This window comes from Peromyscus eremicus, chromosome 18 (genome assembly GCF_949786415.1).
Source record: "Peromyscus eremicus chromosome 18, PerEre_H2_v1, whole genome shotgun sequence".
Lineage (NCBI taxonomy): Eukaryota > Metazoa > Chordata > Mammalia > Rodentia > Cricetidae > Peromyscus > Peromyscus eremicus.
In genome coordinates, this window is record NC_081434.1 from 14,970 (window position 1) to 87,058 (window position 72,089).

At 39.5% G+C, this 72,089-nt stretch overlaps 2 protein-coding genes across 2 annotated transcripts in view; both read right to left on the reverse strand.

Annotated features, from left to right (window-relative positions):
- Positions 1-16,789: 16,789 nt before the first annotated feature.
- Positions 16,790-19,644, reverse strand: LOC131895321 (zinc finger protein 431-like). The gene is made up of 4 exons (XM_059245764.1): positions 19,576-19,644; positions 17,727-17,848; positions 17,435-17,499; positions 16,790-16,881 (listed from the first exon to the last, which is right to left on the reverse strand). The coding sequence occupies exons 1-4, from the start codon at positions 19,642-19,644 to the stop codon at positions 16,790-16,792; spliced, it is 348 nt and encodes a 115-aa protein (XP_059101747.1).
- Positions 19,645-52,226: 32,582 nt separating this feature from the next.
- The window catches only part of LOC131895217 (zinc finger protein 431-like), a 22,905-nt gene continuing 3,042 nt past the window's right edge, over positions 52,227-72,089 (reverse strand). The window contains exons 2-4 of the mRNA XM_059245632.1: positions 56,340-56,466; positions 56,112-56,172; positions 52,227-55,212 (exon numbers count right to left, since the gene is read on the reverse strand). Coding sequence (XP_059101615.1) covers positions 53,664-55,212; positions 56,112-56,172; positions 56,340-56,466 — 1,737 coding nt within the window. The 3' untranslated portion in view covers positions 52,227-53,663. The remainder of the gene's footprint in view (positions 55,213-56,111; positions 56,173-56,339; positions 56,467-72,089) is intronic.

A 72,089-nucleotide genomic window follows, 5' to 3' on the forward strand; every position in this document is an offset into this window, starting at 1 on the left:
CCCAGTTTACACAGATCTCTTATACTATACCCAGCAAAACTTTCAACCACCATAGATGGAGAAAACAAGATATTTCATGACAAAGCCAGATTTAAGTAATACCTATCCATAAATCTAGCCCTATAGAAAGTACTAGAAGGAAAACTCCAACCCAAGGAACTTAGCTGCACCCACAAAAAGACAGGCAATAGATAATTTCACACAAGCAAAACCCAAAGAGAAGAAATAAACACACACACACACACACACACACACACACACACACACACACCTATCACTACCAAAAAATAACAATTAACAAGTACTGGTCATTAATATCTCTTCATATCAATGGATTCAATTCACCAATAAAAAGACACAGGAGAACAGAATGCATATGAAAACAGGATCCATCTTTCTGCTGCATACAAGAAACATATGTAAACATGAAAGACGAGTAAAGTATTAGAAACAGATTTTTCCAATAAAATGAAAGCAAGCTGGTGTAACTATCCTAATATCTAATAAAATAGATTTCAAACTAAAATTAATCAAAAGAGATGGGTTAAAAGTCCATCAAGATGAAGTCTCAAATATGAACATTTATGTTCCCAATAAAAGGGTACCCACATTTGTAAAAGAAAAATTACTAAAGTTTAAATCTCACACCAAACCCCACACACTAACAGTAGGAGACTTCAACACCCCACTCTCACCAATGGACAGGTCTGCCAGACAGAAACTCAACAGAGAAATAAGGAAACTAGCAGATGTTATGGCTCAAATGAGCTTAACAGACATCTATAGAACATTCCACCAAAACACAAAAGAATATACCTTCTTCTCAGCACCTCATGAAACCTTCTCTAAAACTGACCACATACTTGGTCATAAAGCAAATCTCAACAGGTACAAAAAGTTGGAATAACCCCGTGTGTCTTACCAGATCACCACAGGCAAAAGTTAAAGTTCAACAACAACATAAACTACAGAAAGCCTACAAACTCATGGAAACTGAACAACTCTCAACTGAATCACCACTGGGTCAAGGGAGAAATAAAGAAAGAATTAAAAGAATTCATAGAATTCAATGAAAATGAACATATCCCACCTTAAGGAACACCATGAAAGCAGTGCTAAGAGGAAAGTTCATAACACTAAGTACCTACATAAAGAATTTGGAGAAATCTCCCACTAGCGAATTAACAGCACACCTGAAATCTCTAGAACAAAAAGAAGCAACTTCACCCAGGAGTAGATGGTAGGTGCTGAAATCAATAAGATAGAAACAAAAGAACAATACCAAGGATCAGTAAAACAAAGAGATGGTTCCTCAAGTAAATCAAAAGAAAGAAAAACCCTTATCCAAACTAACCAAAAGGCAGAGAGAAAATATCCCATTTAACAAAATCAGAAATGAAAAGGGGGACATAACAACAGACATTGAGGAAATCCAGAAAATCATTAGCTCATACCTCAAAAACCTGTACTCAACAAAGTTGGAAAATCTAAAAGAAATGGACAATTTTCTGGATAGGTACCACATACCAAAGTTAAACAAAGAGCAGATAATGTTCCACAAAACAGAAATGTTCCACACAACAGAAGGAACACTGTCAAATTCTTTTTATGAGGCTACAGTTACCCTGATACCCAAACCACACAAAGATGCAACAAAGAAAGAGAGTTACAGACCAATCTCCTTCATGAACATTGATGTAAAAATACTCAATAAAATACTGGGAAATGGAATGCAAGAACATATGAAGAAAATCATCCACCCTGATCAAGTAGACTTCATCCCAAAGATGCAGGGATGGTTCAACATACAAAAATCTGTCAATGTAATCCACCATACAAACAAACTGAAAGAACAAAAAAACACAATCATCTCATTAGATGCTGAAAAAAAAGCCTTTTAGACATGTAAAAAACAGCTTAGTCATGAACCCCACTACACCCATGGCTGTACCTGCTGACTAGAACCCAGTGATATCACTCACTCCAGATAACCACACACAGTCCTAGAACCACATGGACACTGGACAGTATATAAACAGAGATCAGGAGCAATGTTCTACTCTGGACATGTGGAGGGATATCACCTTGATCAGCCCTAAGGCTAGAGAATCTATCCCAGGATCTTGACCCTTGAATCAGAGATTTCTGTTAGAGACTGGACCTGAACTTTAGCTCAGATACATTGCACAGGTAAGCAGCCTTGGCAAGATAGGCATAGGATCATAGCTGGGAATTTAGAGTGAACCTTGTCTGATCAGCATACTAAAATAAAACTTTTGTTATACTAACTATACTTTCTAGCTCACAAAAGTTAGGATCACTTTCCTTTAATTGATGATTAGATGTAAGTCTGCATCACAGTGAAGAAAGGAAAACTTTTCCAAAAATAAATGCAAGATAACAGATTTTTAAAAAACAATGTATGATTTTTATTACACACTGGAAGCAATTTGTTTTGCTCTAATTGCTTTATAAGTCACAAAAACTTTTGAAAACAAATTTATCCACATTTTTTATGTGTATGTTTGTATGCTTGAGAGAATCTTCCATTTGTGTACAGGTGACACACCAGAAAAGAGGCTATCAGATCCCCTGAAACTGGAGTAGCAGGTGGTTATAAGCCTCCCAATTTAGGTGTTGGGATCTGTACTCAGGTCATCCCCAAGAAAAATTTACCAAGTACCAAGCAATGTACCAAGTCCCATAATATTTTTTATCCAATAATCTAAAAGTCTTTCATAGGTTAACAGCAACAAAACCTAAATAAATAAAGTATATAAATGATCCTTGGGAACATGATGCACTAGGATTAAAATGTTGTGTATGGTCAATTTGCACAATGAATTGAATAAAATCCAAAGACAATGCCCAACAAGTTATAACAGGAAAGCTGATTCTAAAGTTACATGCAAATTGGAAACACTCAGAATGCTCAATGGAATTATGAAAAAACAGTATACACATTGATACAATGTGACTTCTATATTTACTGAAAAAGCTACAATAGTCAACAATGTGTACAGAATTTTTGAAAGAATAAAGAGGATGGAGAGAAAAAGCCAAGAACAAAAGCAGGAAAATCGAGTCAACTTTTAATCAAAAGACCAAAGGAAACTCAGCCAGGAAAAGTATGATCTTGACTGGTGTTACCCAGCTAACTATGATTCTATGTGTATAGAAATTAAATAAACACAGATTTCACAACTCCAACAAAATTAACTCAAAGTGATCCTTAAACTGTTAACTTTCTGACCTTCCAGCTACTGGTATTTTTTCCAGAGAGGCACCATGCTATATAGCCCTTCCCTGCAAATGGAAGTGATCTCCTCCAGCCTACTATGGCTCTACAGAACCACATGTCGCCCTGTGGTTTCAGGCAAACCCAGCACCAATGGTGGACAATCACAAAACAATGTTGAAGAATAATTTAATGTCTGCTTCCTGCAACACGGATTTGTGTCACAAGATGTGGCATCTGCCCTATTTACCTGCCCAAAACCATGCAAACCTGAGATACCTCTACAGCTCAGAAACTCCTTTTGGCCCCTGGAACCGAACTTCACTGAATCACACCATGGAGGCTGACAGTAGCAGGAAGTTGACAACATTCTAATCCTGTATTGCTGAAGGAGGATGCCCATCACCTCCTTTCTACCAGTTTCCACACTATCTGTAACATTTATAAGACAAACCTAAAAGTGGAATGAAACATTCAGAACTTCTAGAAACCAGGCCTTCAGTTTTCCAATCTGTCTTCCCACTGTATAACAAAATGCCTGTGTGTGCACAATGGACAGTGATATTACAAGCTCACAATCTCTCGTTCCAGGATGGCAGAGCCTTCCCCTCCCCAGGGAATACACACTCAACAAAGCTCAGAAGCCAAAGGCCACTGCCCAGGTTACAACAGGGACCAACAGAACCTCAGTTTGGCTCATGGTCCATACCAGTCCAAGCAGTTCAGCTTCTGATAGCTCAGCCAACCTGCTCTTCCTGGTCTAGGAACAGTGGCCTATACACTCACCACAAGCAGGCTTGCGGTCTTCCTTACAGCCCTCTATAGCAGAACAAAAGAATCCTGGAAGGAATTTGTAAGCTACCTCCTACTGGTGCTCCTGATGGCTAAGCCTTCCCAAAGTTCCTCATTAGTTAAGACCACACACCTGGGCTTAAAGACATGAGCAGTTACCCTACTGGGTTAGCAGAGATCATATGGCTGAGACTGCATAGGCACTCACAGCTTTGTCCTTCCACACTGCAGTGGAAGGACAGGGCCCTAATCTGCGAAATTTGTAGTTTAGTAAAATTTTCTAATCTCCCAGAGCACTTCCTATTCCTCTTCCAAGGCACAGGATCCTATGCATGCAGATTCCATTACACACTCAATGTCCAGTACAGCCAATCCTTTGTTTCATAGCTGAGAGGTCCTACAACCAAACACAGGTCACATTCAAACAGTAACTGTTGTTACACAAAAAGAGACCAAGGTCTAAGGGAGGGCTTGGAGGCAGGAAAGAGATAGTGGAAATAATGTAATTATAATCCCCCCAAAAAATCTTAAAAGGTTGAAACAGGCTTTATGGCCATGTGCTCCAGAGACTAGGGATTTGTATTAAAGCACAAAGTATTACTCATGCTATTTCTCTCGGGGTTATCATCTTAAACCTGGAAAACACAGTCACGATAGTCAGGGACACAACATTTTATCTACTTCTATTTAGGTTGAACTGGTGTAACTACAGTAATTTGGTTTCATGATAAGTTCAGTTCTTTATCCAGATTCTTGATTGCCTGGTCTGTGGACCCAAGAAATGGCCAGTCAGAACATTTATTGATCATCTAAAATTGATTACCTCAATACTCATTGCTAATGTCAACTACTGTAAAAGCAGGGAAACTTTCACCCTCCTTCTGGCCTATCCCTTTCTGTGCTGTGACTACACCTGCTTTACAGGTGGTCAGTGAATGCAACATTCACACAGGTCTCACTTCATTTTTAAGTTCACAATAAACTCTAGAGAACTTGGTGAATACTCATTCACTGGCCCATTTTTCCTTCTCACAGACAAGTCAAGTCCAAGCCTGGAAGGAATGGCAGGACTGTCTTTCCAGCACCTGGCAGCAGAGGCAGGATTAGGTATTCAAAGCAATTCTCAATTACATCGTGTGAGGCATGCCTGAGCTACAGGAGACATTGATCAAAACCAGTGGTTGTCAATCTTCCTAATGTTGTGAATCTTTAATAGATTACACCAGGATGTGGTGACCCCTAACCATAAAATTGTTTTCACTTCTACTTCAATCTCCAGTCAGTTCTAAATTACTGGTCAGTGAAAGACCCTAGCCCTTCAGGCTTACACCCCCAAGCCTCAGAAAGAGAAAAACTTCAAGCACCAGGAAATGAGAAACTAAAAATCTAGTTCCCAGGGCAACCTGACTCAGCCACTACTCAATCACCCCTGTAACAATATAACAATGTAAAAGGATTTCTGTTAAGAGATGTGCTCAACTGTGACTGGGATAGTTGCAGGTGTTCCAGAAAGGACCACCGTGACCTGTGTATAAGCTCCACTCCCGCCCTGATACCCCCCCCCTTGAGGTTTACGTAACTGTACCCACTCTGTGATCACTCTGTGATCAGACCATGTTCTTGTGAAATGAAATTGTATGGGAATTGTAATCTTATGGCTTGTGTGGGTTTTTCCTTTAAAAGCACCCATGTGTCTACAGTAAGATGCAGCTCTTGCTCTTAGGAGCAGAGTTTGCCCTTCTATATAGAAGCTTAATAAATCCTCATGCTGTTGCATCAACTGGACTGGAGTCTGGGTTCTTGGGGCGCCCACTTGAGACCCTAAACTTTGGGGTCCAACAGTCAGCTTCTGAGTTTATCTACACATCAGCAGATACATTCAGATGGGGGCCGACTCTCAAGAGGACTACTGATTTTTCCCCTTCAATGTTAACAAGGCTATTTCTAAGCACAGTGCTGCTCCCAATGCTCTCTCTGCACAGACACAGCCCAGAGAGTAAAGTTATTCAGAGACTGCGAGCCCAGCCCAAGGAGTTACAAGGACCACATATGACCACACTGGGCCAGGCAGGAACACGCCAAACAGTGTCTGGCCACTGGCTCCCACCCAGCCAGGGGAGGACCCACCAAAATGGCTCCCAAACCTCAGCCAGCAGCTCCACCAAGCCCGGGTCAGTGGACACTCACTCACCAATACCAGCCACTCCTCCACACCTGGGGACAGCGGCCCCTCACTCACCTTGGCCCACCACTCCTCCTGGTCTGTGGAGAGCAACCCCTTGCTCACCATGACATGGCTGCTGAGCTGACCCACATTCTGCCCACAATGGAGTACAAGGCGCAGATCATGCAACAACTCCCTCAGAAAAAGAACTGAGCCGGAAGACTGGCTCCCGGAAGAACCCTCCCATCTGACTGGCAGGTCCGCTGGAAGCTCTGATTGGCTAGTGAGGCCTGAGTGACAGGACCAGGTGAGCAGAGGGGACACAGCACAGCAGTTCCCAGCCTTGGCATCCAATCTAAGGACAGACCTATTCCAGATTGACTGGAGATTTGTGCCAAATTCAACAGCAAGTCTCTTGTTAATGTGAATCAGTGGGTATAGTTTTGAAAGGAAGTACACAAATTCTAAAGGAGGCTAGTCAGACAATGTTGCACCAGAGGCACACAGAGTAACTCAAAAACATTATAAACAAAATCTACAGTGGCATGGAGACTGATAACCACAGCCTCTTGTGTGGAAAGTGTTGGGTTCTCAGAATCTGAAGCAATACCTTTCCAAAGACCCTGGCCCCAGACCACTACCACCTCTCCCAAGCATATTCCCAGTATTAGAGATGGAGCTCTGTTTTTGCTCTGTACAGCAGGGCCATATCTTCTAGAAGTTATGCATTTTGCTTTTGACATGTATGTGTAAGATCCATTTGTAGTTAATTTGTGGAGGTTGTAAATGTGTGTCATGTACTGGGTAGCACTCCAATACTAAGCTGTGATATAGAAGAGTACAACTGGTGATAAAAAGGATTGACCCAATGCTTAGGAGATAGTAATTTACACAAAGTAGAATTTAGCTAAGGGAGGGCTGCCTCTGAAATACCCCCAAAGATAAGTAGTATGTTACCTAGGGCTGTTAGAGAGGAAATATGGTGGTATTGTGTTCCCTAAAATATTGTGTACCTTAATAAGCTTATCTGGGGACAGAGAACAGAAAAGCCACAAGATACTTAGGCTAGACAATGTTAGCACACGCCTTTAATCCTAGCATTCCAGAGACAGAAATCCCTCTGGATCTCTGTGAGTTCAAGGTCCATTGGAAACAGCCAGGCCTGATGACTCACACCTTTAATCCCAGAAAGCAGCCTTTAATCCCAGGGAGTGGTGGTAGAAAGCAGAAAGGTTTATAAGGCATGAGGACCAGAAACTAGAGGCATTTGGCTGGTTAAGCATTTGGCTGGTTAAGTGTTCAGGCTTTCGAGCAGTAGTTCAGCTGAGAGCCATTGGGATGAGGACTCAGAAGCTTCCAGTCTGAGGAAACAAGACCAGCTGAGAAGTTGGCCAGGTGAGGTTAGCTGTGGCTTGTTCTGCTTCTCTGATCTTCCAGTGTTCAACCCAATACCTGGCTCAGGTCTGATTTTATTAATAATACTCTCTAAGATTCATGCTGCAAATATCTCTTTAATGGGGACTATGGGGGTCCAGTCCCTCAATAGTCCCCTCCCAGGGTCTGGGAAGAATCTACAACCAACTGATAATTAGTCTTTGAGGATAGAAAATGAATCTATGTACACAAAAATCTTTAGTTCCTGATTAGGAAATTCAATATTCATTGGCTCAAGCTAACTTCCCCAAATCGACACCTACAATCTGGCCTGCCTTCATTCACATGACATGAATTAATATATGCTGGGAAGTTAAAAAATCACTAACCATGACATAACCAGGTCCCTTTGCATAATGATGACTTCAGCAGCTGATTGCCTATCTACTCTGTTCGTTTGTTTGTTTTGTTTTTGAGACAGGGTTTCTCTGTGTAGCTTTGCGCCTCTCCTGGATCTCGCTCTCTAGACCAGGCTGACCTCGAACTCACAGAGATCCACCTGCCTCTGCCTCCCAAGTGCTGGGATTAAAGGCGTGCGCCACCACCGCCTGGCGCCTATCTACTCTGTTTTCCCCCTTCAGTGTACACAAGAAACTATTCCTCCTATTCTGTTCTGAAGGCAGAAGACATGCTCCACACACAAATTCTTATCCTGTGACTGCAATGGACAGTTGACTATATGACTGGTACTCAGTCTGGCACAGACCTTTAATTTAAGAATTAGGTTGATTTAATCAAGAGGACAGTAAGGTCATTGCCCTGGGCAGCAACAGATTGGGATCAAGGCCACCTGAGTCAGCATAAGAGAGCTTGTCTCAAAACATTTTCCAAAATTCAGGAGGTACAGCTGTTCTAGAACTAATATGCCTTTCCAGGGAGAAATCACTCCACACACTTAAGAGATGAATTTTAAAAATCTGTTTAATAATAGTGTGCATGCAACTCTCCCTAATGCTAAAAGAGGAGCCAGCCTAGAACATTTTTTATGTTCCATATATAATTTCTTCCTTAAGTTTCTTTTAGAATCAGGCCCAAGGTTATACTTTGAACAATTTAGATAAGGACAGGGGACTGCAAGTCTAGCCACTTAGACAGATGAAGATTTACAGAGGAAAAAATATCTTTTAGATCATACATTATGAGCTACATTTAAAAATGTAGCAATACATTTAAAGGATGTATCGTTGCCTTTATTTTTCACACATACAAAAGGCTGAGAACACAAATACAGAAAACATCAGGAAAACGTCACCCATCAGCACTGTGGATGCTGTTCTTAGATGAACAGTCCCACTGAGATACTCAAACCTCAGAACAAGGCTGCTTTTGCCTCTGAGCATGCTGGCTAAGAGAAAGCATACAGTTGCTTCCATGCAGGACCATAAGGAATTCATTTTAACTAGCCCTGCCTGCTCTCTGTCTCAGGGCTGTGACATCATGATAGAGAACTCCATTTTTTAAGCTTTATTTTTGTTTTATATATATGATTGTTTGCCTTCAAGCATCTGCATGCAATATCTACAGAGGCCAAAAGAGGGCATCAGATCCCTTGGAACTGGAGTTACAGGAGATGGTTAGCTACCAGGTGGTTTCTGGGAATGGAACCTGTGTCCTCTGTAACCACACCCAGTGCTCTTGACGTCTAAGCTACCTCTCTAGCCACATTTTCGTTTAACAATTATTTTGATACATTTTAATTAAAATATATTACATCACTTTCCTCCTTCCTTGTCCTCTCTCCATCCCTTCCCAATTCTTCCCTTCCAATTTCTTCCTTGTTAAGTATGTATGGATATATATGCACAAATTTATGAATAAAACCTGCTGACCTGTTGTTTGGCTTATATGGTTTCAGAGCTGACCACATTGCACTGGATATGTAATTAGGAAGATCATCCCAGACTGAGGCTACTTCTCCCATCTGCAAGAGAATTCCACAGTTTAATGAGCAACAGAAGTATGACCCCAAAGTGACCTAGGCTGCCTTGGACAGGAAATATTATCAAGAATAGAAAACTTGTGATGTTAAATACATCAGGCAATAATTGCTGGTGCCATGGCCCTGAAGTTCTGGAACTGTAGGGAAGATGATGGGCACTGTCCTGAGGCAATCACAGTCTCCCTTGGTTATGTATATAGTTTTCCCACCATGCCCTATTAACTATTCTCATCTTGGATGACTTCGAAATCATGAAATTGCTGCCTTCTCTTTCTAAGTACCATGGTTACAGACCTGTGCCACCATGCTTGGCTTAGTTGGCTTCAACTTCATTAGTGAGTAATTAGAAAGGATGAGTAAGATGAGCAGTTACACTTAACTACATTTAAAAACTACTTATCTCTGTGAGCCCTCTGTAGAATAAGAACAGAACTCTGCTCAGGTTGTTTGATGAGTTATAACAGACTCAATGATAAAGGAAAACAATATTGTTCATAATTGGAAGAGAGTGGACTTTAAGGCTGGAGGGCTGCATTTGATGGAAGCCTTCTTCTGTTACTGGAGTTAGGCCAGAGCCTGTGTCCTGGCTACCCTAATCAGCCAGGCTCAGCCACTCATCCTCAGCAAGTCAATTAAAAGAACCAAGTTTCCCAGTTGTGACCCGCCCACCTATAATGCAGGTCCTCTGGAGGCAAGGTAGTCAGATCTCTCTGATGTACTAGGATAGCCAAGTCTATAATGTGAGCTCCAGGCCAGCTATAGATTCATAGTAAGACTACCCTTGAAGGAAGGAAGGAAGGAAGGAAGGAAGGAAGGAAGGAAGGAAGGAAGGAAAGAATAAAACAATAAAAATGGAAAAAAAGCAAATAATGAAAACATGATGTTTATTCAGTTTGACTAATTTGGAACAATGATGAAAAAATAAGGTAACTAATCCATCCCTGGAGTCCTAACAAGTTTAGATAGAAAGCAAAAGATATGCAAAAGTAAGTAATCTAATGAAGCCATATAATGAATTTTTCCCATCTCTAAAACCCTCTCCCATTCTCAGCTACTGTCTCTCCTACAAGGTGGCCAGATAAGGAGTAAATGTTTCTTCAGTAGAGACATTCTCATATGAAGGACTCAGTCATTTCCCACAATGAAATTGCTGAGGAAATTAGAATTTCATGGAGTCCATTGTTTCACTAGTTGTTAGCCAAAGGGAGAGAGATAAACATCTCTTTAGAGTATCCTTATTCCTACCAGGTGGGCAGGTTCCAGAAATTGACAGGGTGAATTTTTTCCTACCAGGTGGGCAGGTTCCAGAAATTGACAGGGAGCTTTTAAGTACAAGTGGGAACTGCAAATTGGAGGCCTGCAGAGTGCTGTCACTTGACAGCTACATATAGCACCAAGAAAAGGAAAGCATGAAAGACCTGGAGGGGCCTGATCCACTGTGGGATCCCACAGAGGCTATCTAGTGAGAATTTACTCAGAGTCAGAGAATTTGAGCTTGATTTACCCAACAGGGCTGCATAAGGAAATGATTTGGACACAGGTATGTTTACCAGGTGTTTGGAAAGTAGTTAAAGTTAGACTGCAGTAAGTATCTATCTCTGTTTCTCTCTTTATTTAGTAAGTTAGGTTTAAAGTGGTAAAAAGTTTTTGGTGAAGGTTGAGAAACATCATCTTTAGGAATATAATGAAGGTTTAATAAAAAAGTAACAGTGTAGAATAGATTTTTCACAAGCAGGACTTAGGACACACAAAGCAGCATCCAGGACTGAGCAGACTGCAAACTTAGCAATCCAAGTGGCTTCAGAAGCCACCAAGAACAGCAGACTCCTATAGCTAGCACAAGACACAAGCCAAGGGGTTCTGTCTGCTTTCTCCTGTGAATGGCTTGAGGCTACGTGCAGCCTTGACAAGCCAAGGAGAGACTGTGCAGTGATAGAGACAGACAGCAGGCAGCAGCTTGGAGTGCCGCAGAAACTTTGGACCCCAGTGGCCAGAGCAGGTCTGTCTCCCAGCGGCAGACTTCCTGGTGGACAGAGCCCAGCAGACTCACCACAGAAGAGGCTAACTGCAAGCAAAGGTGAGCAGCGTAAGCAGCATGTGTAGCTTAAGTTTTTCTTGCCTGGTCCATGGTCAGGGCAAATCTCTCTCACCTGCTAGTCCCACAGCCTCAGACCCAACCAAGTAAACACAGAGACTTATATTGGTTACAAACTGTATGGCCATGGCAGGCTTCTTGCTAACTGTTCTTACAGCTTAAATTAATCCATCTCTATTAATCTATACCTTGCCACATGGCTTGTGGCTTACCGGCATCTTCACATGCTGTTTGTCATCGTGGCGGCTGGCAGTGTCTCTCTCACTCAGCCTTCCACTTCCCAGCTTTATTCTCTTCCTTGTCCCACCTACACTTCCTGCCTAGCCAATGGCCAATCAGTGTTTTATTTATTGACTAATCAGCAACACATTTGCCATATAGAACATCCCACAGCACTTCCTCTTTTCTTTTCTTTTTTTTTCAAAAAGGAAGGTTTTAACCTTAACAAAGTAAAGTTAATATAATTTGGGAATTTGGGCGTAGCTTCTCTTACTACTTACTGCTGGAGGGGGGCGCTGTATCTTATGGGGACACAAAGAAAATTTTAGGATCATGGAGTAGTCTGTGAGGCTGTATCGTCTGAGCCAGTCGCCTTGAAACGGTTCTGGATGTTGGATCATCTGGGCTATGGTGTCATCGGAGATCTTTCAGGGGGTCTTGGCTGGTCAAACCTGATGTATCTTAATCTTGAACAAATCCATAGCCTCTGGCTTTCTGTAGGAACAAAAGCAGAGTCTCCTTTCCAAAGTAACATATCCTTACATCCAAATTTTGAAGTCAAGATATCTTTAAAATATGCATATTGGTTTAACTCAACATCTTTTAAGATCAAATGTTTTTCTGCAGTTAAAAATCCCAAAGACAACACAATCCAGATTCTCTGTGTAATATCCATTTTTACGTGGCTTATTTTTTATACTACCTTTACTGTCTCTTTAAAGACTTTATTTTTTAAAACTATGTATTTGTTTCTATAACTCTATATATCACCTTTTTTGTCTCTTTCAAGCCTTCGTATATTTTACACACGTTGTAAACTATTACATCTGAATCTGTCTTATTGTGAATCTATTGCTTTAAACTGCAGCAGCTGTGGCTGCTGGCTCCGCCCACCTCAGCTTCCCAACATGGTGGTGGTAGGTTTTCCACCAGCTCTGGGAGCTATCATGGGTCTATGCTTTTATCCAAGCAGCGTACAGCCCAGAAACCTCTTTTTTTGTTTTGTACCAGCAAAGGCTAAATCGACCATGCAGCTTAATGTGCCACTTGCAGAGGCCTCATTCCTGCCATACTGCAGGTCGAGCATGCATGCCAGGAACCCGCCAGTAGCTTAAACCGGCAGCTGCCGCTCCTTTGAGAGAGACAATTAGGAACTGTTTTTAGCTCCGTTTTAGAATCTTTTTTCTCAGTTTTTAGGTGGAAACTCTTGCCACCACATTGGACGCCATATGTAGCTTAAGTTTTTCTTGCCTGGCCCATGGTCAGGGCAAATCTCTCTCACCTGCCAGTCCCACAGCCTCTCAGACCCAACCAAGTAAACACAGAGACTTATATTGGTTATAAACTGTATGGCCATGGCAGGCTTCTTGCTAACTGTTCTTACAGCTTAAAGTAATCCATTTCTATTAATCTATACCTTGCCACATGGCTTGTGGCTTACCAGCATCTTCACATGCTGTTTGTCATCATGGCAGCTGGCAGTGTCTCTCTCACTCAGCCTTCCACTTCCCAGCTTTATTCTCCTCCTTGTCCCGCCTACACTTCCTGACTAGCCAATGGCCAATCAGTGTTTTATTTATTGACTAATCAGCAACACATTTGCCATATAGAACATCCCACAGCAGGCGTGAGCAGAAGCAGCTGGACTAACTGCTGAGAATGATGCAGCCCCAGCTCCCAGCAGCAGAATGTGGCAGAGCCTGGGGCCCTGAGGCAGTGTTTGGCCTTGCAAGCAAGGACTGAAGAAGATAATGGCAGCCAGAGTGCAGCAGCCATGACTGTCAGCAACTGGGTTTCCTCCTGGACCCAAGGTGCTGCTTGAGAGCTCAAAGCAGTGGGCAGCATTCAGTCATTCAATGCAAGGCTTGAGAGAGCCCTCAGGGCCTCAGGACATAGGGGGTCCTGGGAGGACAATCAGATTACAGGAGACACAAACAGACTAGAACTATTAAAGCTGAAGGAAGCCAGGAGCCAAAATCCACATAGTTTCTGTTTGCTAGTGGTGGGCCAGTATGTGGCTCCTTTGAGAGTCAGCTTTATGGTTCATGCTGGCTGCAAGGAGTGCTTTCTTGGAGAGGACTCTGCACTGCTCAGCTAGCAGCTTTTGCCCTGGAGCAGTTTTCGCCTAGGGGAAAGCTAACTGAAAAACGCCTCTGTAGCTGAGAGTGAGGTTTCAGAGATGCTTGTTTGAACTGAGTTTCATGTAAAAGAACTGCAAAAAAAGTTTTGGTTATGGGACTCCCCATATTTGAAGCTGTTTGCTTCAGAGTCATTACAACTTGGACAGTGATGGGTTCACAACACACCCCCATGGTTGGGCGTGTTTGCATATGCCCGGTGGACCTGGACACTTCCACCTAGCCAGTTCCAGGTCAAAATAGCCATTTCCAGGTCAAGGCATCTCGTGTGACCAGGATCCCATGACTTTGCATGGTTGTGTAAGAGCACGCAACGCAGCCATGTGATCTGCGCAGGCACGGAGTAGTTACGTCGACCTGTGTATGCACGTATGCCACCCAGCCTTTATAAGCCAGTGCCATATTCCCAGCTTCCTCTCTTTCTTCTCCACACACATGTCTTTCCCACAGGCCTGACCACTCGCCTGTCCCTTTCATCTTAATAAAACTCTCATTAGCAGATTCTGTCCTGTTTTGTGACATTTCCTCACAGAGTAAGAGCGCCGCTAAATAACTAACAGACAGCTATACAGGGACTTCAGGGCAGCTGACAAGCCAGGCTCTGATTGCAAACATTCAGAGGAACTTTAAGAATGGTAACAGAACTGTCAGATTGAACTTTTCAGATTTAAGAAATAGGATGGACAGAAATGATTCAATTGCAATGGGACAATATTGACTTTAACAAAACATATATACTCTATCAACTGTGATAACTTATGAATTGTTTTGTATATGCATATGTTTTATTAACTTTGGTGACTCACAAACTGTTTTGTGTAAAAAATGTAACTGTTTTGTGCAGAGATGGAGACATTTGTTTTTTCTACCCAGACTCAAGATGAAGCCTTAAAAAAATAAAAAGAAAAGGGGGAATTAATATTCCTCAGTCTCTTTAATTAAAAAAATATTTTCTTAAGTGGATTAATGCTAACTTGCATTAATGTACCCTATGTTTTGTGTACTTTTAATAAGATATTGTTTTTGGATGATTGCTAACATTTGTAGTGCAAATGATTCTATTGAGAGTTTGCTTTTGGATGTAAGTTTATGAGAATTGTAATTATGTATTATAATAGTCATGCTAGAATTATGTCAACCTGTTGATATTGATGAACCATGGTATGGTGATGCTAAGGAGTTCTTTAGATTTGATGTGGTTGTTTCAGGAGTTTACTGATTTATTTGATGTAGTTGCAACAAGAGTTTATTGATTTTTAAAAAAGGGCTTGGTGCAGCTAAGCCTACTATAGTTATCTTAAGACCCATTCAAAAAGGCCATTCCATCTTGATCATTCTCTACTTCTTTACTGGAAGATGTGGCAGCCATAAGGAGCAGGAGTATTGCTATAATTATTCCAGCTATTTGCAAGCTTTTAGTGGAAAAGTGGCTTCAGAGTTGCATAGAGTTAAGTTCTGAACCCTCACATATTATTAAAAAAGTGGACCTGTGGGAGCCAACAGAGGCTATCTAGTAAGAACTTACTCATGGTCAGAGAATCTGAGCTTGCTTTACCCATCAGGGCTCTATAAGGAGCCTGGCTATGGGTGTGTTTACCAGGTGTTTGGAAGGGTCTACAGTTGGCTGTATGGTGTGCTTTAATCTTGCAAAGGAGAGGTCTTTTGCCTCTCCCCTTGGCATATTAAAAAAGCCCTTTTTTAATATGAGGCTGTTGAGTATTGATCCAGGCCCTCCCAAAGCTATCCTGTGTTTCTGTCTTTCTTCTCCTCAGGTAGGTCTCTCTTTCTACCTAATATTTCTTAATTCATCTCTGCTCCACCTAATAACCCTTGAAAAGATGGGAGCTGGACCCCTACAATCCACCAAGCTGAGTTCATACAGAGAGCACAGTAGGAGCCAGCTTGTCCTCCAGTAACCCAGAAGAATTGCTCTCTGGCCATTTGATCCTCTGGCTTTTACACCTAAAGCTCCCTCCCTAACAGTTCCTTCAAACTTCATAGCTCTTCATAAATGCCTGATTGCCCCACCCTTGGAGTGACTTCTGTTTAAGTCTCAGAATCTCCTGACAATCTGGATGTCATCTGGAGTTAATATCATTCCAGACTCCCAACTGAGGCTTTTGCAAGCTTCAGGGAAGCAGAATACCTTCCCATTCAGACAAGTCCATCTTCAAGCCTGCAAGTTCCTTTTCTTTCCTTACAGGAGGCATAAACTCTTTAACATATTGAATAAATTTATAGAGTTTCTTTCCAGTATGATTTCTTTTGTGCCTGCAATGATAATTGGCACATGGAAAAACTTTACCACATTCATTATACTGTGGAATCTTTTAAAAATTTAGACAATTTTGTCTAACTGTAAAGAAGAATCAGATCTTAAGGTTTTACCACTGTGTTTACACTCATGGTGCTCCCCTTCTTTAAGGGTTGTTTTGCATCTTTGAAGATACTTGTGATGGTAAGAGCCTTTATTACATGGCTCACATTTATAACATCTCTTTTCTATATGACATTTTTCACATATTTGAAGAGAACTGGAAGAACTTAGAGCTTTACCACACTTAGTGCATTCATAAATTTTCCTATACTGTGAGTCATACTACATTTGAAAAGTAAACCAGAACAAACAGAAGTATTTATACATTCCTAAACTCACAGGGTTTTTCTGCAGTGTGAGTTTGTTGATATATTCCCAATAAAATAAAATCAAATAATTATAAATTTGTATCACATTGAACAAGTCTACTCAAATGTGACTGCTAAATATCTTCTAATTGTTCTGGGAGAGAGAAAGAGAGATGTTGCTTCTTTCCATATTCCTATGCTCACATGGCTTGTATCTAGAGTGACATATAATATACCAATTACAGGAAAAATGACAAAAGTTTTCCACATTGCATTCACACAGTTTGTCTTTTGGTTCCACAAAGACATGTGGCATGGGAATTAAGGTTTCTCCACAACAACATTTTTGAGTTGTATAAACTGCCCCCTCACTAAAATTAGCAAAGTCACAAGTATATGAGTAACACCAGCTTTACTATGAACTATCTACTTATTAGAAGGTTTTGGACATATACGTCTCACATACTCAACACATATACTTTTGACAATATCGGAGTGGTGTGAAATTAAACAGATTGGCAGTTCTACAGCACAGCTCTCATGGAGCTATGATTCAATATCTGTTAAGGCATTGTTTCCTTGTCTTCTTTATTAGAGGAATGCCTTGTAAACCCATATCATTTGCCTGACATTGAAGTACATGGTTTTGTGAGAATTTAATAATCATCAATACACTTTAAGCTGTTTTTAAAAACTATTTATTTACACTGTTGCTTTTCTTTAAAGTTTCCAGGACACATTAAAATTTCTTCAGAAGCACATTTATATACACTTGCACATGAAAATTACCTTCCATATCTTCTAGAACTTTCACAGTGTTCTGCAATATTATGGTCTTTCCAACTGTAGCCCAAAATATAGTACCAGAAAATGTATGACATATTATTGGAAGTTGTGCAATACTCAAGTTACTATCTTCAGTAATCATTAGACCCACACCTGATTTATTCACCTCATTCTTCCTGATTTATTCACCTCATTCTTCCTCTTCCTCAATCAAAATTATAAAAGAGTATCAATAACCAAGAAATAGTCATCTCCTTATTTTAAAATGTGAAGAAAAATTCACAGTCTTCCCTGTAGCAGTGAGGTTCCTGTAGGTCTCCAGCATCACATCTTTGTAGAGACTCTTCTGAGAAGGATTCAGCAAAGCCCACTCTTCCCAAGTAAAGTAGACATGCACATCTTCATAGGTCACTGCATTCTAAAATATCCCATACATGTGTGGGGTAGAAGTGTGGTACTGACAGCATTGTAGGTTTATACTTCTTTGACAATATATTCATATAATTATGGTGCTCCCTACACTTATTCCATGACACAGAAGTTATAATGTAATCTCCAAGTAATTTTAGAAGGAAACTGAATAGGAGGTTCATATGTGTCATTTCTTGGCCCTTTGAATATGATATAGCCTTGAAAGAGAAACACCAATTAATAAACATAGAGAGAAGCATCCAGATCCATGGCACTGATTATACATCAAAGAAATTGTATGAACAATTACTAAGTAGAAACGAGATGGGCAAGCTGGGTGTATTGGTTCATTACTTTAATCCCAGTACTCGTGAGGCAGAGGAAGGTGAATCTAATTGAATTGGATACTACCCCATAGTGAGCTCCAAGGCAGCCAGAGTTACATATTAATAAGACCCATCTATCTGGAAGATAAGCAAGAGGTCTTAAATGCTGAGCTATGCCTCTTGTCCTATGTTATTTATTTATGATCAACATTTACATTGCTAATGTTTTCATCTGTCCATTTGTAACTGTTTAAATAGACATCGCCTTTTAGTGAGATCTTATTCATGTTATAGTTTAAACTAGAACACTTCAGGTTTCTGGAAGACAAATATAGAACTGAAGTAAATGCATAAGTCTTTGTAGAAACTTCAGTAAAAACCTCTGATTTCTTTTATACTTTTTTTAAATTTTATTTTGGTTTTTCGAGACAGGGTTTCTCTGTGTAGCTTTGCGCCTTTCCTGGAACTTACTTGATAGCCCAGGTCGGCCTCGAACTCACAGAGATCCGCCTGGCTCTGCCTCCCAAGTGCTGGGATTAAAGGCGTGCGCCACCACCGCCCGGCGCAAAACCTCTGATTTCTTTTAACCTTTTTTGTTTGATTGATTTTTGTCTTATCAAAATTCATTCAAAAGAATTCAAAACAAACACAATAGGTAGAAAGAACATCATACACCTGCAATCCAATGTCCCAGAAGGTACAGAGAGTATTAATGTTATGAATACTGCCATCCTGGAAAAGAGAATGACACCCTCTGCCAGATTTCAAAATTCAAGATGTGGGAGAAGCTCAGCACAACAGCATATGCTTGACATGTACAAAAAACTCCATTCAAGGCCTGTCAGCCAATATTATAAAAACAAAACAAACATTAAAAACCAACCCCCCCAAAAAAACCACCCAAGCATGTTGGCCCACCTTGAATCCCAGTACTCGGAACCTAGAATCATTTGGATCTGAGTTTGAGGCCAGCCTTGTATACAGAAGTACTTTTGGGACAGCCAGGACTATGAAGACAAACCTTGTCTTCAAAAAAGAAAATAAATAAAAGCAAAAAAAAATTTAAAAAACAAAATATAGGCCAATAAAATATCTTAGCATTGAATAGCAATTGTTTCAACTGTATCTTATGTGATTTAGTGATACCTTCTATAATGGTGGTGAAGGCATGACAGAACAAGAAGGAAGCCACCTTATCATTTTCAACAACAAAATGGTAGATACAATGAACAGAAAGTGGGTAGAGGCTATAGACAAACAAATCTTATCCCTAATAAGGAATTTCATCCTGAAAGGCTTCTCCTACAAAAGGTTCCCCAACCATCACATGAAAACAACCAAGGAGAGGCAAGTATTTAAATACACCATCCTATCTGGGAGCTTTTCATTCAATCGACTATGTTCTGACCCAGGTGACTGAAGGCTCATTGTCATCCCATGATGGAAATGCATTAAGCCTAACTTCAATGATCCTCATAGTCTGCAACAACCCCTACACTGTTCAAATGTCCAAAGTGTCTTCAGACACTCAAGACAATCACTTGACTGTGACATCTTGTAAAATCAGAAAACAGATCACATCTTTCCAACATACAATGGCACAGAATACAAATTTAAATTCCAAAAAAGAGGAATGGAGACACAGTGATGGAAGACTGGACCAAGGCAAGATTAAAACCCAGGAGGGCAAACAACAAATCCTGTAGCCCTGTGTCAGACACATGGGATTTCAGTCTCAAAGAACTTAGATGGCCCTTTCTCTGCAACTTCTCACACATCTCTCTTTTGGGTTACTTCTACTCCCTATATACAGCTCTCTGTGGCAGATGTTTCATAGCTTAAGTATCTCAACCTTGTCATCTCAAAGTACAACTCAGGCTTTATCTTCACAGCTTCATGCAATAAACTCCCAGTCTCCTCACTAGGGGTCTAACTCGGCCATACATAGGTGGGTGGAACAATGCTGAACTGAAACCACAGAGAAAGACTCCATGACTTTAAATTTTGCATCTTTCTTGTTTCTAGAACCAGTACAACATGGATTCCCCCAAATTAGGTTTCTAAATTGTGATGGATTAAAGCATGATCCTAATTAGTTAGGACTAATTAGTCTTAACAACAAAAACCCAGAGTTAGATATCTAGGTAAATGCTTAAAAATCATAGAAGCAAGGGAGCAGTCACAGTCACATCTTACCTCTCTGAATCCTCATACTGAAAGCCTGAGATCCTGTCTACACCTGCCTTATCATTTCCTGTCTCCACCCCATGTTGTCACTAGTGTTTCCTCTATGTACCAACCTCCAGACCTTTATGGTTAAATAGTGGCTAGCTCTGCCCTCTGATTTTCAGACAAGCTTTACTAGTCAGAAAACAAACAAAATATCACAACATTTCCCCTTTGTGTCTAAATAAATAGAGAAGATTATAACTAGAAAATCTGTATACAATAAGCACACTAACTATATACAATGTATACAGTCAAGAATTACATTAACAATGTCCAGTCCATATACATTTGATAAATTCAGAGAAAATACTCCATTATCTATCCTATCTTGGTGAGTCCAAAGGGTTGCACCTAATTCACCATCTATCTTAATCTGTATTACCAACCCAAAACTACGTTTTTATGTCTCTCAATTTTATATATTTTACACCTCCTGGTGAGTTACTTTTCTGAATTTTTTAACAAGAAAAACTATAACTATCTAGTCTTCAACTCCATCAGAGACCCAAGAAGGAAATAAAATTATCTGAGTAAACAGGAAGTGCAAGCAAATGACTTTCAAAGAATGTGAGAAATGACAGAAACAACTGGCTACCTGGACAGTAACCCAAGTTTCCTCTGCAACATTGGGACATCCATCTTTGACCTACAGGCTTAGAATATCTGACAGATTTTTTTTGTGAAGCATGATATTCTGAAGGTCTGTCCTACCTTGTCTTGGCAAAATTTGGCAGTCACCTTCTTTTGTGTCCTGTTTACCCAATTCAGACAACATACTGCCAGCAGTCAAGACAAGGTTACCTTTTGCCACAAAGAAAGTAAACTCTATATGGACTTTTTTCAATGCCCATCATGTTCTCTGAAGTAGATTGGTGCTGCCAGGAGCAAACATGTTTCATTGTCATAAAAAAAAAACTATGTTATTAAAACATCTTAAATCCCATATTCTGTAGATCTCTGAGGTGTTTGAAGAACACATGTTTGAATACCACCTATTCAAAATATATCTGTTTGACCTTGAAAACATACCTAACATGACAAGTTGGAATGTAATAGGTAAAAGAACATTTGCATTGTGTGTCTATATAGAACAGCAGAAGCAAACATTTGGGAAGATTTACAAAATTTTATCCTGTTGGAGATATGATATATCAATAGGCCAATTTAATGTTTTTCTTGGGACATTTTCTTCTTTGTAATTTGTTCTTTTTCTTCACATGTCTCATTTGTCCAGTGGTTTTCAGATTCCTTAGCTCGATGCCTTCATTCTCTTGGAAAGACAAAAAACAAAACCCAGCCCCAATCCTAAGTTTGGGAAGTTATATCTGTTCAAATGAAAAGCATTTGTTAGTCATATAAATTAGTTTAGATTAAATGGTCATGTTATTTGATGAACTACCACCTTTTCTAATTTCTTGTTCAAATCTAATCTTTATCAATTTTGATGATATCCATAGTTTTTCTTCTCCTGTAGAAACAAAAACAAAACCTCTTCCACAATGTAACACATATCCTGGTTTTCATTCTGAGGTCAAAAAGTTTTGAAGTATATAGGCTGATTTAATTCAGTAGTTTTTTTATTATTATCCAGTGTCTCTCTGAACCTATTGTACCTTTCTCATTAGCATTTAGAAGATGTAAAGTAAATAAAGCATTATGCAATCTATTTCTATGGGTCCTTATTACTACTTTCTGTTTATTAATCATAACTTTTACAGTTGGATTTGATCTTTCTAAAACTGCTTGCCCTGTAGGATTGAGTGGTATACCCATAATATGCTTTATATTGAAATATGCAAAAAAAACTGTTTCATTTTACTAGAGACATATGCTGGAGCATTGTCAGTTTTAATTTGTGCAGGTGTATCCATGATGGTCATAACTTCTAATGAATGTGTGATTACAAAATCAGCCTTTTCAGAACTTAAAGCAGTTGCCCATTGAAATCCTGAATATGTGTCTGTGGTATGGTATAATATTTTAATTTTCCAAATTCTACAAAATGAAACACATCCATCTACCAAATTTTATTTCTTTGAGTACCATTGGGTTACTTCCTGCAGGTAGTAGAGTTTGGTTGTATAAAGAACAAGTAGGACATTTCCTTCTAATTTTCTTGGCTTGTTGCTAAGTGATGAAAAAATCCTTTTTCAAACCTTTGTTATTGACATGGCATTTTTTAATAAAATTCTGAGGCCTCCAGCACATTTCCTACTAATAACTGATCAATTTCATCATTACTTTGTGCTAGAGAGCCAGGCAGACCTATATGGAATCTGATATGTGTTACATGTAAGGGATGATTCCTATTCCTCACTATTTCTTGTAATTGTATAAATAATGAAGTTAATTCTGAATCATCAGGAATAAGCTCAGTGATTTCACTGTGTAAAACAACTCTTTCTGCATATTAAGAGACAGTAAATGTATTGAGAGGTTTTGTAAAACTAATTAAGACCATGAGAATGGCATATAATTCTGACTTTTGCACAGAATCATAATGGCTTTGAGCCACTTTACTTACACTACCTGATTTATAGCCTGCTTTTCCTGGTTTATTTCCATCAGTATAGAATGTAGGAGCTCCAGAGATTGGTGTTCCCCTCACAATGTGGGGAAGGACACAACTAGTTCTTTTTATGAAATGAAGTCTCTTGCTTTTGGGATATCTGTTGTTAATCTTTCCCAAAATATTACTGCAAGCTCTTTGCCAATGTTCATTTTCTGCCCATAAAGAGGAAATTTCAGCATTAGTAAAATGTACAACAACTGCTGTTTGGTCCATTCCTACTAATTGACAAAGTCTCAACTTTCCTTTTAGAATAAACTCAGAAACAATTTTCATGTAAGTTTTGTATTTTTTTTTTTACTCTGTTTATGTAGTAAAAGTATTCATTCTAAAATAATATCTTCCCTCTGCATGATAATCCCTAAAGGGGAATGCATAGAGGCTAAAGTAACCAGAATGCAATCAAGGTCCAGATCCACATGTGGTAATATTTTATTTGTATGTTAATAAATAAAGTTTGCCCAGAGATCAGAGGAAATAGCAAGCCATTTTAAGTAAACACGAAAGTCAGGCAGTGGTAGCATGTGCCCTTAATCCAATCACTTGACAGGCAGAGTCTCTGTGTGTTCAAGGCCATACTAGGGAATAGAGCCAAGCATGGTGACACAAGCCTTTAATCCCAGTACCAACCATAGAGACCTGGAGGTCTGTACAGACAGGTAATGACAAGGAAATGAGGTAGCTGTGCTAAGAGCCAATGAGAGGGCAGAAGAGCAAGGCAATAAAAGCATAGGTAGACAGGAAGTAACACACTTTGGAAGCTGTGGTGTGGTGAGGTAAGGTTACCTGGTGGCTATTTCTATTTCGCTGATCTCTAAGGCTTTCACCCCTATATTTGGTTCTGTGTTTTTTATTTTAAAAGACCACTTAGAAATTTGTCTACATTTGGTATCCAACTGTGGGGCAGGAATTCATTTTTAAAAAGCCACTTAGCTGTGGCCTTGTGGGCCCCAAATCAGCCAAAGCACATTGTAGAAGTAACTGTCTTACTAAATAAGAAACACAGAGCCAATGCAAAGATGAAAGCCCAAGAAGTCAGAGCTAAGAGCCTTACCCTTCCTGCTGCAGCTTTCCTCTTCAGCCAAGAGACCTACTTCCTGTCTGTTTATCTTTATATAGACTTTCTGTTCTGCCTTCTCATTGGTTGTAAACACAACCACATGACTGCCTCATCACTGCCTGTCTGTACAGACCTCCAGGTCTTCTATGGTTGGTATTGAGATTAAAGGCATGTGTCTCCAATGCTGGCTGTATCCTTGAACACACAGAGATCTACCTAGCTCTGCCTACCAAGTGCTGGGATTAAAGGCGTGCACCACCACCGCCCAGCTTTTGCTATGGCTCTAATAGCTCTGACCCATGGGCAACTTTATTTATTAACATACAAATAAAATCACATTTCAGTACAAATAAAATATCACCATATTTCCCCTTTTCTATTTTAATAAAAAGAAAAAAGGAAAAAGGTTTAAGAAAAACTATATACAAAAGTACAATAACTATATACAATATATACAAGTAATAAATACCTAAACAATGTCTAGTCCATTTGTATTTGACAAATTCAGAGAAAATAATTCCATTATCTATTCTGTTTTGGTAAGTCCAAAATGTATCTAATTCACTTTCTATCCTAATTAATCTTCAACTATAACTAACTAATCTTCAACTCTAACTAACTAATCTTCAACTCCCCCAGAGACCCAAGAAGGAAATAATATTACCTAATAAAAAAATAAAAACAGAAAGTGCATGCAAGCAGCTTCCAAAAAAAATGAGTTGACAGAAATAGCCAGCTGCCCGGACAGTCACCTGAGGTTTCTCCACAGTGTTGGGGCATCATCTTCAGCCTATAGGCTTAGCATATCTGACAGACTCATTTGTGAACTAGGATGTATACAAGATCAACAGTTTAACCTCACATTTGGTGAGAGAAGTCCATGTACCAGAAACACCTGAATTCCATTAGTGTCATGTCATGATTCAGGATTTTAAATTCTGGAATTTGTTGATTTTTTTTTTAATTCAGCTTTCCATTCTTCTTGGCTATGTGTGTGTGTGGCTTCATCTCAGCATCCCATTCTTGTCCACATCCCTCTATTAAATGCCATTCTACTACTGAGAGGCGTGAGCTTAATTACTCTTCAAGAATAACTGTTTCAGCTGCTGTTCCATTGCACATCAGAAGCCATTGGCCCACTGCCTGTTCATCTGCCTTAGAAAAAAAGGGCACTGTACCTTTTCCGTATTGTGAAGGCCACTTCAGGGATGATGCCATATTGTCCTGGCTTAAGAGGATGCCTTTTGATAAAGCCATAACCACACTTGTTTTGGCAAGAATCGTTAGTCCTTTGTTTCATGTCCTGTCTGTCCTGTTTGTCAGCAGTTGATTTGAGGATACATTGTTGTTCAGTGGCTAACTTTTGCCACAATGAAAGTTAACTCCATATGCAGTTTCTTCAATGCCCATATTCTCTCTGAAGTACATTGGTACTGCCAGGAGCCGACATGTCTCATAGTCATAACAAAAAAGAAAAATTTTCTAAGTTATTAAAACATTTTAAATGCTATATTCTGTAGATCTCTGAAGGGTTTGAAGATGACCTGTCTATCTAAAATATATCTGCTCAATCTTGAAAACATGCTAATATTACTACAAGTTCTATTATAATGTCTAACTACTTTCATTTCTTTATATCCTAATAGTTGGTAGTAATAACATTCAAGGATCAGAAAATCGCATTACATTGTTAAATGAACAGTATAAGTACAATTAGAAATATACATATAGCATTCTCTAACAATATCAATTTCAATATATATAATTTGTATATAATATAAAACAATCCAATCCAATGTAAAGTATTTAAAACTAGTAATTGTCTTTTCTTTTTTTTTTCTTTTTTTAAACAAGAACCTTAAATCTAATCTCCTTTGCTTAGCCCTTTTCCTAACCCTTAACAACAACTTGTAACCAGCCCCACTAAACAATGAAAATTATCCCAGAACCAAAACCCATTAAAAGACCAAAAACCACCCACCCCATACCACCTCTTTGGGAATGTGGGCGTTGTATTCTTAAAATTGCTTCCTGCTTGGAATGGGCAAAGGTATCTTTATCCTGAAAAGAAAAATTTTAGGTTAATTGTCAAATTCTAGGAAAGGTAACTATATCCTTCATTATCCAGTCTGTGTGTAATGCCAAAGTTCAGGGTTTATCTCAAGGCCTTATTCAAGTAGTCTTTGAGACTGGATCATCTCAGCTAGCTCTCTTAAAATTGCTCTGAGCACTTTGTAATCTAAAGCTGATCTGTAGATGATGTTTGTCAGCTTAGTGATAATATTATTGTCCATGTGGAATTGTTGTTGTTGTGGAGCCCCATCTTCTTCCTGGAGACTTCAGTTGATGTTAGGCCTGGCCATGATTTCCTGCAGAAAACTGATAAGAGACTTGAACACAAAGACATATATATATATGCAGCTAATTGAAGCTTTTTTTCTAGAATTAATATTCTATATGACCATTCATATCTTAACAAAGTTTAAAATTTATATATCTGTATATATATTAATCTTGTAAATTTTGATATAAAATTCATACTTTAAGAAAAGTTTAAAGAATTAGAATAGAATCAAAGAGTTGAGATTAGCAATAGAATAGTCCCTTAATTAATTTGGCTTTTCTCCTGTCCCATAGCAGAAGATGGCTCTTTTCTTCTGGCATGATACAGGGAGTTTGCATTTTCCTTTTAACAACATGCTTGAGTTTAAAGAAGGAGAAAGCCATTCTCCAACTCCAAAGTCAGCTTTAAATTTTAATTGAACTGGGACTACAAGGAGACCAATAGTGTTAAATTTCTTTAGAGAAGAGCAGAAACAAACATTTAGGAAGACTCATGAATTTTTTTTTAGGTGATATACCCATAGGCCATTTTACTGTGTTAAACATTACTCTGTTTCCTGGGATAGATGATTTGTCCCTTTTCTTCAGTTGTCTCATTTGTCCAGTGTTCTTCAGATTCCTTAACCTTCATTCTCCTAAAAGACAAAAACAAAATCCTTTCCCTAAGACTAATTTTGGGGATGTTCCTTTTTGGCAGGTTATTATCTGATTAAATGAAAAGGCATGTGTTACTGGTATAAGTTAGTTTAAATTGGATGTTCATGATGGTTGATGAACTATCACCTCCTCTAATTAAGAGGTCTCTCTTGTTCAAATTGAACCTTTATCAATTTTGATGGTACCCACAGCTTATCTTCTCCTGTAGAAACAAAAGCAAAACCTCATCCCCAACATAACACATATCCTGGTTTCCATTCTGAGGTCAGCACATCCTTAAAGTATATAGGCTGATTTAATTCTGTAGTTTTTTCTATTATCCAATGTCTCTCTGCAGCTGTTGTTCCTTTCTCATTGGCATTGAGAAAATTCAAAGTTAATAGAGCATTATGCAGTCAATTTCTGGGGATTTTTGTTACCCCTTTCTGTTTATTTAGCACATCCTTTAGAGTTCTGTTTGATCTGTCTATAACTGCTTGACCTGTAGGATTATGTGGTATACATATAATATGCTTTATATTGTAATAAGCAAAAAACTGTTTCATTTTAACAGAGACATTCTCTCTAAAGTATCTGTATTTGAGTCAGCTAGTAAAATATCATCCATATAATGATAAATTATAGATTTCGGAAATTTTTTACATACCACTTCCAATGGCAGTTGTACAAAATATTGGCACAGGGTTGGGCTATTCAACATTCCCTGTGGGAGGACCCTCCATTGAAATCTTTTAACTGGTTGAGAATTATTATAAGTAGGCACTGTGAAAGCAAATCTTTCTCTGTCTTTTTCTTGTAAAGGTATTGAAAAGAAACAGTCTTTTAAATCAATAACTATGAGAGGCCATCCTTTTGGTTAACAGAGTAGGCAAAGGAATTCCAGATTGTAGAGAGCCCATTGGCTGAATTACTTTGTTAATTGCTCTAAGGTCTGTTACCATTCTCCATTTACCAGATTTCTTTTTAATAACAAATACAGGAGAATTCCAAGGGCTGGTTGATTCTTCAATATGATGAGCATTTAACTGTTCTTCTACCAGCTCTTCTAAAGCCTGGAGTTTCTCTGTTGTTAAAGGCCATTGCTGAACCCATACAGGCTTGTCTGTTAACCATTTTAAAGGTAGAGCTGTTGGTGTCTTTGGAAGATTATCAGTTGTTGTGCTTTGTTCTTGTATAACATGGATGGCTGGTGACAACTCTTTAGAATAATATCTTCTAATATTTCTCTCAGAAACATGTGCTAGTTTATGATTTGTTTCTGAGGTTGGAGGGATGTTAATCTGAGTATTCCATTGTTGTAACAAGTCTCGACCCCACAGGTTCATGGCTATGTTAGCCACATATGGTTTTAGTTTTCCTCTCTTTGCTTCTGGACCTATACATTCGAGCCATCTTGCACTCTGTTTCACTTGAGATAATGTCCCAATTCCTAACAGTTGAACATTTACCTCCTGAAGAAGCCAAGTTGGATACCAAAATTCTGGGGCAATTATGGTAACATCTGCACCTGTGTCTACCAGACCAGACAACAAAACACCATTTATTTTTATTGTTAATTTTGGTCTTTGTTCATTAATAGAAGTTTGCAAAAAATTTTCCTTATATTTTCTCCTGAATTTTCTATTCTCTCTGTTTCATCATCCCAAGCAACATGATTTATTCCAATAGGCATTTGGTTATTTAATTGCTCTGAGTAGGGGTTTCCTCTATGACTGCAGGAAAGGTTTGAACTTGATTTGCTGTAGGGGCCTGCCTGAGGCCCCTCTGGGAGTTTCCCAAAGACCGAGGCAAAGAATTACCTTGCCTGTCCCTGGTTGATCTACATTCGTTGGTCCAGTGTTTTCCCTTACCACACCTTCTGCATATTCCAGAAGGAAGGGGCATTCTGTTGCCATTGTTCCTTGAAGAAACATTGTTTTTAGGAATGACCTGTTTACAGTCCCTTTTCAAATGTCCTTGCTTTCCACATCCAAAGCATTTAACTGCTGTGGGATGTTCTGTATGGCAAATGTGTTGCTAATTAGTCAATAAATAAAACACTGATTGGCCATTGGCTAGGCAGGAAGTGTAGGCAGGACAAGGAGGAGAATAAAGCTGGGAAGTGGAAGGCTGAGTCAGAGAGACACTGCCAGCTGCCACAATGACAAACAACATGTGAAGATGCCAGTAAGCCACGAGCCACGTGGCAAGGTACAGACTTATAGAGATGGATTAATTTAAGCTGTAAGAACAGTTAGCAAGAAGCCTGCCTTGGCCATACAGTTTGTAATCAATATAAGTCTCTGTGTTTACTTGGTCAGGTTTGAGTGGCTGTGGGACTGGCAGGTGAGAGAGATTTGTCCTGACTGTGGGCCAGGCAGGAAAAATCAAACTACAAATGGTGTCCAACGTGGTGGCAAGAGTTTCCACCTAAAAACTGAGAAAAAAGATTCTAAAATGGAGCTAAAAACAGTTCCTAATTATCTCTCTCAAATGAGTGGCAGCTGCCGGTTTGAGCTACTGGTGAGTTCCTAGCGTGCGCGCGTGCACGCTCGATCTGCCGCCATCTGGCAGGAATGAGGCCTCTGCAAGTGGCACATTAAGCTGCATGGTGGATTTAGCCTTTGCTAGTACAAAACAAAAAAAGAGGTTTCTGGGCTACACGCTGCTTGGATAAAAGCCTAGACCCATGATAGCTCCCAGAGCTGATGGTAAACTACCACTGCCATGTTGGGAAGCTGAGGTGGGCAGAGCCAGCAGCCACAATTGCTGCAGTTTAAAGCAATAGATTCACAATAAGACAGATTCAGATGTAATAGTTTACAATGTGTGTAAAATATACGAAGGCTTGAAAGAGACAAAAAAGGTGATATATACAGTTATATAAACAAATACATAGTTTTAAAATATAAAGTCTTTAAAGAGACAGTAAAATTAATATAAAAAATAAGCCATGTAAAGATGAATATTACACAGAGAATCTGGATTGTGCTGTCTTTGGGATTTCTAACTGCAGACAAACATTTTATTGTAAAAGCTGTTGAGTTATGCCAAAATGTATATTTTAAAGGTACCTTGACTTCAAAATTTGGATGTAAGGATGTGTTGCTTTGGAAAGGAGACTCTGCTTTTGTTCCCACAGAAAGCCAGAGGCTATGGATTTGTTCAAGATTAAGATACATCAGGTTTGACCAGCCAAGACCTCCTGAAAGGTCTCCGATGACACCATGGCCCAGATGATCCAACATCCAGAACGATTTGAAGGCAACTGGCTCAGACGATACACCCTCATGGACTATTCCATAATTCTAAAATTTTCTTTGTGTCCCCATAAGATACAGCGCCCCCCTCCAGCAGTAAGTAGTAAGAGAAGCTACGCCCAAATTCCCAAATTATATGTAATTTTATTTTGTTAAGGTTAAAACCTTCCTTTTTGAAAAAAAAGGGGAAAGTGCTGTGGGATGTTCTGTATGGCAAATGTGTTGCTAATTAGTCAATAAATAAAACACTGATTGGCCATTGGCTAGGCAGGAAGTGTAGGCAGGATAAGGAGGAGAATAAAGCTGGAAAGTAGAAGGCTAAGTCAGAGAGACACTGCCAAATGCCACGATGACAAAAAACATGTGAAGATGCCGGTAAGCCACAAGCCACGTGGCAAGGTATAGACTTATAGAGATGGATTAATTTAAGCTGTAAGAACAGTTAGCAAGAAGCCTGCCATGGCCATACAGTTTGTAATCAATATAAGTCTCTGTGTTTACTTGGTCGAGTTTGAGTGGCTGTGGGACTGGCAGGTGAGAGAGATTTGTCCTGACTGGGGGCCAGGCAGGAAAACTCAAGCTACATTTAACATTTCTCAAATCTTTTGAAATTGCTTCTCCTACCCACATATCATCATGGTCATGAGCCTCAACATTAACCGTGTCTCTAATCCAATCTTCCAAAGGTGCAGATCTTGCCTTTAACAGCCTGATTATTCTTTTGCATGTTGCGTTCATGTTCTCAAAGGCCAAAGATTCAATTATTATCTGACTAGCTTCTGAATCCGGGACCACTCTCTTTACTGCTGAAGCCAGTCTTTGTAAAAATTCAGTGAAAGATTCTTTTGGGCCCTGTATAATCTTTGTAAATGACTCAGTTTTCTTTCCTGGTTCCTCAACTCTGTCCCATGCATTCAAGGCTGCCATTCGACATAGAATTAAGGTTTGGACATCATATAAACATTGTGTTTGTGCTGAAGCATATTGGCCTTCTCCAACAAGGTGATACTGGAAGACTTGTATTCCTTTATCCCTCCATTGTTTTTCTATGTTTTTAGCCTCCTCTTTGAACCACATTTGCCACTGGAGCCTCTGTCCGGGTTCCAGAACAGCATGTGCCAACTCCCACCAGTCCTGTGGTATAATCCTATTACAAGTTGACCAGGTGTTTAACATTTGCTTTACATATGGGGAATGCACTATTGCCTCCTTAAACCTTCTTAAATCTAACATTTCAATTGGAGCCCAAATATTTTGTGTATTCACTTGATCAGGTAACTGCTGTATGGATACCGGATAAATTAAGGGTGATTGTGTGAAAACAGGCTTTCTTTCTGTAACTTTATGATCCAATCTTGAAACAATTTCATTGTTAATTTCTTCTGTCTGAATTTGAATTTCTCTATAATTCATTTTTAAAGGTTTAACAGGTTTTTCTAAAACTTTTATCCTGGCACTTAAATTTTTTCACTTAAATTTTGACTATCTTTTTAAATAGTTAAATGAGGATAAGAAAAGTAATAAAGTGCATAATTCAATCAACATTAATCTTCTCATATAGTTGTTCCATTGTCAGACTGCCTAAAATTTCAAACAAAGCCCAATTTTCTTTCAATGTACACTAAAACCCTTTTTTTTTAAATGTGGAAAAAATTTCTCTTTTAAATAGTTTCCTTTAAAATCTCTGATATCTTAATTGACTTACCATGTCTGCATAGAACAGTAGAAATCCAAGAGAATTTCAAAACAGCCACCTAGTGTCTAAGGTGTGAATCCAGAGAGAGAGAGAGAGAGAGAGAGAGAGAGAGAGAGAGAGCGCACAAGTTCTGGCTAAAAGCTTAAATCCAGCCATGTGTTCCTGCTTGAGTCAAGTCAAGCCTAGGCTCCAGTTTACTTAAGCTCCGACCACAAGTGTTGGCTTTACAGGCAGAGGCCCTGTTCGGCAGGGCAGGCCTGAGTTGTTTGTAGCACCGGCTTTAAGCAAATAGCTCCAGCTGCAGCTAACTGCTTGGGGCTACGATCGGTCTGGCCTGAGACCAAGCCGACCTGGGCCCAAGCTAGGGAGCTGGGCTGCCCAGGCGGGAAACCAGACCTGCTGCCAAGCCAAGCCAAGCAGTTTTTAATGGATTCTTATGGTGATAGTTTATTTGTATTAAAATGTTATTTGTATGTTAATAAATAAAGTTGCCTGGGGATCAGAGCTATTAGCAAGCCATAGGAAAGAAGGGCAGTGGTGGTATATGCTTGTAATCCCAGCACTTGGTAGGCAGAGCTAGGTAAGTCTCTGTGTGTTCAGGGATACAGCCAGTATTGGATACACATGCCTTTAATTTCAATAATAATCATAGAAAACCTGGAGGTCTATACAGACAGGCCGTGACATACAGCAGTCATGTGGCTGGGTTTACAACCAATGAGAAGGCAGAACAGGAACTCTATAAAAAGACTTTAACACAGGGGTAGCTCTGGTTCGGAGAGGTAGGACCACCGCAGGAGGAAGGGCAAGGTTTTAGCTCTTAGCTCTGACCTCTTGGCTTTCTTCTTTGCATTGGTTCTGTGTTTTTTATTTAAAAAGAGTTGGTTACACATACAGATTCTTGCCATGTTGGGTACCAAATGTAGAAGTAACCATCATATTAAATGAGAAACACAGAGCCAATGCAGAGATGAAAGCCCAAGAAGTCAGAGCTAAGAGCCTTACCCTTCCTGCTGCAGCTTTCCTCTTCAGCCAAGAGACCTACTTCCTGTCTGTTTGTCTTTATATAGACTTTCTGTTCTGTCTTCTCACTGGTTGTAAACACAACCACATGACTGCCTCGTCACTGCCTGTCTGTACAGACCTCCAGGTCTTCTATGGTTGGTATTGAGATTAAAGGCATGTGTCTCCAATGCTGGCTGTATCCTTGAACACACAGAGATCTACCTAGCTCTGCCTACCAAGTGCTGGGATTAAAGGCATGCACCACCACCGCCCAGCTTTTGCTATGGCTCTAATAGCTCTGACCCATGGGCAACTTTATTTATTAACATACAAATAAAATCACATTTCAGTACAAATAAAATATCACCATAGCCCATGGCCAGAGCTGCAAGGGGCAGGAGCTGCAAGTGGCTGCACTGCTTGTGGGTTTACAGAGTCCCTGGCTCAGGCCTGGTATGGTCAGGCCTGAGCATGTGGCCAGATTTTTCTCCTGGTGGGTAGTAGGCTCTCTCTCTCTCTCTCTCTCTCTCTCTCTCTCTCTCTCTCTCTCTCTCTCAATTCCCATTTCAGACTGCCACCATGCTAGGTAGCTGCTTTGAAATTTCCTTGGACTTCTACTGTTCTATACAGACTAGGTAAGTCAATTAAGATATATTAAAGGGAGAAACTAGTTAAAAGAGAATTTTTCCCCACATTAAAAAATGGGAAACATTTTTACAATGGAAGGAAATTAGTCTTTGTTTGATAGCACATTAGGCAGTCTAAAAATGGAACAATTAAATGAGAGGATAATTAATATTGATGGGATGTATGTACATCAATTATGAATGTTATTTGTTTAATTATCCTTATTTTAGTATTTAAAAGGTTGGTCAATTTAAGTGCCAAGATAAAAGCTTTAGAAAAACCTTTTAAAGTGAATCATAGAGAAATTCAGACCCAGACAGAAAAATTCAAAGGTGAAACTAACTCAAGATTGACTTTAGAAAAACCTGTTAAAATGACTTATAGAGAAATTCAGACCCAGACACAAGAATTTAAAGGTGAAATTGTTTCAGGATTGAATTAATGGTTACAGAGAGACAGCCTGTTTTCAAACAACCAAACTTAATCTACCCAGTAACCTTACAGGAACTACCTGCTCAAGGGCATGTACAAGCTAATTGGAATCCATGAAAATGTTAGCTTTAAGGAGATTTAAGGAAGCTATAGTATCATATGGCATGCATTCTCCATTTGTAAAGCAATTGTTAAATTCATGGTCAACTAGTAGTAGGATTATTCCTCAGGATTGGAAAGAATTGGTAACAGCTGTCCTGGAGTCTGGAGCACAATTACAGTGGAGAACACCATTTGAAGAGGAGGCTAAAACAATAGAACACCAATGTAGAACCAGAGGTGTGAAGATTTTACAGGATCAGCTTCTTGGAGAAGGCAAATACACTGATATACAAAGACGATGTTTATATGATAACCAAACCTTAATTCTATGCTGCATGGCAGCCATGAATGCATGGGACAGAATTGAGGAAGCAGAAAAAAAATTGAGTCATTCATAAAAGTTATACAGGACCCCAGAGAATCCTTCACAAATTTCTTACAATTTCTTACAATTGGCCTAATGGTATATTATATGTAAAATTTTATGTCTTCCTAAATGTTTGTTTCTGCTCTTCTCTACAGACACATAACATAAATGGACTTTTTGTAGTCCCAGTCCAATTAAAAATTAAGGCTGGCTTTGGAGTTGGAAAATGGCTCTCTCCTTCTCTAAACCCAAGCATGTTGTTAAAAGGGAAATGCAAAATTTCTGTATCATGTCAGAAGAAAGAGCCATCTTCTGATATGGGAAAGAAGAAAATGCAAAAATTAAGGGACTCTTCTATTGCCACTAATCTCAATTCTTTGCTTCTATTTTGATTCTTTAAACTTTTCTTAAGGTATGAATTTTATATCAAAATTTATAAGTATTTTATATATATATAAAACTTTGTTATGATATTAATGGTCATTTAGAGTACTAATTCTAGAAAAAAAGATTTTATTTAGCTGCCTATACATGTTTTTGTGTTCAAGTCTCTATCATTTTTCTGCATGGAATCATGTCCAGGCCTAACAGTGAATTTGAAGTCTCCAGAAATATGATGGGGCCCCACAACAACAATTCCATGTAGACAATAATAATACCACTAAGCTGAAAAACATCACCCAAAGATCAGCTTTGGACTACAATGCTCAGAACAATTTTGAGATGGCTAGCTAAGATAATCCAACTTCACAGACTACTCAAACAAGGACTTGAGATATGCCCTGCACTTTGGCATTATGCAGAGAGTGGACAACAAATGACATAGCTACTTCTCCCAGCACTTGAGAATTAACCCCAAATTTTTCTTTTTGGAACCCCCTAAAGATGCCTTTGCCCACAAACAGCAGGAAGCAATTTTAAGAACACGATACCCACATTCCCAAGATGTGGGGTGGGTGGGTGTTTTTTGGTCTTTTAATGGGTTTCAGGTTTGAGATAGTTGTCATTGTTTAGGAGGGTTGGTTACAAGTTGTTGTTGTTAATGGTCAGAAATAAGGAGAGGCAAGCCTCTAAGATTAAGAAGAAAAAAACTGTTTCTCCAGAGAAAGTCCCCAAATCAACAAAAACTCAGGGAACTTAGAGTAATTTTTCAGAATACAAAAATAAGTAAAGGTTCATAATTTTCAGAGAAACATCAATATAAATTATAACTAATAAAATCCCACAACATAGATGGCACCACTGATAAAAGGAGACACAAAGACACCTACAAATTTAACATGGTCCCTTAGACAAGAGCTACAAGATTCTCGCCAAAATCAAAATAAAGAAAATCACTGACCATCACTCCAGCTGTGTTCTCTCCTTTGCCAATAATAGGAAATGGGTAGGGTGAGGAGGGATGTTCAAATAAAATTGGGTAGATTTGCTTGAAGCTTTCTGATATTTTTACATTGTAGAAAATAGTTTTGACTACTGAAAGTATCTCATTCTCTTTTGATAAAGAAAAGCATGTCTGTTAGGATTACTTAGAAACCATTTTGTTTCCTATGAGTGAAGATAGGATGTAAGTGTGCAACAGAGTGAGAAAATGAAAATGTTTCCAAACCAAATGCAAGATAACAGATTTTTAAATAAACATTGTATGATTTGTATGATACACGTAAAGCAACTTGTTTAGCTCTAATCGCTTTTTAAGTCATATGTGGTTTTGAAAACAAATCTTTCCTCATTTTTATGCATATGTTTGTATGTGTGTGAGAGAGAGAGAGAATGTTTTCCCAGTGTGTACAGGTGACACATGGGAGAAGAGGGTTTCAGATCCCCTGGAACTGAAGTAGCCAGTGGCTATGAGCCTTCCCACTTGGGTACTGGTGTATGAACTCAGATCAACGTCCCCCAAAAAAATACTTGCTGAGTGACATCCCTAGCCCACATAATACTTTTTATCCAATAAACTGTAAGTCTTTCACAGATTAACAACAACAAAAATGTAAATAAAGAAGTAAGTAAATAAATAATCCCTGGGAATCTGATGAATCAATATTAAGATATTGGGCATGGGATCAGTTAGGCAGCCCATGGATCTTCCCCACTGTTACCCAAGAGCCAATATTCAGGGTTGCCCCTGGAGCTGCAACAGAACACCAGCTGCAGTTTCCTCTCCCCAGTCCATGTCTCCTGTGGATGCAAGACCATCCCCACCTGATCCTTTCTCACCTTATCTCTGTGTTGCAGCCCCTAACTCAGGCAGACAATCCCTGCTCAACTACTTGCCATATCTGCCAGAAGACCAGATAGGCTGTCCACAGATCTACTACATTATCTATTACCCCAGACCTGATTTTCACAGTTGCCCCTAGCACTGGAATAGATCACCAGAGGCAGCTTCCCCTCCCCCTCTACACACCTCCTGTGGATCCCTAGGAAAATCTCCCCCTGGCCTCCCATTCCCCTAGCCTCCAACACCAGCAAGCACTCTCCCTTGAATACACCAGCCAAGTGCAGTTTACTGCCTTAAGCTTCACCCTTTGATCTAGCTATTGTCTAGTCTGTTTCCTCCTGTAGTGTACACAGTACACTGTTCCTCCTCTTCCATTCTGAAGGGAGAAGTCATGCTCCACACACAAATCCTTTTCCTGTTACTAAAATGGACAACCCACTATGTGACTCAAATTGGTAATTTTAGAATTCTGTGGTGCTACAGATCTGTAATCCAATAATTTACGATGGCTGTTCAGAAACATAGCAAGGGCAATGCCCTGTGGGTCTACAGACAGGGTTCAAGTCCACCTCAATCAACATCAGTGACTTTGATTCAAAACCACTTTTTGTAGTAGGACAGGCCCATAGGGTGAGGAAATTGGCTCAGACCAGTTGCCAAGGCATGGACATAATGTACTTCCTTATGAGTCAACCTAGTCTGCCTGAAAGTCTAGCAACAGGTGCTGTCAGAGTTCCTAGTTGCTGTCATCAGCGGTCCTGATCATGTGGAGTCTGCCTGAGGGCCTAGCAACAGTCACTGTCAGAGTCCCTGATAAATGTCAAGAGTTCCTGATCATGCCCAGCCAATGAGGGATGACCACGCAGACTGTGTGCTGGGAAGAGGGTATATAAGGCCTTCTTTGTTATTGAATTAATGAGTTCATTATTTGCCTTCAACTGACTACTGGTGTCTGTGCCTTCTTACCCCCTCCCCTGAGGGAGCTGTTAAGATCCAGCAACATCTTGAATGTGGGGGTTCTGTCACTTTGTTTCTCCCAGCGCTGGTTCTGATTGTCTTCCTCTCTTCACTCACAGTGCTTGACAGTGCCCCCAAGATGGTGTGTTTCAGTGAGAAGGCCCCTCAGGGTTGTGTTCTTTAGATCCCTTTGGCAGGTAAGCATTGGGACCCCTACTTCTTTCCTTCTTTTGTGTTCTCTGTCATGTTTGTCTGCTAATTCCTGGCACCTCTACATAAGGATTGACCCCCCAGGAGGTGGAACCAAGGCTTGGCTCCCAAAGGCCATCCCTCATCCCTTGTCTGGCGACACTGTGTGGGCATATGACCATGGCCTAAAAAAACATGGAAATCCCCCACTAAGCACAAGACATAAGGGTCCTATACTAATTCCATCCCTGTTGACTGTCATCTTCTGACTGTTGTTTGCTTGCTGTTTCCCTCTAAAAGATGGGTAATCTCTTCATCATCCCCACCACTTCCCTGTCAGATATCTCTATGATATCCAATGATGAGACAGACAGTTCCCCCCCCCAATCTGTCAAGGAGAAAGTAGCTGTCAGTTTGAATCCCAAGATATCTGTCAGTTTGGGTCCCACCAAATCTGTTAAGGAGAATGTAGCTGTCAGTTTGGGTCCCACAAAATCTGTGAAGGTGAACATAGCTGTCAGTACAGGCCCCCTGGAATCTGTCAAGGAGAACATAGCTGTCAATTTGCACCCCGCAAAATTTGTCAAGGAGAATGTAGCTGTCAGTTTGGGTCCTGCCAAATATGTCAAAGAGAAGGCAGCTGTCATTAAGTCATGTGCTGCTACCTCCTCTGCTCCACTGCCACTGCTGGCAGCTACCCCTCTGCAGCAGGATTCTTGGGGTGATCTACCCCAATACCTGCCTGCCTCAGGAGGTGGCTACTCTTCTGTGGTGCCAGGTGTCTTACAACCCTCACAGCCTGTGCCACTGTCAGTCTGTAGGCCCATAAAAGCCTTCCCAGTCAATATGGGCCCAAACGCCAATGTCCAGCCCTGGATTCCCACCCCCATAGCTGATCTCTACCTCATCTGGAAGACCACCAATGAGTCAGGCCCAGATTACCCCTACTTTCAGCAGGTCCTTGCTCAAACTTATTTCGATTGTAACTTATGCAGTTACAAACATTTCGATTGGTACTATTTGCTTAAAGCTGTGTTGGAGCCTGTAGTCTTTCTCAGTTGGAGATCAACCTATGATAATCATGCAGAATTCGAGGCCCAAACAAACATCTTACTTAATGTCCAGGTGACCTATGATATACTCACAGGGTGTAGGAAATATGTCCATCCTGTGCACCAGGCCTATTTTTAACAGGTCTTGGACCTGGCCCTCAAGGCCCTCATAGCCTGTACTCCCGGGGACCTCTTGGCTTACTTTGGCAATCTTATCCAACAGCCTGGGGAGCTCTTCAATGACTTCCTGGCCTGTGTCCCCAAGTAGATGGAACTTGCTGGGGATGTGGCAAACCAGGTCATTTGCAGCATGACTGCCCCCAGGCAAAACCTAGGACCCGATGCCCCAGATGCAATAAAGGATTTCATTGGGCAAAAGATTACAGGTCTCAGCCTGCTGAAACACCAGCCTCTTTAAACTCCAGGTCCATGAAAAGGCAGGTCTTATGGTCCACAACCCAGCATGAGATCTGCACCCCCAATTCTAAGGGCCACTGTCCCCATGAGATCCACCGCAATTGAGTCCCTAACCCCATCCCATTGACATGGCTCTCAGATCAAGAAGTATGGGTGGAACAGTGACCTATAATTGAACCCAAGCTGTCAATACTAAAGGAATTAGTTGTAGAGCAGTTAAAGATGGGGCACATGGAATCATTCAAAAGTAAACATAATACCCCCATATTTGTTATCCCCAAGAAATAGGAACACTACCACCTCCTGCAGGACCTTTGTGTAGTTAATGGTCTAATGGAAAAAATGGTGTCTATACATCCAGGCCTCCCCAACCCTAGCGCTATTCCTCCATCTTATTATATATTAGTTTTAGATATTAAGGATTGCTTTTTTCAAATCCCTCTGGTGCCACAAGATCAAGATCATTTTGCCTTTACTGTGTGGGAACCTAATATGCATAAACCAGCTAAGAGATATCAATGGACTGTTTTGCTCCAAGGAAGGAAGAATAGCCCCACTATTTGCCAGTTATGTTTCTCAAGCTTTGGTCAATGTTCCCAGGGATGTTCTTTTGATCCATAATATGGATGATCTCCTCTTGGCACACCCAGATGCAGCCTTTCTGCAAAAGACTGCCAAAGGATTATTAGAAGATCTTGCATTGTTACATCTGATGGAGGGTCTAGATAAGGTCCAAGTGGTACAGCACTTTGCCTTTTTAGGATTTTCCATTGCTAAGCAAGTCTGCCCCCTTTCCTTTATATTGGAAATAAAGGAATTGTACTCACTCTCAGAATTACAATTTTGTGGCATGGATAATCGGCTTAAATCTTTCTTGCCCATCCCTAACCAAGAGATAAGACACCTTTCATTGTTGGAGGGCCTTACCTGCCCTTCCACTAAGGTTAGGCTTACCCAAGAAGCTAAAGAGTTGCTACAAAATATTTTGGCCATTTTAGCCATCTCCAGCCTGCAACACCAAGATTCCCAAAGATTCTTATTGGCAATAGTCCTCTGGGATTCTTGGGAGTATTATGGCAATCTGAGCCCCTTCTACAGGTACATCAAGCACATTCTAACCTGCACAAGATCACCTCTAAGTTTGACCAGTCCTTCCAACTTGGCCTTAAGGCATAGATGCTGGCATGGAGAACATATGGATGAGAGCCCAATAAGCTTATCTTCCTTTAAAAAAAAAAAGAATACTCAGTCCCTCTGGGAAGATTCTATCTTGTTCCAGGAAATGGTTGCAGGATTCACAGGAACTATTGACAATCATTTGCCAAAAACCAGGATCTCAGCAGAACTCCCCACATTTCCAATACAGATACAGCCCCGTGTAGTCCCCTCCTCCACTCCCATCCCTCATGCCATTCTGGCCTTTTCAGATTTCCAGTAAAAACAGATATGGTGTTCTTATCCAGTGTACTGGCTCCAAAAATGTTACATATGTTATCCCTAACCCAGTTTCTATTAAATTGGATGAGCTATTGACCCTCCTCAAAGTTCTAGTAGAGTGCTAGACTGAGCCCTTTAATTTTTTTTTCTGACAGTCAATACGCCATATAGGCAATTCATGTGCTAGCCTTTTCTTGAGTCAAAAACTCATTGACCCCCATCACCAGCAACATATTGCTCATACAAGATGTCCTAAATCAGAGGACTGAGTGTTGGTACCTGTCCCATATTAGATCTCATTCCAAATTACCTAGAATATTGGCTCAAGGAAATGAGGTCACAGACACCATCATATTAACAGCCAGTATGGATCTTCTAGAGCAAGCCAGGGCTCTTCACCAGCAATTACATCCGTCTCCACAGAATTTGCATAGACTTCTTCCAGAATTACCTGTTTCCCAATGTAAACATTTATCCCGGGCATGTGCCACTTGTGTCCCTCTTGCCCCCTTAGGACTGCTTCAATGTGCAAGGGTTAATCCCCAGGGCTTGTTGCCTAATGCCATCTGGCAGATGGATGTCACACATCATGGCCCCTTTGGCAATCTTAAGTATGTTTATGTGATAATAGACACCTGTTCCTCCTTTGTTTATGCCCTAGCCCTTTCTGGGGATAAGGCCATCAATGCTATCAAGGCCCTTAAGTCAGCATGGTAGTTATGGAGTACTTTGGGTACTTAAAATTGACAATGGCCCTGTCTATGCCTATCAACAATTCAGTGGCTTTCTGGAATCCTGAAAGATTTCCCATACCACTGGCATCCCCTACAATCCACAGGGACAAGACATTCTAAAACAGCTTGACTCTTATAACATTAAGGATATTTGTATGTACACATGATCACCAAGACACCTATACGTGAGTACACAAATAAAAAAAAAAACCCAGAAGCAATCTACAAGGTTGTATATTGTAGAACTGAATGAAAGCTATGCTGGACTGCATTAAGTCCTGGGATGGCAGATAAATCTATGTACACTTAATGCATTAAGGATAGACAGGCAAGACCATTTGAGTCAGATCCTTAGACACACATGCAAATTAACCCTGACAAATAAATAAAAGTAATAAAAATATGAGACCTAAGGAATTGCCTCAGACAATAAAGGAAATCCCAAACAAGACTAAAGACTAGTTTGATCCATAAGACCCATATGTTAGTTAGAAGGAAATAAATTCCCTATAGTTGTCCTCTGGCCTCCACAAAAGCACTGTGGAATGTGTGTGTGCTCAAACAGTAGAGCATTAAACACATGTGTTTACATTAACAAGACAAGTAGTGTTCTTTTGTTCTTTCATTTCCCTAATGATAGGACACTTTCTGGTACCCTATAGACATTATTCTTAGCTCCACTAATTTACACTTAATCATTCCCACTAACTCTCTTAGCTTAAAAAGCTCTTATGAATCTTGTTCCCTCTCTAAGACTTCAATTAGCCCATTTATGTTCCAAAATTCAATTTGCCTTCTAGCAACAAAAGTGAGTCACACTAATGAATCTCTAGACATTTTCACTTCTCACTATTCCTAATCATTAATTTTCCTTTCTATTTTGCATGTGTATTCATATAAAGGTACACAAGTGTGTATGAGTCACAATGTTCATGAGAGGGCAAGAGGATAAATTTGGGTGTCATCCTGAGATTTGATCATAGTGTATGATACCTGGAACAGATCCTACTCACATCCAAAGCACCCTTCTCTGTGTTATACCTCTGAACACAATCATTGAGTTTCATTAAAAGTCAAACTTAAGATAAAAATAGTAGATGCTTTCATAACCAAGTATTCCAAAGTCTAGGGAAGAGGATCAAATTATTTGAAAAGAGTAATGCTAAAAGATAAACTTATTGTGAGAGTTTAATTTTTTTTTTAGTTAGTTATTTACTTTGATTTTATTTTCAGATAGGGTTTCACTACATAGCCCAAGCTGGCTCTTAACTCATGGTCCTTGTCCTGGTTGGCTCCTCCTCAACATGATGCAAGCTAGGTTTATTTAGAAAGAGGAATTTCAATTATAGGGTGTTTTTTTGATTAATGATTTATGAGAGAGGGCCCAGCCCACTGTGAAGCTGTACTATTCCTGGGCAGGTGGTACTGCAGTGTAGAAGGAAGCAAAGAGAACTTTTAGATGCCTGCTTATTTTCTAATGGGGGGGGGGTGTATAGTTTTGGATGAGAGGCAAGATCTGATTGGGGATGGTGAAGGCTAATCAAAATATAATGTATGAAAATCTATTTTCAATTAAAAAGAAAAAAAGAATAAGGAAAGAAAACTGAAGAAGCCAGGAAGAACAAGGCAGTAAGCAATATTTCTCCAGCGTTTTTATTTCAGTTCCTGCCTCTAGGCTTCTGCATTGAGTTACTGACTGACTTGCCTGTATAATAGACTGTAAACTGGACCTGTAAACCAAATAAACCCTTTCCTCCCCCAAGAACTAAGTGAACTCAGTGAGTCTAGAAGCATACTGTGAAGTGGAGAAGATGAAACAAAAAGAGGCAGGGGCACAGAAGGGGAGGAAATAAGGGGTGGATTTGATCAAATTATATTATATTTATGTATGAAATCTTAAAATAATAAAGGTTGACTAATGAAAGGCTAACAAACCAAAACAGTCAATAACCCTGAGTTTCTCAATATGATTTTGGTCAGTTATTAGCCTAGAGAGAAGAGAAGCAACTGCAACATGATATCCCCCTAGTACCTATAAATTAAATGAGTGCTACTTAAACCAAGAAAACAGCTTTATTTTTTTTTTTTAAAAAAAAAAAGCTGTACAGTAAAGTACTAGAAAGGTGACAGTGTGCTGATTTTTTCAAAAGTAAGCATTTTTACAAAATTAAGATTCAAAACAGGAGTGGAAAACAACAAACACATGACAATAAGAATGTTGACACCAGTACTTAAAATATTTTGTATTCCTTCAAAAGAAATCATTTCAGAGTCTCTAACATTCACTCAAATATAACCTAATCCCTTTATCACTAAGGGCAAGTATAACTACTGAAATCAGTGAACTCAATGAAAATATTGTGAAATAGAAGGCTACTTGGTTTACCATGTTTCAAGAGAAATTGAGATGTAACTAAAGACACAATGACTTATCTGCCAAGTGGCTTTGCAACATAAATCAGTCAAATCAGTCTTCAAGACTTCTAAACACTGAGCCATTGCTGAATGAGGAGAGCTTCTATGTTTTCAATGGGTTTACTTTCAAAAGTCAATTTATTGTAAAAATGTGCAAAAGCCAAAGTTTGCTCATATAGTACAGGCATTCTCATATTTTTCTGATTTAAAGGAACTCTGGGTTAACATTAGTCACTTCAGAAAAAAAAATCCCAACAAGATAAACCACTGGTTTAAATTAAAATAGTAATTCTCAAGAATAAAAATTATGGAGCATAATGTGTCAGCATTTTTAGAGAAGAACAAAATACAGTAGCAATCTCTAATTACCAGAAGTCTATAGTGTAGTATTTAAACCACACATGAAAATCACAAATCACCACCAGGCGGTGATGGTGCATGCCTTTAATGCCAGCACCTGAGAGGCAGAGGCAGGTGGATCTCTGTAAGTTTGAGGCCAGCTTGGTCTACAAAGCGAGTTCCTGGACAGCTAAGACTTACACAGAGGAAGCCCATCTTGAAAAAAAAAAAAAAAGAAAGAAAATCACAAATTGCTATTAAGGTACTATAATATGTGCTGTGAATGTAGCTCACCTAGTCAGTGGAGTGTTTGCCCTGCATTCACATTACCAATAACATGATTAACAGCTGTGGTAGTGGTACACACTTGTAATTCAAGCAATTCTTGAAACATAAAAGAAGGATCAGAAATTCAAGGATTCAAATGAGATCAAGGTCAGTCTGGGCTACCTGAGAACCCGTCTCAAAAAACTAAACTAAACAAACAATAGCAATAATATCAAATAGAGACAAAATCAAACAGGTTTCCTACAATGGGGAAAAAACTGAGGGACTGGAGTAAAGGCTCAGCAATTAAGAGCACTGGTAACTTTTCTTGGGGACCTGGGTTTCATTTCCAGCATCCACATAGAAGCTCACAACCATCTTTAATTCCAGTTGCAGGAAATCTGACATCCACTTCTGGCCTTTACAGGTACTGGAAATGCAAGTGGTACAGAGACATATATGTAGGCAAAGTACAACCATAGGAAAAATTAAATAAAAGCTACTATCTTCTAGTAAGAAATCTGCTAAGAAAAAAAGTGGGTCAGGTGTAGCTAGAGTTTTCCTGCCTGGCCCACAGTCAGGACAAATCTTTCTTACTTGCCAGTCCCACAGCCACTCAGACCCAACCAAGTAAACACAGAGACTTATATTGCTTACAAACTGTATGGCTGTACCAGGCTTCTTGCTAACTGTTCTTACAGCTTAAATTAATCTATTTCTATAAATCTATACCTTGTCACATGGCTCGTGGCCTACCAATATCTTCACATGCTGTTTGTCATTGCGGCAGCTGGCAGTGTCTCTGACTCAGCCTTCCACTTCCCAGCTTTATTCTCCTCCTTGTCCTGCCCACAGTTCCTCCTGCCTGACTACTGGCCAATCAGTGTTTTATTTACCAACCAATCAGAGCAACACATTTGCCACACAGAACATCCCACAGCAGTCAGGAGTAGCTATACAATGGTTTGGGCTATAAACATGAAGAGGCAATAGTATAAAAACAAGCATCAGGACTACCTATGTATCTGCAGAATTAGAGACTAGGACATTCTTGGATTCTGGTTATGCTTAATCTCTTGCTCACTTCATTCTTAACTCAGGACCCCTAGATTCACAGCAAACACCAAACTGATCCTAAAAGCCAAGCTGGCTAAGCAGGTCCAATGCTGTGACAAAGCAAGGCACTGAGTGTCCCTACAAAGAGCACAACCTGTTTGTTCTCAGTGGCCTAGAAGAACATACTCCAGGACTGCAGGAAAACTTTATTCCTTAATTTGTATTTGTCTGGATCTTCCTGGTACATTGTTACTGTTACAGAAAAGTAATAATAGTTCACTTAAATACACGTCTTGAATTTAAGTAATCTGAACTTGCAAAACCTAACTTCCAACTGAAGAATAGGAAATGTCCATCCCAATGATTGTCTAGTTGAAAGCAAGAGCTACATTTGTTAGCTAATTTCACACTTGCTGCAATACACAATCATTAAGTTAGATATATATTGGGGAGAAAATAACTGGAAGATAAATCGTATTTTACTGGGCACACTCCTGTAAGCCCAGCTCTTGGAAGGTAGCAGAATTACCCCAAGTGTCAGACCAGCCTGGTCTATATAGATGCATTCCAGGAAAGCTACCTAATAAAACTAGCTCAAATATAGCAATTAATTCATTAATTAGAAGTTTCACAACAGGATAAATTTAATTTAGCTACATCTTTCTTTGGCTTTATGAAAAAAATACACTTCCCCACATGCAATCTCAATATTATCCACAAGAAAAGCTTGAATTTTTATTCAAAGATAAAATACACAAAACAAAAAAGGCTTAAAACCCATTCATCTTCTAGCACAATTATCCTACTGTGAGAAAACCCACAGATGAAGTAAAAACTAATACAAAAAATTTAGTAAGTGAAGGGCCTAATCTATTTACTGAAATCATACCACAGGAAAAAATATTTTCACATATCAAATAAGTATTTCTAAGGAAGGGAGCATCTCAGTGGTAGAGCAACTGCCTAGCATGAGGCTAGCATACTTGAGGTTCACACCCAACATGAAAACTATCTAAAATCATGGAAAATCTAAGATATAAAAAAAAATCATAATTGTAAAAGCAAATAAGCTTTTTAAAAGGAAAGCTGAGTAATAATGATGATTTAGAACTAATTTGTGTAGACATAGGCCAAAAGGGACAAAAAGCAAACAGAAATTACACAGATCTGAATGAAAAACAAGATTATTCTTCAACTCTGAATCAAATCCTGTGTAGTAGGAAAAAAGGAGCAACATTTTACATATTTAAATCATAAGCTGGGGGTAAGAGCAACAAGACAAGGCCATCCTCAGGTAAATATGGAAGTCAAGGCCATCCTGGCCTACTAAAGACCAGGTTGCAAAATAAGTAAGTTTGACCCAAAAATTTTAGCCCACATGTGTTATTCTATTTTTTCAAATCACAATGAACATTCACATGTGCTATGGGACAATGCTCTTGGACACTGTAAAGATTTGCCACTTGAATTGGTTTAATAAAATGCTGTTGGGCCAGTATCCAGGCAGGAGGTATAGGTGGAATGACCAGACTAGGAGAATTCTGGGAAGAGGCAGGGCAGAGTCAGAGAGAAGCCAGCCAGCTGCCCAGCAAGCACGACGTGTAAAAATGAGGTAACAAGTCATGAGCCATGTGGCTAGCAAAGAATAAATAGAAATATGGGTTAATTTAAGTGTAAGAGCTAGTTAGTAATAAGCCTGAGTTACCAGCAAGCACTTATAATTCATATTAAGCTTCCAAGTCAATGATTTGGGAAGTCCCCCCCACCCCAGGTATTTGGGAACAGGCAGGTGGGAGAAAAACATCTGACTACAGACGTTTAGTGGTCATGTAAAAAAGATCTCAGCCAGGTGTGGCTGCACATATTTTTTAGTCCCAGGGCTCTGGAGTCAGAGCTAAGTAGATCTCTGAGCTTGAAGCCAGCCTACTCTACTCAGCAATGCCAGACCCACCAAGAATACATATTGAAAGTGTTTCAAAGAACCTAAAACAAAGGCCAGGCATGCTGGAGTAAGCCTTCATTCTAGCACTTGAGAGTCAGAGGCAGGAGGATCTGTCTCTTGAGTTCAAGGTCAGCCTGGTCTACATGCAAGTTCCAGAACAGATGAGGCTACATAGAAAGAATGTGTCAAAAAATCAAAACAAGGTCTATTTTCATTAATTCAAAATATTAAAGTTCTTTATTACTTAAGTCTAAAAGGTCTTTAAAATTTCATTATCTTTAACATTGCAGCCTTTTATGGTACTGATAAAGATTCAAAATGATTCTTCTAAACCACTAATATTACATGTAAATTTATTTTATGCATCCTCTCCTCATAGGAACCAAAGTACTCCAAATACTATATTTTGCAAATACGTATTTTATGGCTACCAGAACAGACTAGTTCCATGAGGTCAGACCTTTTCAGATTATGCCATTATGTCATTCAAATAAAGAATTAGAAGTTCAAGAAAAAAAATCCAGTCCTATGTAAATTTATTCACCACATTTATCCTAAGTGTTCTTTAAATACTAATACTGTTTTTGAAATTTTCTTTGTTGGTGTTTGTACATGTATTTGTGTGCATGGTGTATGTGTTTGGGTATGTGTGATGTGTGAGGATTATGTGTTTGTGTTGTGTATGTGTATTTGTGTGTATTTCTTTTTGTGTGTTTGTATTTGAGTAGTGTGTATTTGTGTGTGGTGTGTGTTTATGTGAATGCTGCATTTGTACTTGTGTATGTGTGTGTGTGAGAGGTGTGTGTGATCTGTGTGTCGGTTTGATGTATGAGTACAGGCACATGCTATACTTCATATGTAGCAGCCAATGGATAACTTTCAGGACTTGGTTCTCTCTTCCATGGGTTCCCAGCAACAAGTTTATTGCACCTGTATGGCAATGTCCTTTGATCTGATGAGTCATCTCAAGATCTCACAAATACATGTAAATAAACTTTATAAAATAATTGCTGGCACTTAATGTCAGTACAAATATACTGTCTTTTCAAACATACAAGAACTAACTCAGGTTTACCATTGAACCATCTTAGGTCAACTTCATGAGTAGGGAGATTTTAGTGCTTAAAATAATTTTATCTAAAGCAACAGTGGCTACAATTACCCAAATCCAGTATATCCACTGGTCTATGCAGTTGCTAAGACCAGTTTGAAACTTCACCAGTGCTAAATATTAGCTAGATAGATGCCTTTGCCACAGGACAAAGTTACCAATTTAAGATGTATACAAATTATAATACCATCCACAAAAGAGGAAGGTGACAGGGAAGTCCTTAAACTTTAAAAAATAACAGAATACATGTACTACAAAATAATCCCTATAGTGTGAAGATAACACATGATGCCAAGGTGAGAATTCCTCCTTCCATAAAACTCTGTAGCTTATAAATACCTACATTAAAACAATTTAAATTCCATTTTCTAGGCTCTAACTCCTAACTGCTATGATTCAGAATAACTCAGATGATGTCAAGTAAAACCATGTATGGATAGCACATTGGATGGGAACAAATGTTCTCAGTCTTCACAGCCTTTGTTATACAGCTCTCACTGTATAAACTTCTCTCCTTTCTAACTCCAAAGGAAGCAGTAAACCTAGCTCCTCAGATCTGACACTAACTTGTAACTATTCAGGAATATAACACCAGCACCCAGAAGCTACAACCAATTGTCCTGTGAAGCTTCAATACTTCCTTGACTTCTAAGGGGTCATATAGGGAAACAAAAAGGAGCCTGAATGCTTCACTGCCTGAGGTGCATCAGTCTCTCTCAGAAACTGGAAGGCACATGGTGCCCCAGGAGTCATGGACTCTAACCTGAAAATTCTATGACACTTGTCTCAAGGCAGGTAGGCCACATTAACTCCATGGTTCCCTGCAGAGCCTATTTCCCGCTAAAATCCTATGATTTTGACCTCTACTGGCTTCCATTACTCTAAACATTTCCATCTTCCAGGTCCTACAAGACCAGCCAAGTAAGATTTGTGTCCAGCTTGCTATGGCTTTTGCCATGTAAAGTTCTAGTATCTTCAAACATTCCATCAAATGTCAACATTCCCAGGTCCTTTGCAACAGCAAAATCACATTTGAGATACCATTTTTTTTGTTGTTCTTGTTCTAAATTTCTTCTCTGTTGTGTTGATTAAATTCTCAAACCCAAAGCAACTCAGGTAATGAACAGGTTTATTTGGTTGATACCTCTAGGTCATAGACCATCATTGTGGGAGCTTAGGATAGAAACTCAAGCTAATAACTAAAGGCAAAATATGGGGAAACATTGTTTCTTGGCTTTATCTCTTGCTTTGTCACTGTCTCGCTCGTGCTTGGCTAACTCTCTTGTCCAGCCAATGACCACTTGCTAACATAGATGACACCACAGGTAAAACAAAACACAAAGACAGACCTATAAATATATATCATGGTTTAAAAACTTTTTAAAACAAAATACAAAATAACAGATATTTAAAGAAACAGTGTACACCTAAAGCAACTTGTTTTGCTCTAATTGCATTATAAGTCACAAGCATTTTTGAAAACAAGTTTATTGTTGTTATTTTGTATACATTCATGCATGAGAATGTCTTCCATATGTATACAGTTAACACACACAAAGAAGAGGGTATCAGATGTCTTGGATCTGGAGTAGTAGGTATGTGAACTCAGGTCATCACCAAGAAGAATATGAGCAGAGCTACCTGCCATGACCCACAGTACTTTTTATCCAGTAAACTAGAAGTCTTCCACAGATTACAACAAAAACAAAGGCAAAATAAATAAAGATGGAAAGAAAAGATCCTTGGGAACATGATGCATCAGTATTAAGATGTTGTGTATGGTAAATATGCATCATAAATTGACATAAATAGAATCCAATGTCAATGACCAACAATTTATAGCAGGAAAGCTGATTCCAAAGCTACTTTCACAGTGAAAATACTCAGAATGCTCAATGGGATTATGAAAAAAATAGTACACAGATTGACACAATATGACTTCTATATTTACCACAAATCTACAACAATCAAGAATGTGTACAATAGTTGTGAAAGAATGATGGGAATGGAGAGAAAAAGCCAAGAACAATGGCAGAGAAATATAATCAATTTTGAATCAATAGGCCAAAGGAACCTCAGATAGGAAAAGTGTGGGCTTGACCAATGTTACCCAACTACCCATGATTCTCTGTGTATAGAAATTAAATAAATGCAGGTTCACAACTTTCACAAAATTAACTCAAAGTGACCCTTAAACTTTATATTTCTGACCCTCCAGCTACTCATATTTCTCCCAAAGAGAGAAGCTGCATGCTCTAGAGGTCTCACTGCAAATGGAGGTGATCTACAGCTATGGCTCTGCAGTCCCTCATGCCTCCTGGTGGTTTCTGGTAAACTCAGCCCCACTGATACCCAATCCCAGAACAACAGAAGAATAAATTAAAATCTGTTTCCTGCCACATGGATTATGGCACAAGATGTGGAATCTGCCCAATCTACCTGTCCAACACCATGCACATCTGAAAATCTCTGCACATCAGAAACTCCTTTTGTCCCCTGGAAATGAACTTTACTGAATCACTCCATGATGGCTTGTGGTAGCAGAAAGTTAAAAGCATTCTAATCATGTATTGCTGAAGGATGATCCACATCACTATCTTTCCACCAGTTGCTCAACTATTTGTAACATTAATAAGACAAATCTGAATGTGGAATGCAATGGTCAGAACTTACTTCTAGAAACCAGACCTTCAGTTTTCCAATCTGTCTTTCCACTGCACACCAAAAGAAATGTCTGTGTATGCACACTGGACACAGCATTTCAACCTGCCATAGCCATGGTGGCAAAGCCCTGTCCTTCCCAGGGAATCTACATCCAGAGAGGCTCAGAGAAGGGCCACTGCCCAGGTCACGAAATGGACCAAGAGAACCATAGTCTGCCTCATGATCCCACCCAGTCCCAGAAGCTCTGACAGCTCAGCAAAAGTGCTCCTCCTAGTTTGGGGTCACTGGCCCCAACATTCACCATGACATGGCCTATGGTCTCCCTCACAGCTCCCTACAGCAGAAGCAGGAAAACCCTGAAAAAAAATGTGCAAGCCACCTCCCACTGGTACTCTTGATTGCAAAGCCTCCCCAGAGTTCCTAGTTAGCTAGGATCACCCAGCTGGGCCTCAGGACATTAGCTTCTCCCTACTGGGTGAGGAGAAATCAAATGACTCAGACTCAGCACAGACTTTTCCAGCTCTGCCCTTCCACCCTAGGGACAGTAAGGTCCCTAGTCTGAAAAATTTGTATTTTAGTAGAAATGCTTCCAGTCTCCCAGAGCACTTCCTGTTCCTCTTCCAAGGTGCAGGGTCCTGTGTGCACATTCCATTACACACTCTATGTCCAGTGTAGCCAACCCATTGCTTCACAGCTGGGAAGTCCTGCAGTTAAACATAGGTCACATTCAAACAGTAGCTGTTATCACTGTTTAACACTACTTAAAGCAAAAAGAGACCATGAATTAGAAAACAATTGGGTTATCAAGAGTAGGTTTTGGAGGCAGGAAAGAGACTGTGAACATGATGTAGTTATAATATCAAAGAATTATTTTTAAAAAGATGAAACATGCGTTCATCTGGACATAGTCATGTGTTCCAGAGACTAGGGATTTGTATGAGAGCACACCAAGGATTACTCACATATTTTCTCTCTGACTGAACATCTTTTTTTTTGTTTTGTTTTGTTTTGTTTTTTGAGACAGGGTTTCTCTTTGTAGCTTTTGGAACCTGTCCTGGAACTTACTTTGTAGATCAGGCTGGCCTCAAACTCAAAAAGATTTATCTGCCTCTGCCTTCTGAGTGCTGGGATTAAAGGCATGCGCCACCACTGCCCGGCCCAGATTGAACATCTTAAATGAGGAAAATAACAGTCCTGTTAGGCAGGGTCACACCATTTTATCCAGATCATCTGTATTCGCTGAACTAGTGTTACTACAGTTATTTGGCTTCATTATAAGTTCAGACCTTTATCTAGATTCTTGATTGCCCTGGTCTGTGGACCCCAAAAAACAGCCAGTCAGGACATTTACGGATCATCTAAAATTGATTACCTGATTCTACATTGCTAATCTCAACTACTGCCAAAAGAAGAAACCCCTTTCCTCACTGACCAGTCAAGGCCCTGCCTGGAAGGGTTGCAGGAGTTTCTTCCCAGCCCTGGGCAGCAGAGGCAGGAGTAGGTGTGTTCAAATCAATTCTCAACTACATAGCTCAAAGCAAGCATGGGCTACAGGAGATATTGCTCTAAGCATAACAAAATAAATCAGTAGCACTTCAGAAAAATGACATTCTAAATGACTGAGAAACACTGGAGAATAAAAATAAAAAAGCAGGAATGCATTTAAAGAACATGAAATTTCAAAAACTATACCAATTGAGTTTTTACAATGATAAAAGTAATTTATTTCTAAAATAAAACATGTAGCTATATTGATTTAAATGAAGATTACACCCTTCCCTAGTAGAGGGAATGTCTTTAATAAGAGACTGATTGTCTTGTCCATAAACACGTGTTGGTTGCTGATATCTGTAACCTGACATGACAGTCAATAGCCTGTTTCTCAAACCTCTGAGCTGACTTAACTGTGTCAAACAAGACTAAATATATTTGAGTAGTAGAGTTCCCTAATTGGAAAAATGATTTATTTTGTAAATCAGTAGGGCTTTTGTCCATATGAGTTTGAAGGTACAAACAAAGTGAAAAATGGACATTATCATGCTAGACAAGATTGTTGATATTGTCAGATTTTTTCTTGTTCAGAATAAATAATCTTTTTTAACTGAATAAAAGTGTGTTGGCTAAAAATTTTACCAAATTTTTTATCGTCATATTCCCTCTGGTATTAGTGTTTCAGATCCTCAAAGATTATTGTGATATTAACAGATTGGTTGCAAACTAAAAATTTACTCTTGTAAAAGGCTATCACGAAATGCAAAACATTACCACACTGACTACAATTACAGGGTTTCTTTGTAGTATGATTTTTTTTCTCATGATTTAGAAGATTTCTGATACATGCAAAGGTTTTACCACATTGAGTATATTCATGGGGTTTCTCTGCAGGATGATTTTTTCTCATGATTTAGAAGACTTCTGATACATGTGAGGGTTTTACCACATTGAGTACATTCATAGGACTTCTCTACAGTATGTGTTCTTGTACGTGCCTGAAGATTATTGAGTTGTGAAAAGTCTTTACCACATTGATTACATTCATAGTGTTTCTCTCCAGTATGTAATCTTTTATGTTTTTGGAGAGTACTCTGATGTGCAAAGGCTTTACCACATTGTTTACATTCATAGGGTTTCTCTCCAGTATGTGTTCTCTCATGCATTTGAAGATGACTGTGTTGTGAAAAGGCTTTACCACATTGATTACATTCATAGGGTTTCTCTCCAGTATGTGTTCTTTTATGCATTTGAAGATTAGTGAGTTGTGAAAAGGCTTTACCACATTGAGGACATTCATAGGGCTTCTCTCCAGTATGTGTTCTTTTATGCATTTGAAGAGGACTTCGTTCAGCAAAAGCTTTACCACATTGATTACATTCATAGGGTTTCTCTCCAGTATGTCTTCTTTTATGTATTCGGAGATTACTGTAAAATGCAAAGGCGTTACCACACTGATTACATTCATATGGTTTCTCTCCAGTATGTGTTCTTTTATGTCCTTGGAGATGACCATGACTTGCAAAGGCTTTACCACATTGAGTACATTCATAGGGTTTCTCTCCAGTATGTGTTCTTTTATGTCTTTGGAGATGACCATGACTTACAAAGGCTTTACCACATTGAGTACATTCATAGGGTTTCTCTCCAGTATGTGTTCTTTTATGCATTTGAAGAAGACTCTGTTCAGCAAAGGCTTTACCACATTGATTACATTCATAGGGTTTTTCTCCAGTATGTCTTCTTTTATGGATTTGGAGATTACTGTAAAATGCAAAGGCTTTACCACATTGAGTACATTCATAGGGTTTCTCTCCAGTATGTGTTCTTTTATGGATTTGTAGATAATTGTGATATGCAAAGGCTTTACCACACTGATTACATTCATAGGGTTTCTCTCCAGTATGTGTTCTTTTATGTGTTTCAAGATTATTGATTTGGGCAAAGGCTTTACCACATTGACTACATTCATACGGTTTATCTCCAGTATGCAATCTTTTATGTTTTTGGAGAGTACAGCGATATGCAAAGGCTTTACCACATTGATTACATTCATAGGGTTTCTCTCCAGTATGTGTTCTTTTATGTATTTTGAGACTACTGTGACTTGCAAAGGCTTTCCCACATTGGTTACATTCATAGGGTTTCTCTCCAGTATGTGTTCCTTTATGTATTTGGAGACTACTGTGACTTACAAAGGCTTTACCACCTTGATTATATTCAAATGGTTCCTCTCCATTATGTGTTCTTTTATGTATTCGGAGATGACCATGACTTCCAAAGGCTTTACCATACTGATTACATTCATAGTGTTTCTTTCCAATATGAGTTCCTTTATGTATTTTTAGAGTACTCTGATGTGCAATGGCTTCACCATATTGAATAACTTCATGGGGTTTCTCTCCAGTATAATTTCTTTTGTGTCTGCAAGGATAATAGGTACATATAAAAGCTTTACCACACTTATTGCATTCATAACTCTTCCTATAGTATGAGTCATTCTACATTTGCAAAGTGAACCAAGATGAACAGAAATATTTACCCATTCCTAGTACTCATAGGGCTTTTCTGCAATGTGAAGTTGTTGATGTATTCCCAATGAAGCTCAAAAACCAATTATTTGTAAACCTGAATCACATTCAACAAATCTACTCAAAGTGCAGACTACTACATATCTTCTAATTGAGACAGAGAGAAAAAGATACATTTTTTCCCCATATCCCTATACCCATATAGCCTATATCCAGAGTGACATATGGTAAATCTATTAAGCAAAGAATAACAAACAAAAGGTTTCCACACTGTATTCACAGTTTGACTATCTGTTCCTCATAGACATGTGTATAGGAATTAAGGTTTCTCCACAAAAACTGCCCCTTGACTCTTGGTTCTAACTTCCCCTCTCCCTAAACTTATCAAAGTCACAACAAGTATATGAATAACAACAGCTTTACTATGGATTATTTGATTAGTAGAAAGCTTTAGATATATACTTATCACCTATTCAATGTAGTATACCTTTTGCAATATCTGACTGTTATGAAACTAAATGGATTGGCAGTTCTACAGCATAGTTCTCATGGGGCTATGATTCAAATGGTGATATCTGTTAAGGCATTGTTTCCTTATCTTCTCTCTTAAAAGAATGCCTTACAAACATAATTCACCTACCTGGTCTTAAGGTATATGGTTTTGTGAGAATTTAATAATCAACCATGCACTTTAAGCTGAGCTTATTTATATCATTGCTTTTCTTTACAACTTCCAGGACATACCAAATTTCTTGAGAGGCACATTTGTATCAGCTTGTACATGAAAATTACCTTCTGTGTCTTCTAGAACTTTCACAATGTTCTTCAATGTTATGGTCTTCCCAACTGTAGCCTAAAATATAGTACCAGAAAAATGTATGGTATATTATTGGAAATTATGCTATAATTGAGTGACTATCGTCAGTGAATCTTAGAACCATGCCTGATTTATTCAGCTCATCAATAACTAAGGAACAGTTGTCCCCTTATTTTAATATGTGAAGGAAAATTCAGTCTTACCTACAGTAGTGAGGTTCCAGTAGGTCTCCAGCATCACATCTTTATAGAGATTCTTCTGAGAAGGATCCAGCAAAGCCCATTCTTCTTGAGTAAAGTTCACATGCACATCATCATAGGTCACTGCATTCTGAAAGATCCCATACATGTGTACAACAAAAAGCATGATACTGACAACATTGTAAATGTATACTTCTTTGACAATATAGTCATATAATTCTGGTGTTTCCCACACTTAATCCATGACATGGACATTATAGTATCATCACAAAGGCACTTTAGAAGGAAACTGAATAGGAGGTTCACCTGTCATTTCTGCACCCTTTGAATGGGATATCACATTGCAAAAGAAATGACTATTAGCAGACAGAGAGACAAGCAAACAGATCAGCAGTACTGAGTACACATCGGAGAAATTGTGTTAACAATTACTAACTACAAAAAAAGAAAAATAGCAGGCAAGCTGGGTGTATTGGGTCATGCCTTTAATCCCAGCACTCAGAAGGCAGAAAGTGATTCTTCTGAATTGAATGTCACTCTAGTCTATGCAATCAGTTCCAGGGCAGCAAGAAGTATATAGCAAGACCCTGTCTCCTCTGCAAAAATCAATCAAACAAACAAAAAAATTAGAAAGAACTCAGAAGTTTTTACTGAAGTTCCTACAAAGAGTTATGTATTCCCTCCAGTTCTGTATTCATCTTCCAGAAACCTGAATGACCCAGTTTAACTCTAGCATTAATAAGATCTTATTAAAAAGGAATGAGTGTTTAAAGTTACAAATAGATGAAAACATTAGCAATGCAAATATTGATCATAAATAATTAACATAAGGCAGGAAAGATGGCTCAGTTTGCTGGTCTTGCATATAGGTAGGCTCAATTGCCATTATGTACATGGGGGATCACAATTACCCATTATTCCAAGTTCAGGGGTCCTGAGACCATTTTTTGACTACTGTGAGGACCAGGCACATATGTGGTGCATATTCATGCATATTGGCAAAATGCTCATATTTATTTTGAAAAATTCAAAACACAACAGGCAGGAAGAATGTCACACATCTGCAATCCAATTACTCAGAAGGCTCAGGCAGTATTAATGTCATGAATACATGCCATCCTGGGAAAGAGAATGATATCCTCTGCCAAATTTCAAAATTCAAGATATAGGTGAAGTTCAGCACAACAGCACATGCTTAACATGTACAAAAACCTACATTCCAGGCCTATCACCCAATAATATAAAAACACAGAAAGCCAGAAATGTTGTCCCACCTTTAATCCCAGCACTTGGTAGCCACAGTCAGGTAGATCTCTGAGTTAGGGGCCATCCTGGTCTACAGAGCCACTTTCAGGACAGTCAGGGATACACAGACAAACCTTGTCTTAAAAAACAACAAAATTAAAATGATAAAAACTGCAGGCTAGCAAAACAGCTTAGCATTGAATAGCAATTGTTTCTATTATATTTTATATGATTTAGGGATAGAGTCTATAATGATGGTGAAGGTATAACCACAGGAGATGGAAGCCAGCTGATCATTTTCAACCACAACATAGTAATGTTTCAACTACAATACCTACTGAGGAGGTTCTTCATTCAATCAACTACATTCTGAACCAGGTCACTATAGGCTCATGGCCATCCATGAAGAAAGTGCATATAGTCACTTCAATAATCCTAATAGTCTGTAACAGCCCCTACACTATTCAAATGTCCAAAGTCCTTCTGACACTCAAGACAATCTCTTGACTGTGACATCTTGTGAAATCAGAAAACAAATCATATCTTTCCAACATACAATGGCACCAATAGCCATTCTCATTCCAAAAGAGAGGAATGGGTACATAATGAGGGAATATTGGGCCAAGACAAGACAAACCCAGCAGGGCAACCATCAAATCCTATAGCTCTGTGCCAGACAGATAGGACTTCAGTTTCAAAGGGCTTAGAAGGCCCTATCCCTGCAACTTCTCATACATCTCTCTCTCTGGCTCCTTCCACTCTCTATACATAGCTCTCCATGATATAGATATTTTATAGCTTAGGCATCACATTTTATGGTCTCAAAATAAAACCTAGGGTTCATCCTCATAGCATCATGCAATAAACTCTCAGTCTCCTCACTGAGACTCTTGAATCTGCCAAACAAACTGCCTGTAACTGTGCTGAACTGAAACCACAGACTAAGAATCCATGATGTCAGATCTTTCTCATTTCCAGAAAAAGTTCAACATCAATGATACCCCCAACTTTGGTTTCTAAGCTGTGATTGGGCCAGAATTGCAGCATGTTTTTGTATGAAGTTGCTTACTGGAACTAAGAATCACTTTGCCTACTCCTTCCATTAATTGAGGGCACAGAAGGATGGATTTTTACCCTTAGGGTACCCTGCTAGGCATCCAATGTAGAGGGAAGGACTGCTGTGGAATGGTCTTTCTGTATACTGTGAGTATGTGTTGCTACCACTGGTTAATAAAGAAGCTGCTTTGGGCCTATGGCAAGACAGGCCATAGACAGGTGGGAAATCCAAGAGAGATAGATACAAGGAGAAGAAAGGCAGAGTCAGGGGAAATGCTGAGAGCCAGCAGGGAAGCAAGATGTAATAGAATACAGGTAAAGTCACGAGACACGTGGAAATACACAGATGAACAGATATGGGTTAATTTAAGATGTAAAAGCTAACTAGCAAGAAGCCTAAGCCATACACCCAACAGTTTGTAATTAATACTAAGCCTCTGAATGATTACTTTGTAAATGGCTGTGGGACCATGGGGCCAGGCGAGATAGAGAAAAGCTCTCTGTCTACAAAGGACTTCCTCTTTAATGGTGATAATCTCCCTGAAAATTTCTGCCTCTGTTTCAGCACTTGACTGCCATCTGAAACTACCTAGTGCTGTTTTTCTGTACAACCCCATAGAATGTTTATTTACTTCTGCCCCACTTGCTTTTTTTCAGTGTAGTCCTGAATAAGTCATCAGTAATAGCCATCCAAGAGATTCAATGTTCCAGCTCAGTAATCAGCCCATTATTTTTTAATTCCACCTTCCTCAATTTCTTGGGGCATGAGTAAAATAAGAAAGGTTTGGGGCCAAAATATCACACAAATGACCTCTAGCCTAATTTACCATGAATTCTGCTTCCCATTGAAATCCTAATACCTGGACCCCTACTGTCTGTCATTACTCTCAACACTCCCATCTTCCAGTTCCTACAAGAGCAGTTTATTAAGCTCTGTGTAGAGCTTATGGCTCTTGATATCCAAAGTCTTGATATCTTCCACATTCCTCTAAAAGATAGTATTCCCAGGTTCTGCCCAGCAACAAAGTCACTTTTGGTGTACCATTTTTATTCTAACTTGAATCTCTGATGCTGAGATTAAATTCTCTAACCAAAAGCTTCTTAGGTAATAAATAGGTTTATTTGGATGATTATGTCAGATTACAGTCCATCATTGTGGGAGCTTAGGATAGAAACTCAAGCTAGCAAATGAAGGTAAAAACCACAGGGAAACTTTGTTTCTTGGCTTTCTCTCTTACTTGTTCATTGTTTCATGTCCAACTAGCTCTCTTATCCAGCCCAGGCATACTTTCTTTGGGATATTGCCACCCTCAATGGAAGGTCCTTTGCACATCAATCATCAATCAACACAGTCTCTCACAGACATGGCAACCACCCATTCTGATGGAGGCACAGCCTCAATTGATGTTCCCTCAGAGGACTGTAGGTTCAAATATGTTGACTGCTGGTGCTAACTAGGAAACAGAGACAATCATATACAAGAAGGTTTTAAAAACCAAAACCAATGTATTAACCACATCAATGATTTAAATAGCAAAAATGCAAACATTGATGATAGTAACAACTGGAAAACACAGATAAACCAAGAAATGAGAAGAGGCAAGGCTCTAAGATCAAGAAGAGAAAACTAAAACTGTTTCTCCACAGAAAGTCTCTAAACCAACAAAAACTCAAGGAACTCATAACATAATATAGTAATCTGTCAAAATACAAAAATAGGTAAAGGTCCATCATATAACACAAAAGGCACCACTGACAAAAAGGAGGCACAAAGACAGACCTACAAATTTAACATGGTCCTCTTAAACAAGAACTACAAGATTCTAGCCAAAATCAAAAGTAAGTATCATCCCTTGAACACACCAGCCAAGAAGGCCAGTAGAAAAAGGCAACACTCAGCCAATACATGCTCTAAAAATCCAGAAAGCAAACAGAAACCCAGGAACAAAACTCCCATCCAACCAAGACAAACTCAGAAATCAGTACCTAGACCTATAATCACTCCAAACCCAGTTGCTAGACACCAGCACAGGAACATAATCAATACCAGCCAGGACACTATGTTATCACCAGAGCCCAGCTATCCTATCCCAGCAGGTACTGAAATTCCACCATAGCTGAAATGCAGGGGGGGGGGGAACCCTTAAAACTATATGGAGATGATAGATGTCCTTAGGAAGAAAACAAATCCCTCAAAGAAAGCCAGGAAAACAGAAATAATTGGAGGAAACCAATAAACCTCTTAAATAAAGAGAAGAAAAAACCAAATAGTTGAAGGAAACAAACTGTTCAAGAGCTGAAAATGGAAATAAAAGCAATAAAGAAAACACAAACTGCAGAATCCTGGAAATGAAACCAGTCTGGAAGGAGGAGCAGGAATGTCTTCCCAGCAATGGGCAGCAAGGTCAGGATTATGTGTTCAAAGCAATTCTCAATTACATACTGTGAGGCAAGCCCAAGCTATAGGAGACATTGACCTAAACCAGAAGTTCTTGACCTTTCTAATGCTGTAAACCTTGAATACAGTTCGTATCCCAGTAGTGACTGCCAATTATAAAATTATTTCCATTGCTACTTCATAACTGCAATTTTGCTACTTTTGAGAATTGTAATATAAACATCTGTTTTGTGATGGGCTTAAGTGACCCCTGTGTGAGCATCTTTGACTCCTGGGGTCATGACTCACACAGGTTGAGTAACACAGCTCTAAACTGACATAGATAGATAGATAAATAGCACTTAAGAAAAAAATAGAATGAATTTTTTTTTTTTTTTTTTTTTTTGGTTTTTGTTTTTTTGGTTTTTCGAGACAGTGTTTCTCTGTGTAGCTTTGCACCTTTCCTGGAACTCACTTGGTAGCCCAGGCCGGCCTCAAACTCACAGAGACCCACCTGGCTCTGCCTCCCGAGTGCTGGGATTAAAGGCGTGCGCCACCACCGCCCAGCTAGAATAAAATTCTTAATGACTGGCAACTATTGAAAAATAAAAACAAATAAGAGATTAGAGCAGTAATGCATTTAAAGAAAATAAAATTTAAAAAGTTATACCAATAATTGACTTGTTAAAGGGATAAAAATAATTGGAACAACATTTAGCTACATTGACTTTGAAAAAGACTAGGTAGGCCTCTCCCTGGTAGAGAGAATACCATTAACAAGAGACTGTATGACTTGTCCCATGTAAAATGTTAGCTGCTGAGTGCTGTAAGCTGACCCAGAGCTATAGCCAATGGCCTGTCTCAAACCTCTCAGCTGACTTAACTGTGTCAACCAGGATTGCACATATCTGTATAGAAGAGTCCCCTAATCAGAAACTGAATTACTCAATGGTTCAAGCTACCCTCCCTAAATCGTACCAATTCTTTCTGTCTTCATTCACATAGAAGAAATTAATACATACTGGAAAATTACTAGAAAGTCACCCACCCTCCCACATCAGGCCCTTCTTTATGATGGAGACACCTGCAGCTCACTGCCTTAAATTTCAGTCTGTGATCTAGCTATTGTCTAGTCTTTTTTTCCCATCAGTATACACTACTACAGGTTTTCTTTTAATTGTCACACATAGGACAAAAATTACATTTTAAGATTTAAGCATTATAGTACTGTGAAAAGTGCCAGCAGAGCTGATACTAAAAGATACATAGTGGCTCAGAAATATTGACCTGTGCCTGAACTAGAGAATCTGTGACATTCCTAGAGTCTTTTTGTCTAAAACTCAGCACTCTGCAGGCAACACTGAGATCTAAAGGGAATCAGAATTTATGATTCCTGATTGCAGAGTGCTAGTTAAAAATGTTTATGTAGTCATTGAGTTAGTTTAATTTGCCTGCTTGAGAGAATGCAGGGGCAAAAAGTCGAAGAGGCTATATACTCAGATAGGTTTTGAGTATACAATTTTCTCATCTTCTTGGGCTCTACAGTAATTTAGGTTATGATTCTTTTAAAATTCCTTATAAGATTACCTCTCAAGATAGATAATAAAGTAATGGATTCTTTCTTTACAACTACAGTTTACAGCCTGTCAATAAAAGGGTTGGCTGAGAAAATATGCTCCTTGCTTGCACATGACAGGCTTCTTAGATATATTACATGAGAGTTGTTGGAATGACTCTGTTTTTAATTCATGTCTTTACCTATGGAATGTAACCTTTCTTAGGACTCTTGAATTGCCTGAAAGATTTTGTTGGGGTATATAAGCAGTGAAAAAGAACAACATGAGAGAACAGCATGAGGAGAAAATATGAGTGAATAAAGAAACCATCAAGAGAGTGCATGAGTGTTTTCAATTCCCTAAAACCCCTCAGATAGAAAAGTCTTAGATTTGCTGATGCTGTGGAATTCCCTTCAAGCCCTGAAAGGCTGGCTCTCTGAGGCAGTGTTATATTAGGATTACTCATGCTGTTCCAGGAACATTCCAAGACTTTAGCAATTTCTGAAATCTCAGAAGGCAATGGGGGCCCCATGGAAAGCTCTGTAAAGCATCTGGGCACCAGGAAGTATTTGGAGGGCATTTGGGCTCAAAGAACAGTCTGGAGAGTGGCTTAGAGACTAAAGAATCAGAAGGCAACCCAGTGGCAGGAAGGTCCTTAAGAAGGGTAGGTAGATGCCTGCCTTACTTTCCCTGCATCAGGGTCTCACCTATATGACCATGGCAAGCTGTTCCTGGGCTGTTCCCAGCATCCTGCTACTCCTAACAGCAGCAGCACTATGACCTCTATCTCTCTGGGTTTCATCATCAGCCCTGATTGACTCTAGGGACTAGTCCTAGGGCTGCAAGTGATCAGGCGAGATGACACTGACACTCTTTAAGGTCCACAAATATTGGACATAGGCAAGACAGGAGCTGAGTTGGTGCATAGGGCCTGTGAGCTTGTGCAGCCCCACCTCCCTGCCTTCCTGGGCCACGCCTGCCAATCCCTACTAAACACACCCTCTCCCTGAGGCAAACCCAGCAGAAATCACTCAGCTCATCTCCTCATAAGCACAGCAATCTCTAGATGCACCCCCAGGCAAATTCCTCACATGCTCACAAACATTCTCCCCTCTCTGGAAATGCCCTTCCAGACATTCTTTCAGTCTGATTCAGAGGACCTGGGAGTCCTGTGGTGACCTCAGTTTTGAGGAAAGAGGCAGAATGAGGAGTGCTTGGCAGCTAAACTGGAGAGCTGCTCTAGATCAAGGCCAGTGGAGACAGCAGGGCCACCCATCCATAGGGCTCTGGAAGAGGAGACCTGGAACTCCAGAGCAGAAATCATATAGGAGCTGGAAAGCCAAAGCCAAGCTGGCAAGGCGGACAGACCCTGAGCCCTGCAAGAAGATCTAAGATGAAAGGGAAAACATAGCCAGTAGACATACTAACATAGAAGGATTTGGGGAGGATTTAATGAGATCCTATTCTTAGACAAAGTACTATAGGAAATTAATAGTTGGTTATCCAAAACAAAGTGGCCTGCCCTGAAATCATATAAATTGAAGAAATACCAAATGGACTCAGCAGCTCATATTTATTTTATGTGAATGGGCATATAAATATATATGCAATAATAACAAAAGGGTCATATTTATTTTATGTGAATGGGCATATAAATATATATGCAATAATAACAAAAGGGAAACAATCAGTTTGAGACAGAGTAAGTGGGGGCATGGAGCAGGCTTTCTTTTAGGCCACCAACCAGCTCTCAAATCATGACATGGAGACTTCCTATTAGTTATGAATGCTCAGTCTTAGCTTAGACATTTTGCTCCAGGGCTTTTTACATTTTTTCCCTTTCTTTCTTCCTTTCTCCTTTCCTTTCTCCTTTCCCTTCTCCCTTCCCTTCTCCCTTCCTTCCTTCCTTCCTTCCTTCCTTCCTCCCTTCCTTCCTCTCTTTCTTTCTTTCTGTCTGTCTGTCTGTCTTACTTTCCTGCTTATGGTAGCTGGCTAGCTGGCTGCTGTCTTGCTTCCAATCCCAAGCATGTTCCTCTTTCACCCTCATTCTTGCCTTCTCTCTAGATTCCTCCTCCTATTATTCTTTCTGTCAGTCAACCCTGCCTATCCCCCTTCTGCCTAAATATTGACTGTTCACCTTTTGGACCAATCAGGTGCCTTAGGCAGGCAAGGTGAAAAGAGCAACACATCTTTACATAATTAAACAAATGCAGCATAAAAAATGGACACATTCTTACATTATTCAAGCAATATTCCACAACAGGGGCATGAAGTGATTGGAGAGAGGAAGGTGAAGGGAGTTGCTATGTGTTTATATTTTAAATATTAATCATGAGGAATAGAGGTAAATAGAGAATTCTCAGAAAATAAAATACAAATAGCTGACAAACATTTAAAAGTGTTTAACATTAATACTTAGATACTGGGGAAATGCAAATTACAACTTCTCTCTGAATTTATCTCACCAAAGTCAGAATGCCTAAAATTTTAAAAAATGACAAGTGCTGGCATTGATGTGCAGAAAAAAGAACTCCATTTCAGTGCTTGAGGGAATCAAATTGGTGCAACCATTTTAAAAATCAGTATGGAGGTTCCACAAAAGGCTAACTCTAGATATACCATGTGACCCAGCAGTACCACTCCCATATTTATATGCAGAAGAAATTCCACATACTATTCCAGAGACATCTGCTAATTCATGTTCATTGTGATTATATTTACAATAGCCAGGAAATGGAAACACCCTATATTTGCATCAACTGATCAATGAATAATGAAAATAAAAAGGGTAATCTTATTTAGATACTGAGAAAAATGAAACTATGGAACTCACAACTAAACAGAAGGAGCTAGAAACAGTTATTTTGAGTAAGGTACTCAGACCAAAGAAGATAAACATCACATGTTTTCAGTCACTGTGGAGGTTGATGTTAAATCTTCAGATACGTGTTTCAATTGTAATACCCATACAGTTCATGAAACTGATAAAATGCCATGGGAATGGCTATGGAGAGAAGGGAGATAAAATGCACAGATACAAAGGGAAAAATGGACTAATGAGGGTTAAACTGTAATAGGGGGGTGAGATGGAGGTAGGATATACAAGGGAGAAGGGAAAGAGATAAATAAAACAAATGACTTTTTGAAAAAGTTAAGGAAACTTAATACACTTTTATATCACTAACATACACTCACACACAGAGAGACACAAACACACACATAGAAAGGTGAATAGAGAGGAGAGAGAGAGATAGATACAGAATTAAAATGGAGGTACTCTGAAACAGAACAATGCTCCTACTGGACACCAGAGAGAGACAAACAAAAATTCTTTGCCATGTATAAGTTACTTCTTTTGGAATTTTTGCCAACTAGGTCCTCCAAATCCCTCAAACATCACACTGTATTGCTATTGCTCTTGGTTATCCTCAAGAACTTGAGGAGAAGACCCTACTGATGAAGACATGATTGAGTAATAAAGCATAGCAAAATCAAAGTGGCTGGGTGGTGGTGGTGGCGGCGGCGGCGGCGGCGGCGGCGGCGGCGGCGGCGGCGCACGCCTTTAATCCCAGCACTCGGGAGGCAGAGCCAGGCAGATCTCTGTGAGTTCGAGGCCAGCCTGGGCTACCAAGGCGCAAAGCTACACAGAGAAACCCTGTCTTGAAAAACCAAAAACCAAAAACCAAAAAAAAAAAAAAAATCAAAGTGGCAAAGAGGCAGAAGCTTTATTGCTGTGGATATTGCTCTGTATGCTGTGAATGTGTTGCTCTGATTGGTTAATAAATAAAGTGCTGATTGGCCTGTAGCCAGGCAGGAAGTATAGGCGGGACAAGCTGAGAAGAGAATTCTGGGAGGAGTCAGGAGTCACCAGCCAGACATAGAGGAAGCAAGATGTGAAGGCAGAACTGAGAAAAGGTACCAAGCCACGTGGCTAAACATAAATAAGAATTATGGGTTAATTTAAGTGTAAGAGCTAGTTAATAGTTAGCCTGAGCTAATGGCCAAGCAGTTTTAATTAATATAAGCCTCTGTGTGTTTACCTGGGTCCAAGCAGCTGCAGGGCCATGGGAGCCGGGCAGGACCAGGAAAACTTCAGCTACAAATGGCACCCAATGGCTCGAGTTTCCAACTAAAAACTGAGAATACTTAATAAGCAATTCTAAATGGAGCCAAAAACTGGTTCCTGCTTCATGTCTCATGCGGGCAGTGAAACACCGCAACATGCGGTCTTGAACTACAATATGGTGGGTACATTGTAGCTGGAGTTTTCCTGCCTGGCCCACAGTCAGGGCAAATCTCTTTCACCTGCCAGTCCCACAGCCTCTCAGACCCAACCAAGTAAACACAGAGACTTATGTTGCTTTCAAACTGTATGGCCGTGGCAGGCTTCTTGCTAACTGTTCTTATAGCTTAAATTAATCCATTTCCTTTAATCTATAGCTTGCCACATGGCTCGTGGCTTACCGGCATCTTCACAAGCTGTTTCTCATCGTGGCGGCTGGCAGTGTCTCTCTGACTCAGCCTTCCACTTCCCAGCTTTATTCTCCTCCTTGCCCCGCCTATACTTCCTGCCTAGCCAACGGCCAATCAGTGTTTTATTGATTAATTAGCAACACATTTGCCATACATCCCATAGCACTTACCCCTTTTTTTTTTCCAAAAGGAAGGTTTTAACCTTAACAAAGTAAAATTACATATAATTTGGGAATTTGGGCGTAGCTTCTCTTACTGCTTCCTGCTGGAAGGGGGCGCTGTATCTTATGGGGAAACAAAGAAAATTTTAGAATTATGGAATAGTCCATGAGGCTGTATCGTCTGAGCCAGTTGCCTTGAAACCATTCTGGATGTTGAATCATCTGGGCCATGGTGTCATCGGAGACCTTTCAGGGGGTCTTGGCTGGTCAAACCTGATGTATCTTAATCTTAAACAAATCCATAGCCCCTGGCATTCTGTGGGAACAAAAGCAGAGACTCTTTTCCAAAGTAACATATTCTTACATCTAAATTTTGAAGTCAAGATATCTTTAAAATATGCATATTGGTTTAACTCAACTTCCTTTACAATCAAATATCTCTCTGAAGTTAAGAATCCCAAAGACAACACAATGCAGATTCTCTGTGTAATATTCATCTTTACGTGGCTTATTTTCTATATTAATTTTACTGTCTCTTTAAAGACTTTATTTTTTAAAACTATGTATTTGTTTCTATAACTGTATATATCACCTTTTTTTGTCTCTTTCAAGCCTACGTATATTTTACACACATTGTAAACTATTACATCTGAATCTGTCTTATTGTGAATCTCTTGCTTTAAACTGCAGCAGCTGTGGCTCCTGGCTCTGCCCACCTCAGCTTCCCAACATGGCTACGTTTACCACCAGCTCTGGGAGCTATCATGGGTCTATGCTTTTAGCCAAGCAGCATGTAGCCCAGAAACCTCTTTTTTTGTTTTGTACTGTCAAAGTCTAAATCCACCATGCAGCTTAATGTGCCACTTGCAGAGGCTTCATTCCCGCCATACTGCAGGTCGAGCGCACACACTAGGAACCCACCAGTAGCTCAAACCGGCAGCTGCCGCTCATTTGAGAGAGACAATTAGGAAGCTGTTTTTAGCTCCGTTTTAGAATCTTTTCTCAGGTTTTAGGTGGAAACTCTTGCCACCATGTTGGACGCCATTTGTAGCTGGAGTTTTCCTGCCTGGCCCACAGTCAGGGCAAATCTCTTTCACCTGCCAGTCCCACAGCCTCTCAGACCCGACCAAGTAAACACAGAGACTTATGTTGCTTTCAAACTGTATGGCCGTGGCAGGCTTCTTGCTAACTGTTCTTATAGCTTAAATTAATCCATTTCCTTTAATCTATACCTTGTCACATGGCTCGTGGCTTACCGGCATCTTCACAAGCTGTTTCTCATCGTGGCGGCTGGCAGTGTCTCTCTGACTCAGCCTTCCACTTCCCAGCTTTATTCTCCTCCTTGTCCCGCCTGTACTTCCTGCCTAGCCAACGGCCAATCAGTGTTTTATTGATTAATTAGCAACACATTTGCCATACATCCCACAGCACTTCCCCCTTTTTTTTTTATCTACCAATCTACTTCAGAGAAAATATGGGCATTGAAAAAACTGTAATTGGAGTTAACTTTCATTGTAGCAAAAGTTAGCCACTGGACAACAAAGTATCCTCGAATCAACTGCTGATGAACAGGACAGACAAGACACGAAACAAAGGACTACTGATTCTTGTCAAAACAAGTGTGGTTATGGCTTTATCAAAAGGCATCTTCTGAGGCCAGGACAATATGGCACCATCCCTGAAGTGGCCTTCGTAATCCGGGAAAGGTACAGTGCCCTTTTCTTCGAAGGCAGCTGAACAGGCAGTGGGCCAATGGCTTCTGATGTGCAATGGGGAGGTAGCTGAAACAGTTATTCTTGAAGAGTAATTAAGCTCACACCTCTCAACAGAAGAATGGCATTTAATAGAGGGATGTGGAGAAGAACGGGATGCTGAAATGAAGTCACATACACACATAGCCAAGAAGAATGGACAGCTGAATTAAAAAAACATCAACAATTTCCAGAATTTAAAATCCTGAATCATGACATGAAACTAGTGGAATTCAGGTATTTCTGGTATATAGACTGCTCTCACCCAATGTGAGGTTGAACTGTTGACCTTGTGTACATTCTACTTCACAAATGAGTCTGTCAGATACACTAAGCCTATAGGCTGAAGATGATGCCCCAACACTGCGGAGAAACCTCAGATGATTGTCCAGGCAGCTGGCTGTTTCTGTCAACTCACAAGTTTTTGGAAGTTGCTTGCATATACTTCCTGTTTTTATTTTTTTTGTTAGCTAATACTATTTTCTTCTTGGGTCTCTGAGGGAGTTGAAGATTAGTTAGTTATAGTTGACGATTAATTAGGATAGAAAGTGAATTAGATACAATAGAATAGATAATGGAATTATTTTCTCTGAATTTGTCAAATACAAATGGACTAGACATTGTTTAGGTATTTATTGCTTGTATATATTGTATATAGTTATTGTACTTTTGTATATAGTTTTTCTTATGTTAGTTATAAGCTTTTTCTTTTTTCCTTTTTATTAAAATAGAAAAGGGGAAATATGGTGATATTTTATTTGTATTAAAATGTTATCTGTATGTTAATAAATAAAGTTGCCCGGGGGTCAGAGCTATTAGCAAGCCATAGGAAAGCAGGGCAGTGGTGGCGTATACTTGTAATCCCAGCACTTGGTATGCAGAGCTGGGTAAGTCTCTGTGTGTTCAGGGATACAGCCATTATTGGACACACATGCCTTTAATCTCAATACCAAGCAAGGAAAACCTGGAGGCCTATACAGACAGGCCGTGACGAGGCGGTCATGTGGTTGGGTTTACAACCAATGAGAAGGCAGAACAGGAACACTATATAAAGACATTAACACAGGGGTAGTGAGTTCGGAGAGGTAGGACCACTGCAGGAGGAAGGGTAAGGTTTTAGCTCTTAGCTCTGACCTCTTGGCTTTCTTCTTTGCATTGGTTCTGTGTCTCTTATTTAATAAGAAGGTTGGTTGCATCTACAGTACATGGCACATGGGTTTGACCTACAGCATGGCTGCAGATTCCTGCCACAGTACACAGAGGCATCTCCAAGATGCACAGTTCGTTGCCTGGTGGATTTAGCCTTTACTAGTTAAAAAAAAAAAAAAGGTGGTTTTTGGGCTACATGCTGCTGGATGGAGGCATGGACCCACCTAGAGCTGGCGGTAAACTTAGTTCCGCCATGTTGGGAAACTGAGTTGGGCAGAGCTAGCAGCCAAGGCTTCTGCTTCAGTACTAGCCACTGCAGTTTAAAGCAATAGGTTCACAATAAGACAGATTCAGATGGAATAGTTTACAATGTGTGTAAAAATGTACATAGGCTTGGAAAAGAAAGATAAAGGAATATATACAGTTATATAAAGAAATAGAGTTTTGAAAAATAAAGTCTTTAAAGAGAAAGTAAAAGTAATATAAAAAAATAAGCCACATAAAGATGGAAATCACACAGAAAGTCTGGATTATATTCTCTGATATTTTTAACTGCAGAAAGACATTTGATTGTGAAGGCTGCTCAGTTAAACCAATATATATATTTTAGAGGTATTTTGACTTGAAAATTTGGATCTAAGGATATGTTGCTTTGGAAAGGAGGCTCTGTTTTTGTTTCCACAGGAAACAAGAGGCTATGGGTTTGTTCCAGATTAAGATACATCAGGTTTGACCAGCCAAGACCGCCTGAAAGGTCTCCAATGACACCATGGTCCAGATGATCCCAACATCCAGAACGGTTTCAAGGCAACTGGCTCTGAGAATACAGCCTCATGGACTACTCCATAATCCTAAAATTTTCTTTGTGTCCTCATAAGAATACAGAGCACTCATCCAGCAGGAAGTAGTATGAGAAGCTACGCCCAAATTCCCAAATATACCAAGCTGGCTTTGAAGACAGAATTGGCTCACTCCTTCTCTAAACCCAAGCATATTGCCAAAGAAAAGGTTGAGAGATTCTTCTGTCCTGTCCCATATCAGAAGAGCCCTCTGGTGTAGGACAGAGGAAAACCAATATTTTTATTTAAAGCATGTTGATTATAAATGCAATCTCTTTCTAAAGAAGGGGATAGTAGAGATATGATAGTATGAAAGGGTAGATTAATGAACCTACTTTAAAGAGTAACAACTTGTTTAGAAATGTTTTACATTGCTATGGATTTTAGATTATTGATACAAGTGTAAACTTAATTTTGTTATACTGTATATATATTTCTACTCTCGTTTGAGGTATTATACATAGATATAATTCAATTAGATAGGTAATCTTCAAACACTTCAAAGACCTACAAAATATGGCAGTTAAAATGTTTTAAAAATTTAGACTTTCTGGACAGTGCGAAATGACTGCTCCTGGCAGCACCAATTTACTTCAGAGAGGAGGATGGGCATCGAAGACACTCTATATGGAGTTAATCTTCTTGCCAAAAATAGCCATGTGGGCAAGAAACTGTTCTTGCCCAGACTGCTTGACAAAATGATGTATCGACTGGACATACACGAAGAACACTTAGCTATACTGACTTCCCTGATAGAGAGAATGTCCTTAAAAAGACACTGTGTATGACTTTGTCCCATAGCCACTAAGGGCTGTTAGCTGACACATGGAGTTACAGCCAACAGCCTGTCTCTCAAACCACTGAGCTGACTTAACTGAATCAGCCCGGATTGCACATACCTGCATGGGAGATTTTGCTAATTGAAAACTGAATACTTAGTAGCTCAAGCTATCCTCCCTAAACTGTGCATCCACCAATTCTGTTTGTCTTCCTTCACATGGAAGGAATTAATGCATGATGGGAAATTACACAGAAAATCACTCACCCTGTCCCATCAGGTCCTTCTTTGTAATGGAGAGGCCTGCAGCTCACTGCCTTCAACTTCGGTCTGGGATCTAGCTATTGTCTAGTCTGTTTCCCCCTGCA

Bases quoted from the DNA above. Each gene is read 5' to 3' on its own strand.
- LOC131895321 (XM_059245764.1), bottom strand. From the start codon at position 19,644: ATGAGGATCATTGAAGTTAGGCTTAATGCATTTCCATCATGGGATGAC. The intron at 17,500-17,726 runs TACAGGGAAGAC...CTGGTACTATAT, and splicing joins ACCTACAGGAACCTCACTGC to TTTGGGCTACAGTTGGAAAG. The intron at 16,882-17,434 runs GGTAATTTTCAT...TTTCCTGTAATT, and splicing joins AAGTTCTAGAAGATATGGAA to GGTATATTATATGTCACTCT.